The sequence below is a fragment of the Physeter macrocephalus genome, chromosome 4 (assembly GCF_002837175.3).
Source record: "Physeter macrocephalus isolate SW-GA chromosome 4, ASM283717v5, whole genome shotgun sequence".
NCBI lineage: Eukaryota > Metazoa > Chordata > Mammalia > Artiodactyla > Physeteridae > Physeter > Physeter macrocephalus.
Window position 1 is genome coordinate 101,335,244 of NC_041217.1, and position 57,653 is coordinate 101,392,896.

The 57,653-nt window shown below is 38.6% G+C and overlaps 3 protein-coding genes across 4 annotated transcripts; 2 read left to right on the forward strand and 1 right to left on the reverse strand.

Annotated features, from left to right (window-relative positions):
* Positions 1–1,582: 1,582 nt before the first annotated feature.
* LOC102992474 (tetratricopeptide repeat protein 19, mitochondrial-like) lies at positions 1,583–2,763 on the reverse strand. The gene is made up of 2 exons (XM_055083955.1): positions 2,170–2,763; positions 1,583–2,089 (listed from the first exon to the last, which is right to left on the reverse strand). Exons 1-2 carry the CDS (start codon positions 2,641–2,643, stop codon positions 1,793–1,795), a joined length of 771 nt encoding a protein of 256 aa, XP_054939930.1. The 5' UTR covers positions 2,644–2,763; the 3' UTR covers positions 1,583–1,792.
* A 5,503-nt stretch (positions 2,764–8,266) lies between these two features.
* Positions 8,267–27,244, forward strand: GCLM (glutamate-cysteine ligase modifier subunit). Of its 2 annotated transcripts, none has more exons than XM_007128010.4 (7): positions 8,267–8,810; positions 11,820–11,885; positions 13,170–13,254; positions 16,553–16,612; positions 17,903–18,105; positions 19,178–19,292; positions 20,260–23,298. In XM_007128010.4, exons 1-7 carry the CDS (start codon positions 8,685–8,687, stop codon positions 20,298–20,300), a joined length of 696 nt encoding a protein of 231 aa, XP_007128072.1. In that variant the 5' UTR covers positions 8,267–8,684; the 3' UTR covers positions 20,301–23,298. The 2 variants fall into 2 exon arrangements, with proteins under 2 accessions (XP_007128072.1, XP_007128071.1); XM_007128009.4 differs by lacking the exon at positions 20,260–23,298 and adding an exon at positions 23,317–27,244 and having other exon boundaries at positions 8,271–8,810.
* Positions 27,245–32,266: 5,022 nt separating this feature from the next.
* DNTTIP2 (deoxynucleotidyltransferase terminal interacting protein 2) lies at positions 32,267–45,958 on the forward strand. Its single transcript, XM_007128008.4, has 7 exons — positions 32,267–32,609; positions 33,508–35,147; positions 36,512–36,650; positions 39,475–39,570; positions 40,630–40,794; positions 42,871–42,980; positions 45,238–45,958. Exons 1-7 carry the CDS (start codon positions 32,538–32,540, stop codon positions 45,329–45,331), a joined length of 2,316 nt encoding a protein of 771 aa, XP_007128070.2. The 5' UTR covers positions 32,267–32,537; the 3' UTR covers positions 45,332–45,958.
* Positions 45,959–57,653: the final 11,695 nt, after the last annotated feature.

Sequence of the window (57,653 nt, forward strand, 5' to 3'; positions counted from 1 at the left end):
GAACCCGTGTCCCCTGCATCGGCAGGCGGACTCTCAACCACTGCACCACCAGGGAAGCCCAATTTGTGGATTTTTTTAACTGTCTACATCACCTCTTGCTAAAAGCTTGTTTGTCTCAAGAGGTTATATACTGTCAATAGATATGTGAGAGCTGCCTTGATTAAACATGTTCTAAGACCAAAAAAAAAAATAACAAGAATTAGCAACATTCTTGTCTGAGTGTTAACAGAGACTAGAAAATAATTCAATATAATAACACGGGGAAAATGCTTATGATACAATATTAATTTTAAAAGGATGCAAAATTATATAGAGTATGATCACAGTATATCATAAAACAACAAAAATCTTACTAGTAATCAAGGAATAATGAGATACCACTTATTACCCATCAGATTGGCAAATATTGAAAAGACTGATAATAGCCAGTGTTGGAAATTATGGGAGGAAATGAGTAGTCTTATGCAATTTAGATTTGAGTGTAAATTGGTTCAGCGGTAGCTGTTAAAGTTGAAAATAAGCACACCCTTCGGGACAGCAATAAAACACTTAGTTATCTATGCAAGAAAAATGTTCCCCCATGTATAAAGAGGCAAGTACTAAGGATGCTTATGGCCACCTTGTTTATTCTAGTAAAAACCTGAAAACAACCTACCTGGGCATCAATACTGAGAATAAATAAATTATAGTATATTCATATAATAGAATACAAGGTTTTTAAAATATAGATGAAGTAGAAATCTATGTACTGACCTACATACATATATATGTCTATATATAATTATTCAATAAATTATATACATGTATATAATTAAATTTAAAATAAATTGCATAAAATAATAGTGTATTCACATTTATGTTAAACACACAAAAAACACATATATAACTAACATTTATTGAACATGTTTCAGGCACTATTCTAGAGCTTTATGGGCTTTGACTTATTTAATTCTCAAAACACTGCCATGAGCAATGTACTATAATTGTACCCATTTTACAGATGAAGAAACCAAGATACAGAATGTTAAGTTACTTGGCCAAGGTCAAATAGCTGCTAAGTGGTAGAACTGAGATTCCAACCCAGGCAGTCTGGCTCCAGAGTACATGCCTTAAAAGAAAGAGATAGGAAAGGAAACCAAACTTAGTTCTTTTTTTTTTTTTTACATACAAAAACATACAGTTCGCTTTTATTTATAATCAAATGGGCGCTATACTTTCAAGCGCCTAATTCCCACTTTAAAACTTCATGCTGCTGGCAAGCCAAGATACTACTTTTTTACGCGTTAAATCCCACACTGGGCTTCAGGAGATAAATTATAAGAGAAAATAACTCACCGTCATCCCCCTTTGCCATGAGACCGGTAGCTCTGGTCTGCCAGGTATTGATAAGAGAAGGCAGCAAATCAGTGGAAAAAATCTTATGGGAGAGACGCCTGGCTGAAATACCAGACCCCACCCCAGAGGGAAACTGGCCCATCTTAATCTAGAGTTATTCTCGGACCAGCATGGACAGCACCTAACCAGCCGTCTGCTGCAACGGAAAGCATTAACCGACACCTGCCGCAGAAGCAAAATCAGGTGGTGGTGGAGTGGGGGGGCAGTTTTCTTCACAAAGCAAACGCGGCAGTGCACACAGTGTGTACAGCTTGTCCTCCAGCAAGGCTAAGCTGAGGGGACTTGAGTATCAAGGACAAAGGATTTAAGCCATTGATCAGGGCGCCACACTAGGACTGGAATGAGAGGTGTTACCATAAATTCGCTACAACAGAAAGGGGTCCAGAGCTCGGCAAGGCTACGACAAAGGTCTCCTTTTTCTTGACAGCCCAGCCAGCTCTTCCCTGATGTGCTGCACAGAGACCTCATCTCTTTTCAGCTTTGCTCGCTTCAGTGCTTCCTGGTAGATTTCCTCTGCTTGTGCATATTGTTCTCTGTGCATCAGGACCGCAGCCAGATTACTGAGCAGCACGTGGAGCTCGGGGTGCTCCACCTGCCTCGCCAGGTCTGACGCCCTCTGTGCATGAACACACGCCTCGTCGGAGCGGCCCTGCGCAGCCAGGGTAGTGGCCAGGTCGCTCAGCAGCACGATGGTCTACACACGGGAGGAAACACAGGCAGCGGCTGCTTGCAAACACCTCCACAGCTCGAGAGTCAACGTGGAGTCTGACGAACGAACTGTGGGTGTCTTTCTCCTAGTATTTCTTCAGAAATCTGCAAAGCTTTTTCATACATCCTTTGTGCCTGTGATGGCTGCTTGGAGAACAGAAGGTAGCGGGCATAGGTGTCTAGGCACATGCCCAAGAGGAGGTGGGTGTTGGCTTTCTCTTCCACTGACAAAGTGTCTTCTGATAATTCCTTTTCTCTTTCATTTTTTTCCTCTAGAGTTGAAACGCAGAATTCATAACCAGCAAAAGCCAATTCCTGTCTATTCTGAGCAGCATAAATAGTGGCCAGCTTTAGAGAGATTTCTATTATTGCATTGTCTTCCTGTTGCATGCCCTCTCCAAGCAGGTAACTCATTGTTGCTTTAAAAAGTTTTTCCGCCAAATCGTAAGTGTAAGTGATGGCCTTCTTGTTATCACTCTTATAGGCAAGATGAAGAGCATCATGCAAAATTAACTCTGCCTCTGCTGGCTCATCTTTCATGATGCACAGCTTGGCTCGCTTCAGCAGCTGGATGATCTCGGCCTCGGCGTCCCCGGCCGCCGCCCCGCCCGCGCCCTGCCGCTCCCGCTCCTGCTCCGCCGGGGCGGGCCTCGAGGACCAGGCGAGCGCTGCAGGAAGGGGCGCTGAGGTCACCGCGCCCGGCCCGGCCCGCGGGCCCGCGCCCCTCACCTGGCAGCAGCGGCAGCAGGCCCGGGCCCAGGCCGCGCGGCGCCTCTCGGCACGGCGCAACGTCCGCCGCGGGCGCTCGGCCTCCCGCCGGACCCGGCAGCAGGCGCGCCGGGCGGCCCCGCCGCCCCGCCACCCGCAGGAGGCCTCCCAAACTTAGTTCTGAATGACTCCAAAGACCAGAATTTCATTTAATCCTCATTTTTAGATAACATCATGTCTGGATTTTCCAGAAGATGGTTGGTCATTTTACCAGGGTGGTCTGTGGGTGCTGTGCCCTACTCACAGCGAAATACTGGAATTTCAGGAGCCTGCTGTCCAGAATTCTTGCCAAGTCGTCTGGTATCAGGAGAATAGGTCCAACCTGCTTTGTGAAGGTGAGCGAGGCCTACCTGAAAACCAGAGAGACTCTCAGGAAAGTGCTGCCTTCTGACCTTCTGAAAAATAACTCTACACAGCCTCATTAAAAATCTGCTCACTCTCCATGGTAGAAGTAACTTGACCCTAGATCTCCTCTTCCCAGTAATGGAAAAATGTAACAGTTGAAGCTATAATAGTACAACTCAAGTGCACAATGCCTGGGCATAGCAATGAACAGATTATAGGCATTGTTATAAAGATTATCAATCTCCCATACACTCCATCACAATATCCTTTCATTTTCTTCATAGCCTTAAATATTATTTGAAATCATTTTAAAGTTTTATTTTATACGTCTTATGTACTAAAATTAAGGAACATCCCTATCTTGAAGAGCCAGTCCAAATCCCTTAGAAAAGTTCTTAGATGACACATTAGATATTCAATAAGATTTCCTGAATGATTGAATAAATCAATATATGCCATTTATTTTCCAGGGATGTTGTGGTCCTGTGCATGATAAGGCCTGTGAATGACTGATTCTACTTCCCTTTTTCTATCAGGCATAACCCATTTGAAATCGCCCACCTGCCTGCTCTCTTAGAAAGGCGTTTTCCCCTCCTTTGCCTAGACTCCCCAGCAGCGTTATGGGACAGGGGGAAGTGAGGCCAGGGTTGGAGAATGGGAAAGAGGGGATTGCTTTGGGCCCTTAGGTTCCAGCTGCTACAGTAATAGTTTAGCAGTGGCAGAATAAGGATGATTTATCTGGATGATTGTGACCTCAGAGAATAACCAATGTGTGGACACTCATCCCAGCTCTGAAACAAATCGTCAGAAATAGCACTCATTCATTCATTTATTCATTCAACAAATATTTATTGAGCATGTACCATGTGCCAGGCACTTGATTTGTACTATCAGGAATACTGTCTATAAGAACGAATAGATCACGCCTTTGGATACATCCTATAATCCACAATCTGATAAGTAATAGATAATTATCATAAAGTGACTGCACACACCTGAAAACTGGATGTGATAAATGAGGGGCAGAGAGTGTTAGGATTTCATCAGTTTTTCTGTGCTCTTATTGATATGGAAAAATAACATTAAAGGCTAATTGCTACGTTTTGGCTCTCTGACTTTTCTCCATGCCTTATTTTCTACTTTGTTTGCTTTAAGTAAACCTTATCGATTTTTCTAACCCCACCATGGTAACCTGATTTCTCTCCTTTCCACTAACTAGGGCAAAATGAAGGCACATCTCTTCCGTTTCGATGCATCGTCACAGCCTCCATTCACTGTGGGCCAGGTTCTCACTAACCTATGTTTAGGTGACTACGAGAGTCTTCACACTGGTCTCTTGGCATTGAATCACTCCCACTACCATTGTACAGACCACTTGTAGACTTAAAATATTTGTGCCCCTTCTTCATAGTAACAACCACAGTAGAATTTTACATTTACTTGGAATTATATGACTAAAGTCAGCCTCCTCTACTGGACTGTAAATTACGTGGGGACAGGGATAGAGTCACACTTTGCTCACCCTAAATTTGTAGTGCCTAGTCCAGCACCTGACAAGTATTATAATAGACACATAAGAAATATCTATTGAGTAAATGAATATTATTTTAAATATAGTCTTTTTTTCTTATTTATTTCTTGGAGTCAAGACTCTGCTTTACTCAAGGTCAAAGTCTTCTTAAGCTAAACCCCAAAGCCCCAGCTTGCTGATAATGGTCTTCCATTAACCACACTCTCATTCCCTTCGCCTTTAAGGGTTACTTCTGCCCAAGGTAGGCGCCTCCCTTTCCTATCTTCAAAAAAAATGCTGTGAGTGTTTCCACTCCTCTGCACTTGCTCACGTTCTTTCCATTACAAACCACTGGTCTGTTCTTCCAAATCGTGTGACAAATAGTGACCGTTGTATTATTTCCAAACAATTTGGGTTTCAAAAATATCCTAGAGGGCTTTCCTGGTGGCGCAGTGGTTGAGAGTCCGCCTGCCGATGCAGGGGACACGGGCTCGTGCCCCGGTCCGGGAAGATCCCACATGCCGCGGAGCGGCTGGGCCCGTGAGCCATGGCCGCTGAGCCTGTGCATCCGGAGTCTGTGCTCCGCAACGGGAGAGGCCACAACAGTGAGAGGCCCGCGTACCAAAAAAAAAAAAAAAATCCTAGAGAAATCCTGTTAAAAACCTTCACCTCTAGAATGGCCATGAGCCAGTTAGTGACTCCTGAATGTGGTAACACTAATTTTAAAAATTAAAACAAAATTTGAGAATTTAAATCAATTTTACCTGATTAAGCATAAAATGTACCAGGTGGTCCCATAATAAGGTGAAATAAAATTTACTTTTCAAATTTTGTTTGTTCTTATATAAACTATGAATGAAAATGTGATCACTTCCTACAACAATTTATTTATGAGACCATTTTTTGCTGTCTGTTTTAATCTAAACACAGCTCATGAGCCTCTGTTGGGCTTCCAACAACACATTATAATTTTTAAAAGTGTTCTGTGATCAAACATGGTGAGGAAACTCTCTCATGTAATGTAGTTTATTTCAATCTAAGCAAGGAGAGTGGTTTTTAAAGGAGAGTGTGGACAGTAGTATCAGATCCTGGAAAGGTCAAGGAGAATGAGAAAAGGGCAGTCAATGTTAGTGACTCTTTGTATTTACAGGCATTTGCAGAAGAATTTTCAAGTATCTAAAACCAAAATGTATACTGAGCATTTTTTCCTCTTCCATAGACAGAGGGAAAAAAGACTCATTCAAAATAACTATATAGTAAAATTCTTCTGATTTTTCAGTCCCTGTTTTTGTCACCAAATATATTTAGACGATTAAGGTTTTTTCTCCCAAAACTATGATGTCATGGCAAGGGTATCCTTAAGTATAATATATTGTAAAATAAAGCTGTACAAGCACAAAAAGCATATAAACCATGCACATACACATTCAAGAATTAAAATTACCTCAATAACTACACTTTATGTAGCATAAAGTAAATTGTAGTATGGAAGGGTAAGGAGTTTGAAGATGGAGGATCCAGGTTTTGATTGAGGCCCCAACACTCAGTACTACCTGAGATTTTCAACAAATTACCTGTCTGAGTTGCTGTGAAGAGTAAAGGAGTTCACACAGGTAAATTTTTTTTTTTTTTTTTTTTTTTTTTGGTGGTGCCCTGCAGCTTTCGGGATCTCAGTTCCTCCACCAGGGATGGAAACTGGGCCCTCCAGCAGTGAAAGCAAGAGTCCTAACCAGTGGACCGCCAGGGAATTCCCCTAAAAATGTAAATTTTTAAACATGATGTGATGCTTTTGTGAATTACATCATGAATTTGCCAGTGTTGTGAGAACTGGATTGTAAGCTGGAAAGACTGGAGGCGTTAGCTCTAAGCGCTCTCACCTACTGAACATTTACTATGAGCCAAGTACTGTACTAAGGGCTTTCATAAGTTCTCTCGTTAGTTCCTCACACCTACCCGATGTGGTAGATATTGTATTAGGTGGAACCATGGGAACTAGACATTTCTGTAGATCAAAAATAGTCAATTATCAGCAATGTCATGTAGTTTAAACTATCATCTGCCGAGACTGGGAGAAAGTGAAACACAGAGACTAAGTGACTTGTCTAAGTTAAAATAACCAGTACCTGGCAAAGTCTGATTTGCAAGCCATACATGTTTATGTCAGTGACCAGTGTGCTATATAAATCGCCAGCAAGGAGGTAAGTTCAATAGATTAGGAGGTATAATCTCTAAGCTTTATTCAAGTATTATTTGCATGGTACTAGAGAATACGAAAAAAGTCAAGAAATGATGCCACAGGAAATGCAGCATAAGAATCAAATGTTTAATTAAAATAGCCCATGTTTGTTCCTGCTTCTGGGATTACCCTTATCTTCAATGAATTCTTACCTTCATTCAGACTACAAATATTTACTCAAGATCAGGCTCAATTTCTAGCCTCTTACACCCCTCCTCTAATTCTTACTAACTGGAATTCATCTCTTTATTAATAGCATTTTGCTTTTTAGTATATCTGATTACTCTCAACAAAAGCAAAAATTTGTTGAGGAATGCTCAATAAATGTTAAATTTGAGGTTCATACCAAGTCTACTACATATGAAATTTAATAGGAGTAAAGAATCACAACCACCTGTAAGGGAATGGGTCATATCTTCCCTGATCTCACCGGTTTAAGCGTTCTTTTTAATCTGAACTCATCTGGAAACTACGATATTCTTATATTATTACTCATTGTTTCATATGCTTAGGCCTTGTATCTGTAACTAGAGTTTAAGCTTCTCAAGGGCAGAGATTGTCTTATTCTTTGACTTCACACACTGGCCAGCAAATAGTGTGTATCAATAGACCTTTAATTAATGGACTTGAAGAAAAATGAGCACTTTGGGGGAAAGCCCTTGAGAAAGGAAATGAACCAGTAAGTGGGTAGCAAAGCCAAGTTGAAGGAGAAGGGAGCCCTTGTACATTAAGGCTCCCTTCTGAGAACTGAAACCGGCTAGTATTTCAATGCCTCAGTAATTTCTCTTTTTTTTAAATTAAATTTCTTTATTTTTGGCTGCGTTGAGTCTTCATTGCTGCGCGCGGGCTTTCTCTAGTTGCGGCGAGCAGGGGCTACTCTCCGTTGCGGAGCATGGGCTCTAGGCGCGCGGGCTTCAGTAGTTGTGGCTCGCGGGCTCTAGAGCGCAGGCCCAGTGGCTGTGGCACCCCGCTCAGTTGCTCCACGACATGTGGCATCTTCCCTGACCAGGGCTCGAAGCCGTGTACTCCTGAATTGGCAAGCGGATTCTTAACCACCGTGCCACCAAGGAAGCCCCTACTTTCTCTTTTTAAAGAGATGTCTAGGGGTATAACCAGCGTGACTGCCGGTCGGCTGGGAGGTGAGACCTCGAGCACAGTCTGAGGTATTAGGTGGAGGTGGCGCGCCGCCCTCTGACCAACAGGGGGAGCCCTGCCAAGCGCCGGGCCCCAGGCCGCCGGCCCCGCCCCGCCCCGCGCGCCCCCAGCTCTCTGCTCTCTCCGCACTGCGCCAGCCCTCCGCCTGGCGCCACGCCGGCCACAGGCCGAGGGCTAGTCACCCGCGGGCCGGCGGCCCGGCAGCCTGGTCGCTGCGCCCCCCCGCCCTACCGCGGGACGGGTAACGGTTACGAAGCACTTTCTCCGCCGCGATTTCTGCTTAGTCATTGTCTTCCAGGAAACGACTCTTCAGTTGGGAGTTAACTCTCCCGCGGCGGCCGCAGTAGCAGGAGCCGCAGCCACCAGCGCGTCCTTCCCGGGCCGCCGCTCCGCCGCCGCCCTGCAGCCTCCCGGCCTCCCTCGGGCCCGAGCGCAGGCCGGGATCCCGCCGCGCGGGGCGAGCAGCCTCGCGCTCTGCTCTCCGGCCTCGGGCGCCGCGTCCTACTGGGGGCCTCCTTCTCCGCCTGCTGCCCCGTCGCCGCCGGGCCAGGTCAGTCGGCTGCTGCCATGGGCACCGACAGCCGCGCGGCTGGGGCGCTCCTGGCGCGGGCCAGCACCCTGCACCTGCAGACGGGGAACCTGCTGAACTGGGGCCGCCTGCGGAAGAAGTGCCCGTCCACACACAGCGAGGAGGTGAGGGTGGCTAGCGTGCCGGCGGAGACGCGGGGCTCCCGGGGTAGGCCGCGCGGGCCGGACCGGGCGGCTCCGAGAGGCGGGGAGGCGCCGGGAGGTGAGGGCGGGTGGTCGGGCTCCGGGCGCGCAGTGGTCGCGGGAGAGGCGCGCACCTGGGCTCCGCCCGCCAGAGGAGGCTGGGTCGGCTGTCGGCGTGATGTCGCATCCGAACCTACTACTGTTGGGGGCACAGCGTCTTTAAAAATTCGGCAGGTGCATCTTCACACCGAGTGCCGCCTCTGTCAGTGCTCTTGATTGTAACTTTGGTAGGAATCAGAATCCATAACATATTCTGTGTCCAGGATGCAGCTCAGTTTGTCTCTCGTTTTTTTTAAACCACCCTCACTTGTGCTATTTCTCCCAAAGATAAATACTTCTGTGTTTTATACTAGACCTTTAATTTCTCCAGGGCTGATGGTTCAATACAGCATTTTGCACGTAAATAATATTGGGTGAAATTTTCTCTCTCTTATCTCACTCAGCACGTGCTAAAGTAGTCGTTTTCAGTTTCACTGCAAACCCAGTTAAAAAAAAATGCATTTTGCCTTGGCAGTCCAATTCATGGTTAACACACACACAAACACACAAGTTTCATGAAAAGATTTTAACCCTTACTGTATGCTGTGTATTCTGATTTTTTCTCTTTAATTTTTTAAAACTTGATTTCTTAATGCAGTAATGAGTCACACCCCACAGTTTAAGAAACATCGTTCAAAAGATGAATTGTGATTTGTGTATATTACTTTGGGTGCTGCGTAAGAGGGACCCAAAACTGAAGAAACTTGAAAACGTCTGAGAAAACTTTAAGATATGATAGCATATGTAGAGAAAACATGACAGCTTGATTAGAATAGAGAGGCATGTTTTGTTTCTATATAAAGAAGAGCTTGTAGCAACCAGAGCTCTAAATTGGGATACACTACTTGAAACAGTTTAACCTCACTGAATAACGAAACTGAATAAATCACTCATTATTCAGAAAATTTGCACATTGGGTAGAGAGAGATCATTAAATTTCCTAAAAGATCTTTTCTAGTCTAATGTTTGGTTTTTGTTTTTTTAAAAATTATTCTATGATCTCTACCCGGATTTTTTGTTTCACTAGAATTTTATGAAATCAAATCTTGTTTTGAAAATGGGCCATTATAGGACTATTTTGACCAGTTATTTGTTGTTAGGGTATTTGATCATGTAGCATTTTTTAAACTCTTATACAACCCCAGATCTAATGATACACTAAATTATCATGACACTCATCTTCCATGATACTATGTGATGTGTGTATAATAAGAATGAAGAGAGCAGAGAACAAAAAAGTACAAGGTTAATATTCAGTCAATATAGATAACATATAAAAGATTAAAAATCACTAGATTTGTGATATAGTCAATGAATTTATCATATTATTTTAACAGTGGGCTGTTCCATGATTTGTCCTGACAGAAGGGAGCAAACACTCTGAAAATATACTTATCTTCATGAATTGAGAAATTCATCAGGAAAGCCTTATGCAAATTAACCATCCTTCCGGGGGAAAATTTCTAAAAATTCTCCCATGATTTGAGCCATAGCACTCCTGATAGAATTGTTAACTTCTACTTGGTCCTGTTGCCTCAATTTTTATTAATTTTTCAAAGAATATTGACTTGTAATTCTGTCTAGAATGATTATCAACTTATTTTCATCTACTGACTTAAATTTGATTACAAATTTACCTTTCATAAAGATATAGACCCTGTAAATTGGATTCATGTGGGTTATTGTGGCTAGCACATGAATTGCTGTTGTAGACTGTAAATCTTAAATAGGTGACTCTGAGCTCTTAAATTGATAAACCAGTTGTCCGTTGTAATTATCTGTACTGAAATATAAGCAATAAAGTGCTTGTGTCAGTTTTTATCATAAGCAATCATAGATCAGATAGTGAGTTCAGAAGTTTAATCTCTGTTGTTGGTATTAGGAAAGTGCTTTTGCAATTCAGGGCCGTACTTCTAGTTACTCATTTATTTTTTCATTGATTGTCCACAGAATGCAAAGCACTATGCCCTTGGTATTTGTAAGGCAGTGATTTCAAACTGCTAGTGTTGGCCCATTTGTATTATCAGTTCAGTGAGTCATGGAGAAGCGTATTATTTTTCTAACTCATAATAGAAGCCCTCAGAGTATCTGGCATATAGTATCTGGTATAAATATTGCTTTATGAATTTTTTAGACACTTTTTAAGTAGACACTTTAATGAATTAACAAAATACTATAATGTTAGTGTCAAAATTGTTTGTTTATATAAGAAAACATTGAAGACAGATCGAAGGCCTACCTAACTGTTAGGAAATGACTTAAGGACTGACTATGCAAGTTGACTTCTGCAAGATACGGATATAGTGGTTTCTAGACTTTAGAGTACATTTTGATTACTTGGATGCTTGTTAAGATGAAAGTTCTGCTGCCCTTAGAAAGTGATTCAGGAGGTCTAGGATGCGGCTCAGGAATTTGAACTTTTAATAAACACCACAGGTGAGTCTAATGTAGGAATTTCTTTGGCCACACTTAGAGAATCATTTGTTTGCCTTTGAGGAATATAGCATAGTGGTTAATGTTAATTCTAGTCAGGTTGCCTGGGCTTGAAGTTCCTCCATTTATAAACCTTATTCTTGAAAACTTTTTTTGTTCCTTTATGAATGCTTTTATGTCTCAAAAGTTTACTTAAATTTTCATTGATACAAAAATACTTTTTAAATAATTAGATTAATGCTTTAGGTCAAGAACATTTGAGAATTAAGAGTAGGATAAAAACGGGTCTAAATCAATCTTTGTTAAAGGAAGCAAAAACCTTATAGAATTAAAATTTTTGTATGGTATTTCCTATTGATATGTTCCTTTTCCTACTTAACAGACTAGTGCAGTCTTATTGTAGAAGTACAGAAAAGTGTAGCATATGATTAACAGTTTCAAAATGCATTTCTTTTGCAGCTTCGAGATTGTATCCGGAAGACCTTGAATGAGTGGAGTTCCCAAATTAGCACAGATTTGGTCAGGGTGAGTGAACTGTGAATGAAGAAATCATGTAATAAGCAGGAAATTAACTTCCTCGGGTTTGATAGGGAAGTCAAACAGGCAATTATCATGAAACTTATTGTGGTTGATTTGCTGAGGTGGGAGTCTGACCCAGTAGGCCTAAGCATGAAAGAGAAAATCTGACTCTAGTCAACTCTTCAACTAGACAGGCTACTAAGAGTCCCACCACAGTTTTCTCAAAATGCGTTTTGTTCCAGTTTATATTTGGTCTAGTAGAGGAATGACTATCAAACAATTTGGGTTAGTAGATTGCTTTGATAGGCTATGACCCAAAATATAGCCACTAAAAATAATTTTTTAAGCATCAGTTTCTTACGAAACAGTAAAGAACTGTGTTTCATTGAGTATCAGTATATGGCCATTATCATAAATGTTAATATACAAAACACCTGTCTGTAAACCACTCTTCGGAATCCAGCTTAGCCAAAGGCTTGTAACAGATTACATAGACTATTTAAAAAGTATGGAAGAGGACATATGCTGAAAATAATTGTTTCCTTGAGCATGCTGCAAGTTTGTAACTCTGTGGCTGCTAGGCAGACATTAATAAATGTCTTCTATCTGTCTCTGTTTTTCTGAAGTGACCATTCACTCTGTGCATGACTTGTAAATAGTTAATATGTGCCAGGCACTGTAATATGCTCAAGAATCATGGGAAAATCCTCACCGTTTACTTTGTTTTAATCTTGTAAATGTGAGTTAGTGTGTTTCTGATTTATGTGTACTAATATTTTATCATTTCACTCGTTAACTACTTACTGTTATGCATTGATTGGAATGGCCTTTTTTTCCATTGCATTCAGAAAAAAATATGTTTTGACTTAAAATGTTTGTGACTGATATATAGGAAGTGTTTTAACATGTCAGTATCCAGAAGGAAAATATTATTTACTTTTTATTGGTTTCTTTTCTGAGTAAAAGTGCTTACTGTGTTAGTGGTTCTAACTCCTCACATACTGCCCAATCTGCTTGTTTGTTTATTCATTTGTTTTTGATCAGACATCCCTCTGAGTATCTCATCAAAATGAGACACTTTTTCCCAGAAAATGGACACACACACACACAGCACTTTACCTTTATTTCAGGGCTTTACAAACGTTATGAAGCCCATCTAGGCCTCAGGTAAAGAACTCTATAGTTTTATGGGTTCTCTGCTTCTAAAGAGTGTTATGGACAATAGAAAATATATAGCTAATCAGAAACACTAATTTTATATTTATTGTAAATATCATGTGTTTATTATAGGAGTTTCCAGATGTCTTGGAATGTACTGTATCTCATGCAGTAGAAAAGATAAATCCCGATGAAAGAGAAGAAATGAAAGTTTCTGGTAAAGTCCAGCCTTTACAGTTCATTTTGTTATACGGTGGATGATAGTGAGGTTTTGTCAGGCATGGGACTAAACCTTTCCTTACTTCTGGTAATGAGTAACTCAGTCACTAAGTGTGGGCATGGAGATTTTTTTATAACATAATTTTAAAGTCAGCTTTAAAAAGAGAGTTATAGGAGGTCACTGTTGGCTACTTCAATGGAGTCAGAATAGAACTTCACCTCTTCATGATGTTCTCATTAATTTATTTGTAGGACATCAGAGCAGTAGGAAGAGTAAGGTGTAGGAAATGGAAAGAATAAAGGGAAGACTTAAGAGCATTGTCCACCTAAAGCCAGCATAAACCCTCCTTTCCTGGTGTGATACTGCTAAGCAATGGCTGAGGTTGCCTGGGAGCAGAGAAAGAAGTCTTGGCAACAAGTTGCATGAAGAGAAATCAAATATATACTCTACCCATTCAACAAAGGTGAAATGACTCCTCCTTTCCAGAGATAGTGCTAAGCTCAAGGAATTAAGATGTTCTTGTCCTCAGCTTACAGTCAGCATAACATAGTCATTAAATGCTTGAGCTTAACTAAATTGAAATTCCTGGATGTGCAGATTACTGACTGATATAATCTAGGGCTAACATGATTTAACCTCTCTGAGCTCAGTTTCCTTATCTATAAAATGCGGATACACCTGTTTCACAGGCTTCTTTGTAAGTTAGATGAAATAACAAAAGAAGCACTTAGCATGGTGCTTGGCACAAGTAAGTGCCAGGTAGCTGTTATTTATTACCATTTGTGGTTGTGTTGTGGTTGTTATTTTATTATTACTCTTATTAGGATGAACATGTAAGATGAGATAGGGCATTGTCTTTTGACTCTAATAATAATAACTACCATTTGTTGAATCTTGCTTTATACCAAGCACTGTACTTGACACTTTATGGTTATATTTCTTCATATAATTTTCAAAACAATTCTGCAGGGTAGGTTTATTATCCCCATTGCACAAGTGACATTAAATAACTTGAAAGTTGTTATACAGCAAGTAAGTGGTTGAACCAGGAATCCATCGAGGTATGCCTGACTACAAAACCCATTTCTTTCTGTTAATTTCACATTATTATTTGTATGGGAAAGGACATCAGAGCAACATTGCTCTGTGGTTGATTGCAGTTCATCATGGTGTAGATCCATCTTGGAGCTCCTACAAGTTGTCCTCAGTTCCTGGAAGGCTTGAGGTTTTTGATAAGTATCAAGAGCTTTCCTCTCTTCACCTACCTAAAAATGCCTCATCTTTCAGAGAGAGGAGACCATTTCAAATGGCACAAATTCATGGCCAGAGGGACAGTGATGGTGAGGGTGTTCACAGAGTATAATTACAGGAGCTAAGGCTGGAGCAAAGTGGTGAAGATTGACTCTTACCGGTAAGGAAGTTGTGATGGCTTTTACATAGAGAAGTAACATGAGGAAAGCAATGTTTTAGGAAGATTATCTAGCAGTAGAAAGGAAATGACAAATATAAGAAATGTTGTACAAGGAAAATTTGTTGTATATGTTGAATGCCAGGCACTTTACATAAGGGTGTTTCATTAACCCTGTTTTCTCTCCATTCCCCTTTCTGATTTTCCTCTTTGCTTTCCTATTACTCCACCTATTTGTTGAGTAAATTTAGATTTTTGAACAGTGATTTTACATAAAGTAAATATATACATATAAAGCTGAGTTGAAATCAAGCCAAAGCCTCAATTTCATAAATATGAAAAACTACTCAACTTTCCTGGTAAGCAAAGAAATGCCAATTAATGTGGTTCTGGGCAGGTATATTTTGTACTTATCAAATTAGCAAATATATATATATGTTTGGTTTTGTTTTGTTTAATAGCATCCTATATTGTTAGGAGAGCAACTCCTAACTTTTAGTGCTCTGGTAAACTGGTACAAATCTTTTTTATAAAATAGGAGGTAAATAAAATAGAACACGAACTCACAAAAAACAGATCCTATTCTTTGACTCGTAATCACATTTCTGATGGTTTGTCCTTGGGAAATGCTTCAGGCATAAAGTTGAAAAAAAGTTAGCATAGATGTTTATTTCAGTAACAAAAAACTGGAACTAATCTGAAAGTCCAAAAAGTAGGAAATCATTGAGTAAATTATACCCTATCAAAATTACAGAATAATGTTCACCATTAAAACTGAGTTTGTAAAATTATTCATTAAAAATACAGAGTACATGGCTTCCCTGGTGGCGCAGTGGTTGAGAGTCCGTCTGCCGATGCAGGGGGCGCGGGTTCGTGCCCCGGTCCGGGAGGATCCCACATGCCACGGAGCGGCTGGGCCCGTGAGCCATGGCCGCTGAGCCTGCGCGTCCGGAGCCTGTGCTCCCCAACGGGAGAGGCTACCCCAGTGAGAGGCCCGCATACCGCAAAACAAACAAACAAACAGAGTACAAGGAATTCCCTGGCAACTCTGTGCTTTTACTGCTGAGGGTCCGGGTTCAATCCCTGGTTGGCAAACTAAGATCCGGCAAGCCATGCGGCCAAAAAAAAAGAAAAGAAAAATCCAGAGTACATAAAAATCTAAACAGTAATTGCTTTTGGTGATGAGACTATTGGTAGAGTTTTTTTTGTTTGGCTGGGTTTTTTTTTTCCCCTACTCCTATAGGTTTTCCTCATTTCTAGAGTGAATACATTACTGTTATGATTTTTTAAAAATTAAGATAATACTGCGTAGAGATGTAAAAATATTTGTTACATAAGGGTAAACCAAGTATGTGGAAGTAGAAAATATATACTCTGCTTTATATGACCAAGAACTTGAAGGTAATGTCATCTAAAAATGAAAATGATTGTATTCAACATTAGGAAGGTAGCATTGTGGAGTGTTTGTTTTTGGTTTTTTGGTTTTTTTTTTTTTTTCAATTTTCTTCTCATTATAAGCAATTCTAATTTAGGCTTTATATAGACTTTATTGGAGAAAATAATATGCTCCATTAATGTTTAATTCATAAAAATATACATTTTGAATAAGTTTCTATATTTATCTGCCCTGCCTTCTAATAAAGGGGAAATTAATATTTGCTTTTTTGTTTTGACAATCAGATTATTGTTGGCAACTAGCATATAATTTTAAAATTACAGTGGAAATATACTTTTAGGTCTTAAAATGAAAACTATAAAACAATGCAACTAGGAAAGGAAAAAATTCATTCAGGATTATCTGTCATCTTAGTATTTTAGCAGTATTACTACTATGTAGTAGAATGTTACTCAAATATAGTAATCTGTTTTGCTTTCTTTGTCACCCAGCAAAACTGTTCATTGTAGGATCAAACTCTTCATCATCAACTAGAAATGCAGTTGACATGGGTAAGCAAAATTTCAACTTTATTTTCATGTGGACTTTAAATTAGTGTAGGTGTATTAGTTATGTCTTGTGTTCAGGTCCAGGTAAAAAAGAAAATGAGCTCATTGCAATTTTATCTTTTAAAGTTCTAGCCTAATTTGTTAAGGCTTCTGTAGAATCACGTCAACTTATGTAAGGTCATATTTTGATATATAAAAGGAATGTAAAAGATGTAACATAATTAAATGTTAACTATATGTTTAGAGATAGAAATTCTCCTTAATCATATTCTTAACTCTTTTAGTACTACAGGTGAAATATCAAAAGAATAACAACAACAGAAACAAGCATTTTAATCTATTTTCAGCACTTGGTTAGGTTACTATGGCATTATAGTTATTCAGTGTTTTTTATTTTAAAATATCTTCCAGTATTTATATACATTGAACAGTTAACTAAATAGCTCTTTTTTTTAACATCTTTATTGGAGTATAATTGCTTTACAATGGTGTGTTAGTTTCTGCTTTACAACAAAGTGAATCAGTTATACATATACATACGTTCCCATATCTCTTCCCTCTTGCGTCTCCCTCCCTCCCACCCTCCCTATCCCACCCCTCTAGGTAGTCACAAACCACCTAGCTGATCTCCCTGTGCCATGCCGCTGCTTCCCACTAGCTATCCACCCTATGTTTGGTAGTGTATATATGTCCATGCCACTCTCTCACTTCGTCTCAGCTTACCCGTCCCCCTCCCCATATACTCAAGTCCATGAATAGCTCTTTAATATAACTATGGAGTGAACAATAATCATTAAAAATAAACTCTTAAAATTATTTTTATAAAAATTAAGAGATTATCTACATCTATAAACATAGATTAATGTATAGGTTAAGACCATAAATTCAGTCTTTCACTCAGAGTCTCAAGCTTATTCTTTGCTATGACTATCAATTACAGACTATTAGGTCAGAAGCTACCAAAAAGTCCTGGGGCCTAGGAAACAAGGAGGCCTGTTCCTCAGGAAGAGGAACCTGTAGTAGTTGTGAGTTTCCCCAGGAATGAGGCAGGTCAAAGAAACCCACATGTCTGCCACATAGACCAAGTAGATGAATGGGCACTTTATACTTTTTTAAAAGATGGAAATGTTCTAAATGACAGGTAAATTATGAAACCTAATGAAATAATCTGTTATGTAGAATACTAGTGAACTATATGGACAGAATTCAGTGGGGTACTTAAAGGACATTAGAAGCGACTTGTTTTTATTATGTAACAAACGTTTATCCTCTTTGTGTTTTCCTTCACATCAGCCTGTTCAGTCCTTGGAGTTGCACAGCTGGATTCTGTGATCATTGCTTCACCTCCTATTGAAGATGGTGTTAATCTTTCCTTGGAGCATTTGCAGCCTTACTGGGAAGAATTACAAAACTTAGTCCACAGCAAAAAGATTGTTGCTATAGGTACCTCTGATCTGGACAAAACCCAGTTGGAACAGCTATATCAGTGGGCACAGGTAAAAGATATCTAGATCACGAGCACTCCAGGAGGAGCCTGTCTTTTACAGTCTTTGCTGCATCCCATTAAACATCATGCACATAGTGGACACCACTGTGGGGTGACTGTTCCAAATATGGGAGTTTTGAAGCAGGCTTTGACAAAAACACTAGAAAGTGTGTGTTGAAGCATTCATAGCCAAATGAATTAAGGCTCTTTCCTTCAGTTTTAATTATGTGATAAAAATATTATGTTTTCCTTTAGGTTTTATTAGTCCATGGTTCTAATTTCCTAAGTGAGAGAATATCATATATAACAAATATTTTGCTCTGTTATTTAAGGATATATAAGACCTTCTGTTCACACAACTTGATGTGGAGTAGGAGTCATAAATTAATCACTGCCACTCTCTAGCCTAATAACCTATAAAATTATTAGGGAAGTTGCTTACAAGTAGTTTACTCTCTGTATTTTTCTTTATTCCTTTTCATTTATCCCCAGCCTTTTCATTTTCTTATGGGCAGGAAGACCCTAGAGAAAAGTTGCCCTTTGTCCCTTTGGCTTGGTGATAGCCAGAATGTGGCTAAGATCCTGTTGGAGAGACTTAGATGATGTGAAATGTATCTATAAATTAACTAGAGCATCTATTAGAAATTACCTGATTCTTCTCTTTTTCAAATGTCTGATTAATAACCATATTGTATACTTCAACATTAAACATACTTATCATTTGTATTTGATCCTCTATCTTTAAGACATATTTCCTTTGTAGGTGGAACCATACCACTTAGAATCATGTTAGTTTCCAAGGCAGATGTATTAGATGGCAGGTTCAAGCATGAGACTTTTTTAATAGTGTAGTAATATATTGGCTTTTTCCCCCTTGTAGAGCTATTTTTCCTTCCTCTGTTACCACTGAGTCAGAACAGCATACATTAATAAATATATACATGTAAAAGTATTTTATAAACTTTAAGTACTGTAGAATGTGATATTTCATATGATCTAAAATTGAATCCTTTTATTGCTTTCTACTTTTTGTAGTACTTAATTTAGTGGAGATGTCATTTTTTTTTTTTTTCTACTTCTAGGTAAAACCAAATAGTAACCAAGTTAATCTTGCCTCCTGCTGTGTGATGCCACCCGATTTGACTGCATTTGCTAAACAATTTGACATACAGCTGTTGACTCATAATGATCCAAAAGGTAAGACTGAGATTTTCATTTATAGAGATTGATCATGAGCTTTTATCTTATAAGAAGCTACTTGTTAACATTTAATTTTTAATTGTGTACAGTGATAAAGGTACAATGCTGTCACCTAGAACTATTCTTAATAGTTAGTTCAAAACATATATGCCTTTATTTTAGTTTCAGAAAGCTTTAATTTTTTGTCTTTGTACCAATGGGAAAAGAAGTGAAGGGCTCATTTCCTGAACATCCAGTCTGCTGAGGTTTATAAATATTAAGCTACACAGAAAAGATCTTGTAAGATATTCTAAATAGTGTCACATATAATATTGTCTAGTATAGCAAAGATTGCGCCAAAGGGCCACTTAATTTAAAAGGATAAATATCTGGGAAAAGAAGCAGATAAAATTCAATTTGAAACTTAAGCATCTTAGGATAGGTATTTGATTAGGTATTTTATTAATCATTAATATCAAGACATATGCTTGATGTTAATCAGAAACATTTGATTAATGAGAATGGCTTGTCTGCCTTTTGTAGAATAATTTTTATCAACATTTTACAAGATAACTTGGAAAGCTGGGAAGATAATATTTTACACTTTATTAGCAGTCTGCTCCATTTTTGTTTTTTCACAGTTTCTTAGGGAGCAGAGGTAAATATACTAAGCATATTTTACTTACTAAATATACAGGCTCTATGAAACAGTATTTTTGGTAGAGTTAAGTGAGAGATATCTTGTGAAAGTTTTAAATTTCCATGACATTTTTGTAGAAGTTCTAGTTTAATAAAAATTGGAGGCAATTACATTTTATAGGTGATTCCTGGAGAAAAACATTCAGTTTTTACTTTCATTTCTAAAAAGATGGCATTATATAGGTGGTTTGATTCAATTTATTTTTAGGATGCTTATGGATAACCTCTTAAGACTTCATACCTTATTAGCAGTCTGCCTCACCCTCTTTTTTTTCCTGTTTTGTAGGAAGTGGAGGAGGAGTTTTGATATGCTTTCTCAAATGCTAGGCATCATGCTAAATGTCTCAGAGAGATTATCTGTAATCCTTACAGCAGCTGAAACTAGACACTTTATGGATGAAGAAATAGAGCCTTAGAGTTAAGAAACTACCCAAGGTCACCCAGCTGGCATAGGGCAAAGTTTGAACTTAGATCTAGGTCCTGGCTGAATTTAGAGCCTTTTCCCCACCATACTGTACTGTCTCTCTGACTTGAAACATTAGTATTGTAGTATTTCAGACTGAAACTGTACTTTCTTATCAGTTTCCATTTAAATCATACCAGAATAGAACATAGGGACTTTTCCCCTCCAGCAGAGCTTTCACACATGAGTAATTAGATTCATTTTTTTAAAAAGGGTCATTTTAGTGAAAATCTAACAAAGAATTGCTGTGCTGATTTGTTCTAAAATATAAACCATTGAAATTTTAACTTTCTATACGTTGGCAAATAATATATCATTTTTCTGTTTACTTGTGGGGACTCTTCCAACTGTAATTGTTACCAACAGCTGATGGGTGGTCCTGTACCCCCTTCTACCTCCACCTGAAAAACACTCTATCCTTTTTCCAGTAGGAAAGGAAATAGGAAAAGACTAAGGTGTCTAGTATTTTATTTCCACGTTATCTAAATGTGGGTATGTGGATTATGTGCTAATACATCATTGTTATGGAAAAATATATTGCACATGTGTATGAAAAGAGAGATTTAATCCTTTGGGGGGAAGTATGTTTTTGTTTTACTGGTGTAATTTGACATTTGGATGTCTTTTTAATTTTAATTCTAAACCCTTTAATTAGAATTTATAGTCTGATCCTGCATATACTATAGATGGATCTTCAGACAATTTGATCTGTAATGAAGCAATTCTCTTAAAAGTTTTGTCATCTTTACTGATTCTAAAGAGTTAACATAGTTGAATTAAAAGTATGTAGCTAATGAATAGTATAGTTCTCTGACTTTGTGTCAGATTTATTTTTTAAGCGATCAAGTTGTAAAACATTTAACTCTGCTTGTCATCTAAAATAGAATCTTGTTTATAAGTCACCTAAAGGGCTTCCTCTGTTCTAAAATTACCCTTTTTCTTCTGAAAGGTTCATTTTCCATTATTCTTTGTCCTAGAAGTTGTGGTAATAGTTTAACTACAGTCAGGGTAAAATTGTGAAGTAGGTGATTCTGACTTTGGAACGTTCCCGTTTTTATTTGCCTTCCTCCTCTCACCATTCCCATTAAATCTAATCTATATTATGCCGCATTCCCTCAGGGTTAGACAATCTGGTAAACAAATCCATGTTAATGTTACTTTTCCAAGAGCTATTTGCATTTCATTTATTAAAACTACCATTTACTAGCTGTGTGACCTTGGGCAAGTTATCTAATTTCTCTGTGTCAGTTTCCCCCTGTGAAGGGAAATAATATTACCTATCTCTTGGGTTAACATGTGGATTAAAAGAGTTAATAAAGTACTCTGAAAAGTGGCTGGCACATGACAATAGCTAATATGTACTGAGAGTTTACTATTGATGTTATTCAAATATCATGGCAGTTCATTTTAGGGCAGGTTCTTTGGCATTCCCAAATCATATTGTATAGATGGTCACCTAATCCTTATCTATAGGGTTGGTTCTGACCCCAGTGGAATCTTTCCATATTGACTGATTCATTCAAAAGACATTTGAGCACCTACTATGTGCCAGGCATTGTTCTAAGTACTAGAAATACAGCACCAAGTCAAAAATCTCAACCCTCATGGAAATTATATTCTGATGGGATGAGACACAAATTAAGATAAATGTTGTATGTGATAAATGGTGGTGTATGCTATGGAGAAAAGTTGGCTGAGGGAGGAAAGAGTGCCCAGGTTAGGGGTTGTTGGTTTATATAGGGTGGCTGGGGAGGCCTCTCTGCTAGGTTACATTAATCAGAGACCTGCAGGAAGGGAGAGAGCCATGTGGGTATCTGGAAGAAGAGTGCTCAGGGAAGAGGGAGCAGCTGATTTAAAGGCCCCAGGATGGGAATATGTTTGAGGATTTCAGGATACAGCTGTGAGGCCAGTGTGGCTGGAGAAGAGGAAGTGCGGAGGGGAGTGGCAGGTCAGAGCAATGGTAGAGGGCTTAGGTATAAATGTGGCATTAGAAAATAATAATTCATCAAGGAGTTGCTGATTAAAAGATAACCACTGGGAAAGATGTTTTAAATGATTGCTGGTGCTAGTGAGGATATGGTAAGATTGGCACTCCAATATTATCTATTAAGTGTAAAGTACAGTCTTTCTGGAAAGCAACTGGCAATATACTATGTATCAAGCCTTCAGAAAATGTACTTTGACCTTGTCGTTCCATAGCCAGGCATGCATTTTAAGGATGTTCATTAAGTATTATTTTTATTAGAAAAATATTAGGAAAAACCTAATTTTTTGACCAACAATAAGAAAATGTATAAATTATATCTATAAAATGTAATGTTGGGAGAATCATTAAAAATGCTTTCACAGAATATTTAATTACCTGGGAAAATATTCATAATATAAGTGAAAAAAATAAGCAAATTAAGCTATAACTACAGTATGATTTCTAGTTTTTAAGATATGGATAGATACATACATATATACATAAATATATACAGAAAAATAGTTGGATGGAAATACATGGCAATGGAAATGGTCCATCTTTGGTTGATAGGATTATGGGTAACTTTTTCTCCTTCCTTGTACTTTCCTGTATTGTCCCTGGCTGTACATTAGAATCACCTAGAGATCTTCAAAAAATACAAATATCCAGGCTCCACTCACCAGAAATTATGAATTAAACTGGCTGGGTTACAAGTATAGATACTTTCTAAAGAACTGTCTGGGTCTTTCTGATATTCTGGTTCAGATTCATAGCACACATTAAGGATAAGTATAATTTATATTCAGTTTTGAGGTGTTTCTTTTGTTGTATTTAAATGCTTACCTACATAGTAAAGTGCTTTTGTTTTCAAGTTTAACAGTTTGGGTTTTTATTTGTTGTTTGTTTGTTTTAAGAACTGCTTTCTGAAGCAAGTTTCCAAGAAGCACTTCAGGAAAGCATCCCTGACATTCAAGCACATGAGTGGGTGCCACTGTGGCTACTGCGATATTCAGTCATTGTTAAAAGTAGAGGAATTATCAAATCAAAAGGCTACATCTTACAAGCTAAAAGAAAGGGTTTTTAACTACGATTTAGGATCATAACCTACTGACCTGTATTTTCCTTGAATATAAGATAAAATTGAGATGTGTAAAAATCTAATTACTGCCTGTAAATGTGTCATTGAGGCAGATATTCTTTAGTTATATTTGACAATATGTTATCTGTCAAGTTTGAATACGTCTCTTGCTTCCAAGTCAGTTCACTCACATGAACCACTATATTGTTTTCATTAAACTATTGTTTTCTAATTGAAATTGTCTATAAAGAAGATACTTGCAATATATTTTTCCTTTATTTTTATGAGAGTAGAAATCAAGAAAATTTGTTGTTAGATATATTTTGGCCTAGGCATCAGGGTAATATATATACATATTTTTTATTTCTAAAAAATTCGTTAATTGCTTCTTACTCTACAGTATAACTAAGCAATTTAATTACAGTTGTTAAAACAAATACTGGAAGATATTTTTCCTGTCATTGATAAGATGATTATATCTCAGAGTAACTGGAATAGCTGGGATCTACTAGTAGTGTAAATAAAAGTCCTTTCTTCAATATGTGAATGGAAGCTTAAATTTTTTTATTTGTCCTTGCTTGCAGTTTACCTGTAATTTTTAACCTATATTCTTGTGCCATATTTGCTCTTGCTGTTATTACAAAGACAAACCAAAGTAAATATGTAAAGGAGACTAGGAGCTTTGAAATTATTGTTTGGGGGTTTTATAAAAGCAACTATTGTTACCTCCAGATTCTTTTTAATTCTCGATCTGTCCTTAATATTTTGCTACTCATTCAAAAATATTCAATAAGTACTGAGCACTTACCATGTGCTGGACACTGTGGGTTCTGGAGAGAGGAGGGAGCACAGGGATTAAGAATCAGTTGAGTAAAATATGCAGTACTTGTTCCCCACTAGTAACTGACTACAAGGGACTAAAAGCCAAAAAAGGGGTGAAAAAAATCTTTAATTCAGAATCATGTTGTCTATTTAGATAACTTTGAGACATGGTCTTAACTGTTTAAAATCAAAACAATATAACCCAAACTTTAAAGCTAAAAGAGACTGTAGATCATTTAGTATAATTCCTCATTAGTTTAAGAACCAGAAAATAGCAAATAAATAAGCTGTGACCTTTTTGGTATATACTATAGGTCTTTGTAATTCTATAAATTTGTATCTGTAACCCAAAAATAGTTTGAAAAATTCTTTAAAAATCTCTTGTATCTCAATTAATACTTTTAAACCATGTATTTTAATACATGGTTTATAAAACTAAGATAATTATATATATATATAGACACACACACATATATAACATACACACACATATATGTAACTAGTGTATAAAACTAATTTTGCCCAAGTTTTTTCAACTTAGGGAAAAGATCTGTGGTTCCATATTCAAAATAAATACACTAAAAATTGATAAATAAACAAATAAGACTCTTTTCCTGTTCTAAGTAAGGTTTTGTGGTTTACTAGTTGGATAATTTGATCATTAGAATTGCAATGTGAAATCAGCTGATTTACCTGCTAAAACTTTAGACTTTGAGCTTCCTAAAGCCTTATGTATAGCCTTTATATTAATTGTATGTAATGTTATTAAATGTATATAGTTAACTTTTAATTTGGAAATGTACAACATTTTTTCATGTAATGTAAGTCTTTAAACAAATGCTCATTTTAATTTAAGCCTATACAGTGAATTGGCCAAGATATTTTAAGAGGGCACTTTAATATCACAGTTATTGTTTTTTAAAACCCTGGACTTAGAAAAATGGATTGTTTGAAAGGTCATTCTGAAAATAGAAAAAAACGTATGTTGCTAATACATCCAACTCTTGACAAAGTAGCAAGATTATAGATTGATTTTGTGAAGGGGATCATGTGTGGCTTTTTTAAATGAATTTTTTGTTTGTTTCGCTTCTATACCTTTAATTTCTATTATTGAATAACCTTTTCTTTAAAAAACTGATTTTTTTAAAGGCTTTATCGTCTCTAAGCTGATATTCACTTCTTTTTTTGGTGAACTGTCAGAATATAGTGAATGCTTTTCAAGTATTTAGGGACTTAATGTTTAAAAAGCCATAAAATAGAGTGATAATACTACCAAATAATTGCTTAAAGCTGAAAGCTAAGTTAACAATAGTGTATATAACAGATATGTTTTCTGGGGAGATGTGTATCCAGTGACCCAAGGTGTAAGTTTTTATTCCAGTAAATATGACAAGGAGCTGCAGCTTGTTATTACATGTCCAAAATACACTGGAGCCTTACTTTAACACAATGTACTGTAACTTGGAATTTTTTCTGTGATGAGTCTGTTTTGAATTCTCGTCTAAGAAACCGTAGTCAACAAAAGGACCAAGGTGTCTTACAAAATATGTTCTCATGGTGTACATTATGAAGACCACATTGTGCCAGTATGATAATAGAGAATTAATTTAGGAATAGCCAGTGCTAGAACTTGAATCACAAATAATAGCTCATAATTTTTCCATTCACGGGAAAGATCATTTTAGACAGCTGTGTGAAATGGAAAATGAAGTTATTCTATTTTAAATGAATGATTCAAACTTCCCTACTAGAGCCAAGTAGTAACTGAAATAGGATCTTGATTTTCAGTGATAAAGGTCTGTCTTAATTATGTTTCTTTTTAGAGCAGATTTTCTTTCTGACTTTTCCACCCAGATTCAGTATTTGGGAATGTAAGCAGTTGATATATATATTGTGTGTGTATATATATAGTATATTGGCTGACAATTCATCTTTCTGCCAAATGTACATTTAGAGAAATTTGAAGTTGTAATGAGAATTTAGTCCATTTGTGTTTTCATACTCAAATATACCAACTTATGATTCCAAATCTATTTTTTTTTCCAAATCTATTTTTTTCAAAGTTCCTAACATATCAGAACTTGTACCTGTCATTTTCCCATAATGTTGGTGGCAGGATATGTCAGTTTTATTTTTTAAAAATATGTACTATAATTTTTATTAATTTTTTAATAGTTTTCAGAGTTAGAAATATACTTAGGAGGGGAAAATGTTTTAATTAGATAATTCTACTCTTATGTGTCTTTAGTAGTGTACTCTAAAATGAAGGCAAAATATAAAGCATTATTAAATGATTATAAGTTTTTAATTTTACCTATTTATGAATTTAAATTGTGAGTTGTATATTTTTTAATTGAGTTGTTTCAATAGTTGTAAGCATCTTGGAACATTATATTGGTTTTGAACTATTTCAAACTGAGTATGGTTTGAAAATAAATTATGAAAAATAATTAAATACCAACCCATAAAGTTATTCATATATTCATTCAACAAAGACATATTGAATTCCTACTATGTGCCAGGCAGTGTGCAAGGTGTTGGCAGACAGAAACAGAGATGAAAACAGCCCTATCTTCAAGGAGCAGATAAGTGTATTTTGGGGGTGAGAGAGATCTGTACATGAACAAGAGCAATAAAGGGCTGCATTTGTTAATGACAGAAGCAGTGAAAAGGGAGTGGGGTCATGTGGAAGGAATGGGACTGCTGGGAAGTAGGATAAGGATGAGAAAGGCTCCCCTGCAGGAACTAGCCTCAGAGTAGGATCATAAGATGGGGTGGGGATATGCCTGGTTTGTAAATACACTGATATTGAATAATGAACAGTTTATATGTAAACTTCAGAAATCGTGTGAAAACACTTTCTTCAAGAGCTTGTTCTTATCAGATAGAAGGGAATGGCTTCTAGTGAGACAAGAGTAGGTAAGGTTTGAAAAGTCACATTTTATAAAAGAGAGACAGAAACTTGCCCCAGTCCCCTAAACATATTAGGATATAGCTTATGTAGTTTCACTACCAGAAAAGTCAAACAAAACCTTAATATGTATCCCTCAGCAATGAATAAATGTATAAAATGTCATACAAGATTTCGGTTTGTGTTTTGGTCCATTATTTTAAGAAGGTTCATGTTTTACAATAAGCATTATTTATTTGGACTCAGCTCTGTTTCCTCTGTTTCTTTGCTCACTGTTTATTCTTGCCCCCTACCCCATTTACATTTACTTTTTTCTTAAGTATATCCTTAGTAATTCTTTCACTGAAGGTCTTTGGGCAGTAAACCTCCTAGGTCTTGTTTGTCTGAAAATGTCTTTATTTTATTAACAGTCTTAAATCATCATTTGACATTATAGAATTCTAAGTTTACAAACACTTGCCCTCAGCATCTTGAAGATAACATTCTATTGATTTCCAGCATTTATACTCTTGCTAATGAAAACCTGGATTTTCTTCCCTAGAAATAATGTTTTTCCCTCTGGTCACGTTTTTTTCATTTGAAGTATTCTATTCATTTTTATGTGTATGGAATTAGAATAAAGAAAGAAAATGAAAACTGGCTTCTGAGTTTTCTGATAACACCAAAAAAGTAATCATAAAGGAAAATATCAATAGCCAGATTTAATCAAAATTAAAATCTTCTGTTCTTCAAAATACACTTAAGAAAACAGTGTATTTTGAAAATGTGAAAATGTGAGCCACAGACTGGGATGAAATACTTGTAATAAATATTTCTTATGAAAAATAAATTGGACATAATCAAATTTTTAAAATTGCACTTCAAAAACACCATCAAGATAAACCATGGTGGAAAAGAATGTGAAAAAGAATGTATATATATATTTATATATATAACTGAATCACACTTTGCTGTGCAGTAGAAATTAATACAACACTGTAAATCAACTATGCTTCAATGAAATAATTTTTTTTTAAATTTCAGAAACACCATCGAGAAAGTCAAAAGTCAACCCATAAAATAGGATAACATATTTGAAAATCATATATCTGATAAGAATCTTGTATCTAGAATGTGTAAAGAACTCTTACAGCTTAAGACAACCCAATAAAAAGTAGGCAAAATGTTAGAGCCAGGGCTTCCCTGGTGGCACAGTCGTTGAGAGTCCGCCTGCCGATGCAGGGGACGCAGGTTTGTGACCCGGTCCGGGAAGATCCCACATACCGCGGAGCGGCTGGGCCCGTGAGCCATGGCCGCTGAGCCTGCTCGTCCGGAGCCTGTGCTCCGCAACGCAAGAGGCCACAACAGTGAGAGGCCTGCGTACCGAAAAAAAAAAAGCATATTTTTCTCCAAAGAAGACACGAATAGTCAATAAGAATATACAACAGGTTCAACATCATTAGTCATCAGGGAAATGCCAATTAAAACCACAATGAAATATCACTAAAATAGCTAAAATTTTAAAAAACTGACAGTACCAAGTGGCAGCAAGGATGTGGAGGAAGCAACTCATAGTGCTGTTGGGACTGTAAAATGGTATCAATACAATCACTTGGGATTTCTTACAAAATTAAATATACATGTACCATGTGACTGAGCAATTCAACTTCTAGGTATTTACTCAAGAGAAATCGTACATCTGAAATAGCCATATATGAATGTTTATAGCACTTTCTTCATAATAGCTGAAAACTGGAAACAACCCACATGTTTATCAGCAGTTGAATGGACAGTTGAAGTATAATCAGCAATAAAAAATAACTACTGGTATACAAAGTAACATGGATGAGTCTCAGAAATACAGTGAGTGAAAGAAGCTAGACATGAAAATACATAATTTCCTTTACATGAAATTTTTAGAACAGACAAAATTAATACTGACTGTATTATCTGTTGCTGCATCTGGGTACCTCAAGGCTTCTCAGAATGTTGCAGTCAGGGTCATCTGGGACTCCAGTCTCTCCTGTGCGCTTGATTGAGGTTGGTCTACTTCCAAGCTCACTCGTGAAGTTGTTGGCCTCCCTCACTTCCTTGCCACATGGCCCTCCCCGTAGGGCAGCTCATAAAAAGCACAGAGTGAACAAGTGAGAAACCACAAGATGGAAGCCAGCTTTTTTTGTAACCTAATCTTGAAAGTGACACCCATCACTTTTGTTACATTCTTTTCATTATAAGTCACTAGGCCTAGCCCATACTCAAGGGCATGAAGACCAGAGGATAGGATCATTGGAGACCATCTTACCCATCAAACTTAATTTAAAAGTAATGTTTTGTATGTAATAATGCAAAATGTACTTTTAGAAGGCTTATGCACTAAAACGTTCATCTTTTGGTTAATGCCTAAAATTCCAGAGAGAGAGTCAACCCTACAATTTAAGAGTTTTAGTTAGTAAAATATAGACAATCATGGGAGAGTTTCCCTTTGGGCCTGTGTAATAATTACTGTGTTTTTATACTGTATTTTCCCCAAATCCACTTCGGGTAAAGAAGAGAGCAGGTAAAGAAGGTAGAGATAGGGAAACATGGCAGACCTGGTAAGCTCGCATAAAATAAAAACAATACTTTGCAGTTTTGCCCCTGATCAGCAGACCAGCTCAGTCTTCTTATATTATGAATATGTACTAACATTTTAATCTTAGTATTTAATGTTTGTTTTTTGAACTTTTTAGATTGTAAATATTTGGGAGTGGTTTTTTTGTTTCGTGTTAAAGGGGCCATGCTTGTAAGTGAACAGTACACACTGGTGTTCTAATACTCTCCCAATTTTCTACACCCACTCCTGTGATCTTAATTTCTATTTTCATGCATTTGCTCATGTTAAAGTTGTCATATATATTAAATGAGTTAATGCATGTAAAGCACTTAGTACCCAGCATACAGTAAGTGCTCTACTATTACTATGATTGATGCTGTTGTCCTCTGCTGCTTTGATCTCCACTACCCACCTGCAGTTGCTTCATCTTCCTTCCTCTACACCACTCTACCTCCTCTTCAAATTTAGCCTGTCTTCTGTTCTTTCTCTTACCTACTCTCATTGCTACTTGGCCCTACTAAAACTCCTTCTTTTTGCTCCTTACCACATTCCCCTTGACAGTCAATCTAAACTGTTTTCATTCTTCTGAGCAGATGAATCACCTTCTTCTTACAGAGATTGTTATCTACCTCAAATCCCCTCCTCTTCTCCCCGCTTTAATTTCCCTGCATTTATAGTCTCTCTGCTTCAATTATCAACTCTTCCCTCTTGCCTCAAAGGAAGGAGCATTCTTTTGTGGCTAACTCCTCCATCTCCATTTTTTAATTCCGTTCTTTAGTTGGGATTAGGCTTGCTGCAAAACACAGAAAACCCCCAAATAACTGGTTTTAAAAGAGGTGTTTTTCTCAGGTGAAACAGCTCTAAAATTAGGCTATTTAGAACTGATACAGCAGTTCCACAACTTGTCAGAAACTCAGTTTTTTTCTTTGCTACTGCTCTGCCATCCTTAAAGCATGGCCCTCATCTTCATGGCACAAGCTTGCTGCTTGAAAACCAGGGAACACAACTTTCCACAAAGTGAAATGAAGTTAAAGAAGGCAAGGAGGACCTCCTCTCTTTTAAGATGTCCCTAGAGAACTACACAACACTTAATTGATCCGTAATTAGTCCAAACCTAGCTGTATCTGGCTGCAAGAGAAACTATGAAAGGAGCTATTTAGCTGAATGGCAGTGTGCCCACTGAAAATTCTGTACTTTGTGACTTTAAGAAAAAAAAAATTGGTTTTCTGTTCTAAAGTAAGGGAGAAGAGATTTGATGAGGCACTCATTCTCATCTCCAACTACTGTTTACTTACTTCCTCAATCCCTTTCCATTACCCTCAAACATATCCTAGCTCTCCACCCTTTATCCTAAAAGAAAAATCAGTGTCTCTTGATTCTAGTCATTCTCTTCCTTTCACTGCAAAACCTTTTTAAAAATCTCTCTCCTTTACAATTTAACATTTCTTCTATTCTGCTTATTCCCAATTCCTACTCACCATTGCACTTTTAAATTATATAGCTTCCTGTATAATTATATAGCTTATATTATTATTATATTATTATTATTATATATTATTATATATAATTATATAGCTTCCTATATAAATAGCTTCCTATATAATACCTAGCCCCCGAATTCCTGGGCATTTAACATATACATCTTTTAACCTGAACCACGTCTTTAAATTTTATTTTATTTATATTTAACTTCACAAGTAATACAAAAGTATATGATTTTTTTAAAGGTATTATAAATAATGCAAACGTCTCCTTCGGCCATACCCATGGCTGCATTAAGACCTCTGCTGAACAAATGAGAGGATGGACGTAGTAGAGCAGATGATGCTATTTTCAATTTTCTTTTTGAATTTTTGAATTTTATTTATTTTTTTATACAGCAGGTTCTTATTAGTCATCCATTTTATACACATCAGTGTATACATGTCAATCCCAATCGCCCAATTCATCACACCACCACCCCCACCACCACCCCCCACTGCTTTCCCCAGGTGGTGTCCATACGTTTGTTCTCTACATCTGTGTCTCAATTTCTGCCCTGCAAACCGGATCATCTGTACCATTTTCTAGGTTCCACATATATGCGTTAATGTACGATATTTGTTTTTCTCTTTCTAACTTACTTCACTCTGTATGACAGTCTCTAGATCCATCCACATTCCAACAAATGACCCAATTTCGTTCCTTTCTATGGCTGAGTAATATTCCATTGTATATATGTACCACATCTTCCTTATCCATTCGTCTGTCCATGGGCATTTAGGTTGCTTCCATGACCTGGCTATTGTAAATAGTGCTGCAATAAACACTGGGGTGCGTGTATCTTTTTGAATTATGGGTTTTTTCTGGGTATATATACTCAGTAGTGGGATTGCTGGGTCATATGGTAGTTCTATTTTTAGTTTTTTAAGGAACCTCCATACTGTTCTCCATAGTGGCTGTATCAATTTACATTCCCACAGATGATGCTATTTTCCAATTCGTTCGTGTGTAACGGGGACGAGGGCCCTAGGCCACGCCGGGAAGGTCTCTCCCTGCACAAGGCTGCTCTGTCTTCTACCGCACAGTCGTGAACGCTAATACCCGTCTTCTTCTGGCTCCCGGGGTGAGACAGCCTTGGCCTAGGTCGGAGGGGCGGAGGCGGTACGAGTTCGCGAGTTCCGGGATTCTCGCGGGAAAACGCGAGTGTGGCGCTTCTCTGACGCACTTCCGGAGCGCGGAGGGGGCGCCGCGGCGGCTGCAAGCTTGGAAGATGGTGGTTACTAGGTCCGCGCGGCCTCAGGCCGGGATCCAAGCCACGTCAGTTGAAAGCTCCCAGCAGAAGGTAGGAGATCTCAAGTCTTCCTCATTTCTAATCGCTGCTTCGCAGAACGGTGCTCAAGGAGGTGGGAGGCGCTGGGGTCCCGCGGAGCCTGGGGAGGAGCGGCAGAAAAGCCGGAACTGGCAGCGCGCAGCTGTGTACCAGGCTCCGCGCTAAGCCTGTAGCTTCCTCTTCAGACCTCACTAGGGTCTTTTAATGTAATGCTTGGCAGGAAATAGAGAGATTAGGTAACTTATTTTGCGGTAGTTCAGCTCCGTAATGCAGATGCACAGCTCAGGCCTTTTAATCTTACTGCTAACACCGTGCTAAGGAGGATTAATTTCGGCCACCAAGCGTGAGCCTCATTAGCTGGATTGGATGGAGAAAGCACCATTTTCACGTGGGAAGACTGGCTGTGCCCCGACAGCACCTCCTTCTGGCGTGGGGAGGGCTGTGGTGACGTCAGCTAGTAATTCAGTGGCGCTAGTCGTCCGCTGCCTCTGATGTTGCGATGAAGGGAAGGGAGCATTAATTCGCTTAGGTATGAAAACGTAAGCTCAGCGACCGATTCCATCTTTCGTCTTTTTCTATATGTATGTCGGAATGTAGGTCCACCTAGCATACGTGACTTTGAGTGGAGAAAATTTTCTTTTTCAATTATTTGTTTTCCCTAAAGTCAGATCCAGGACTTAGGTGACGCTAGTGAGGCAGGGCCTGCAAATGCAGAGTCAGATCCGGTATTTAAGTATTGATTTTTTTTTTTAATTGTGGGTGGTGATGGTTGTTGTTATTGTTTTGAATTAATCTTGTTTACTGAGTTTTTTAGTGCCCTCTTAAAATTTGCTTCTGAGGGGAGTGCCTCATTCACTTTGCTCTTGTCCCAGCCCTACGTAAATCACAATGTATTTTCACTGGCTTATAGAATTCTGCTGCCACAAGAATTCAAGCACATCCAAAAGGCCGGAAGGAATCTCCATCTGATGACCCAAGTATTGCTGAATCACAGACCACTAGGGAACAAAGTCCAGCTCCTAAAACCAGGAAAAGGAAGAGCAGAACTACAGGTTCATTACCAGGAATGAACAAACCTTCTACTGATGGAGAGATCTCTGAAGCAGAGTCAAACTGTTCTTCTGTGTCTGAGGCCCAGGATCCCATTTTAAGAGTAACTAGGAGAAGGCAGATCTTAGTTGCAGGCACCCCAGTTTCCAGTGTAAGGAAAAAGCTGAAAATAACTCTAGTAAGTGAGTCTCATACTGAAGAAGAAGTCTCTGAAGCAGAGTCACATATTTCAGGTATTTCTAGAATTGTGCATCCCACAGAAATAACAACAAGAACCAGGAGAAGTAAGGCTAAATCCCAAACTGATCCAAACCAAGAATCCCATGTGGAAGCTAATTCTGATGCTGAGTCATCATGCTCAGACATTTCTTCATTTTCTGGAATTGCAACTAGGAGAACAACAAGGAGTATGCAAAGGAAATTACAGGCACAAACTGAGGAGAATGATACTAAGATTGTACCAGGAAATGAAAAGCAAATCATAAATACACCTGTGAATTTAGAGGATTCAGATACCAGACGAACTTCTTCTCGTTTACTAGCAAGATCGCTTTCTCAGATAAATAAGCCAAATATCTCTAATAATGAAATTTATGATGACCCTGATAATGACTCCTTTGGAAATTCAGGAAAAAAACTAATAGTGCAAAAACACCAAAGTTTTAATATAAGAGAGGAAAAACAGGACAACGTTTCACCTCTCAAAGAAATAACAGAGCAGAATTGTAAGAGCTTAGATGAAGAAGCCAAAGGAATAACAGATGCGGGAAAAGAAATTAATGAGAAAAATTCTCAGTTGAAGAGTCTTTCTGAACTTCAGGACACTAGCCTTCAGCAGTTAGTTTCACAAAGGCATTCAACCCCCGAAAGTAACAAAACCACCTCAGCATCCTCAAACCTGAACTGTGAGGCTGTAATGAAATCATTAGCTCAAACATTTGCAGTTGTGGAAATGGACAGATGGAATGAAGAGAGAAACAGCAGCATGAAAACAAGTGACTGGACAGAACTTGGTGATAGTGGTGATAGTGATGAAGAAGAGTGCACAGTTACAGGTGTTGGCGGAGACATGAGCAAAGAAAGGGATGTAGATTTTGAATGTGATACCAAACTGTGTGAACTTGAGCCCAGCACATCTCAGGATAAAGATGATCGTGTTTTATTAGTTCTCAGCAGTGATGAAAGCCAGCAGTCTGAAAACAGTGAGAATGAAGAGGACACTGTGTGTTTTGTTGAAAATAGTGGTCAAAAAGAGTCATTAAATGGAGACTCAGAAAATACATCACGTGACAATGCATTGTTTGTAATTGACACAACTCCTCGATTGAGTGCTGATAAAAATTTTTACTTGGATGAAGAAGACAAGGCAAGTGAGGTTGCCACTGAGGAAGAAAAGGAGGAGGAGGAAGAAAGTGAAGAAGAACCATCAGACAGTGACGGAAGTAAAGATAATGAGTTTAGTGATGAAGACAACTTACTAAATAGCACAAAATCTAAACTGTAAGTTTTATCTTTATTTTTTAAAGTAAGTTTTTGATACATGTTTGAAGTGGCTAATTTATCATAAAAATATTACAGTCATAGAAATTGAAAAAATTATTACTTTGGATTCTTTATGGAAGAGCTTTTTTATCCAGCATTTCCCTTGTTTATTTGGGTATCTTTGTTAGTCATATTTTGCCCACCAATGAGAGCTAAAAGTACTCTGTTTGGTGGTATATTAAAAATCATCTGTTAAGGTTTTCTTGCATGATTATTAAGAGCAACATATAAAAGGGAAGGGAGGTAACTTGGTTTTTTCTACATGTTGATTGTAGAGAAATTGAAAAATAGAGGAAAACCTGAGAAAAACAATAACCTATAAGCCCATCTACCACCCACTGAAAAGCACTCTTTGGGGGCTGTTTCTTTGGTTTATTTTTTTTTTGTTTTTCAAATTCGTTTTTCCTAGGCACAGGCCCTTGGTAGCAGTGTATCCACTGGAAATACAGGTATCCTTGGTAAGGAACTATCCATTAACAGATGCCCAGTCTTCACTCTAAACCAGTGAAATCTCTGAGGCTAGTCTCAGGTGTACTTATTTTTTAAAAGCCACACCCCCTCCCCAGGATAATTGTAATGTACACTCAGGGTTGGAGAATCACTGCCAAGGCACTACAATTGAATGATTTCACTTTCCAGTAGAGGTTGATTATCAAAACTTTCAACTGCTCAGTTTATATGAATAATTAGGAAAGAAACTGACTGTAAGTCCAAGTGTACTTGTTTATAAAAAGGACTCTTCAGTAATATAAAGTAGAAATTTTTATTACATAAATATAGCAGGAGCCCAAGCCAACAGCAGAAGATTCTGATTTGGTGGATCTGGGGTATGACAGTTATATTGTTTTTAAAGCTCCAGTGGAAAATACAAATGCTCGTTGTTTAAAACTCAGTGATTTAGAGGCACTTAAATGCCCTTAAATTACCCAGGAAAACATTTCAAATTTGGATAACTTAGAAGTTCGGAGTAGAAGACGCCTGTCTTTCTCATTGGCTTTGGAGATGGAAGTATGTGGACGTATATTAACTCACTACCTATACAAGAAGTTGAGCTAAATTGCCAGATGTATTTCCTCCTCTTTTCTGTAATTCTTTCTTTATAAAATCCCTTTATGAAGTCTGTTGTCATGTAATATGGCCTTAATCCTCTTCCAAGAAAAACTAGGGAATAAATTTTGATGTGTTTCCAAAAGGCTTTATTCATTATTCATCCCGTAATTTTCTTCTAAATAAAAATACAGTCTCAATTGTTTCCATTTTGAATTACTAAATGATCTAAAGATCATTTTTTAATCACTTAAAAGTGATCATTTCTCTTTCAGTCTGAAGTTGACTAGCAGCAGCATAGATCCTGGTCTGAGTATTAAGCAGTTGGGTGGTTTGTATATTAATGTCAATGCAGACAAGCTACAGTTGAACAAGAGAACCCTAACACAGATCAAGGAGAAAAAGAAAAATGAGGTAAGTTGCACAAAGCATCCCATTGGTTTTCATAGAACTAACCAGTCACTTCTAGAAATGATTAGTTCTTGGTAAGAGACTAATTTTCCTACAGTGCAACCACATTAGCCTACTGTGCTTCTTTTTTCCCTCTTTCCAGGACAATCATTTCTTCTTTTTTATTATAAAGTCCCAGCTATAAAAGATGAGACTTGAAAACTAAAGTGATATAGGATCAGTGTTACTCTTCTTGCAATTACCAGTTATGATCCCAAGGGTTGTGTTTTTTCTTTTCTTGCTATACTTTTAGTTCTTAACTGCTTTCTGTGTTGAAAATCTGAAAGCTGTGAGTGCCCGCTAACCCCACCAGGAAAAAGAGCACATGTGCGCGTAGACATAAAATTGTACATATATTTTCAGAAAGAAATTACAGGTTAGGTAACCTCATCCAAACCCTCAGTTTCAGCTGTCACCTTGAATGACTTCCAAATCTTTAGTATCAGTATTTTCTAGCCTTGCAGCCTACCCAGGTCTTTAAATCCAGGTTCCTATTGTTTGTTCATTCAGATGTGCTCAGCACTTGACTTCATTAATTGCCCTTCTCTTCCCTACCTAAACCAGTTCCTCCTTTTGCAAGGGAAAATCTGTTTCCCTTTTGCAGTCAACAACTAAGCCTAGGGGATGGTGCTTATATACTTTCTACTCTGCCCCCTCCTTTCCACCCCACTGTCACTGACTAGTGACATCTGTTGTGTTTTTCATCTAGACTATTGTAGTGGCCTCCTTACTCTTCAAGCCATCCTCCATGGTCTTGCTCTATTTCTTTTTCTAAAGATACAAATCTGACCATGATATTCTGTTTAAGTCCTGTAGTGGTTCCTCAGAGCATTCAAGGTGCCTCTGTTCCTCTAGCTCTGACTGTCCACCTGCTGTGTTCTTACCATTGAAAATTACTATAGTTCCCTGAACACACCCTGGTCTTTCCCAGGCCAATGCAGAGATTATAAATCACAACCTTTAGGAAGCATTCTTTGACCTAGTCCTTCCCCCTACCTCCTCTCTGCTTCTGCAACACCCAGTATAGATCTAAGTGATTATTGATCATGTGGTATTCATTGTTATTTTACTGTCTTTTATCTCTGGGCTGGATAATTCTTTGTTGTGGGAAAATGTCCTGTGCCTTGTAGGATGTTTTTAGCAGCATCCCTGGCCGCTACCCCATAGGTGCCAGTAGCATCCATCTCTACCAGTGCACCGTGCCCCCCACCTCAAAATGTCTTCAGATATTGCCAGTTGCTCTCAGTTGAGAACCAATCTAAACCCTACTATAGTACTTGACACACAACCAGCTCTTAATAATCTATTAAATAAATGTCATGCTCTCTTCTCAGACTGATAGGAAAGTCTAGACTGCTGCTGTGCTACCCAGCAACTTCTAGTCCTGAACCTGAATTGAGGATTTCTGAATTGATAATTGACTTCTAAATTGATAATTTCAAATGTTAATGACCAAATTAATATTTGCTGTGTTCCTGTGAACTGTTCTGAGGGCTAAGGAGCACCTGTGTTTAGTTCTTGTACTGGGGAAATGACTAATTACCCTGAGATTCCTTTTAGTCACATACACAGTATTAAGACAGTATTTAATCACCCTAGGCAAGTAACAAAAAATGCAGAAGACATTTAGGAAAAGATTAACAGATCTGACTACTTAAAATTTTTAAACTTACGCAAATAAAAACACCTTAAAGACAAGTAAAAGACCACAGGTTAATACCAAGATACAAAATACATTTCTACAAATTAATAAGAACACAACCCTGTATAAAAATGAAAAATAACCCCCCCAAAATACAGGCATTCCACAGAAGAAGACTTGTATTACAATACATAGCTAATAAATACACAAAAAGATGATCAACAGCAAATGGAAACATTCATGAAGTACCACTGACAAAACACAAAAGGATAATCTCCTGTGTTGGTTATGTAAAGAAAATGGTACTGATTAACTCTTGGTAGGAGTTTATACTACTTGGATGCAAGGCAATTTACTAGTACCTACCAAAATTTAAATGACACATTTTGGAATCTGTTTTACAGAAATAATCACAAGTGTGCAGAGATGATGTTTACAGTGTTTCATGGAAAAAAGTTTAATGGAGACTTATTAAACTATCAAGAAGAAATTGTGCGTTAACAGCTGTTAAAAAGAATGAAGTTGATCTTTGTATGAATTGACGTTGAAAGAGCATCTTTGATATATTGTTGGGTTGCAAAAAGCAGATTTGCCTGATGGCATAATTTCATTGGTGTACCATAAAAAGCATATGTTGTTTAGTCAAAATCTATACTGCTGTTTCTTATCAGTAGTCTAGCTGGTCTCCTCAGATCACAGAAAGCTGTTTTACCAACATCGAAGAACTTATTAAAGCCTAATCAGGTTTTTTCCAGGGAGTTCAGGAACTCTATGGCATTGTTCCTATTGTCTTTCGTTTCCAGTTGGTTGGTGCAGGTGGCTGGTTGCAAACCAGTGAAATGCAAGTGGACACATTAACGTATATCTGGTGTGTGCAGATGCAGATTAGAAAAAGAAATTTGAGATGAATATTGATTTTATAGATTCCCTAAAATAACCCTTCAGTTTGTCTCCTAAAGCATTTTTATTTTCATATAATTTACAAATTTAAGGACAGGAGCAACTTTGCAGTAGTATGTTTGTCCATAAAGAAGGTTAATATATCTGGAGTAGTCATCAGTGTGGGAGATGTTTCCTTTATAAGGCAATAATGTTGAAACAATAATGACATTCTGACATTTTAAAACCAGTTTAATATTTTTGCAGCTTTTGCAGAAAGCCGTCATTACTCCTGATTTTGAAAAAAACTACTGTGTCCCACCATATAGTGAATCAAAGTATAAACTTCAGAAAAAACGCAGAGTGAGTACAGTGACTCATTATTTAGAATGTTTAATGTGTTTGACTATATATGTTCAGTTTATCTAACATGGCTGTACAATTAAAATATATACGTTTCCAAAGAAAATTGTTATAGATATCTAAGAGCCCATAAAATATGGTTCCATAAACAGCGTTTCATATAGATTTTCACAAAGTGAAAGCTCTTTTTTACCTTCCTTAAAAACAGTGGCAGCCAGCATATGAGGTCACTGTCCACACCACACCTTTTGGCTTATAGGTACTGTTCACAGAAGGCTGGGAGCTCTGTTGTGGGCTTTTGTAGGGAACTGAATGTAACCATTAAAAACACTGGCCTATTTAGTCTGCCAAATGAAAGCATAGAAAGTATTTTCTTTAGTAAAACACAGGGCACTACTTCCATTTCAACTAATAAGGATAAAGAAATCATTGAGAGAGCTTAAGAGGAAATTTGAGGATGGTGCTCCAGTAATGTCACTAATATGACCAGAGCACCCTGGCACATGGTAAGCACTCCAATATTTGTTGTGTGAATGAACAAAAAATGAAATTAAGCAAATAACTTGCTAGGAGTTTTCAAAAAATAGAAAGTTTTTGAATTTTAGAAATAATAGAAATTTCTGGACTTGCTGGAGTGAGTAGCTTTCTGAGACAACTCGGTGACTCAGTAAAAGTGTTATTGTCTACATAAAAGCTCCAGAAGTCAAAATGTTTTTTATACATTACATCTTGTGTAGGGTATTCTAGACAATAAAAATTGAAGCTGTGGGTTACTCTCCCAACAAGTCAGCAGTTCTTACTAAGATACAAAGTAAATTTTAAGGAGCCCTCATTTATGAAACTGACAGTGCTGTGCTGAACTTATCAGAGAAATCGCTTTTTTGTGATCTAATCATTTTATGAAAGGTGAATCTGGAGACTAATATATACATTCCTGTAAAGTAACCTTATTTGTTTTTCATGAAATTTTCTTTATAATTTTAGGGGGAGTGAGGTATAGTTTATATACTGCTTATTAAAATTAGAATTTTCTAATTGTTTCTGAAATATGAATTTCAGCAAGAGCGACAAAAAACAGCAGGTGATGGCTGGTTTGGTATGAAAGCTCCAGAACTGACAGATGAACTGAAAAATGATCTCAAAGCACTGAAGATGAGAGCTAGCATGGACCCAAAAAGGTTTTACAAGAAAAATGATAGAGATGGCTTCCCCAAGTACTTCCAGGTATGAAGCAAACAGAATAATGGTAGTGATGTTCTGAGGATTTTAGTTTGGAAAGCACTATAGTGATTTGTTTACTCTTAAATGAATATTTACAGAGCACATCTGCTCAGGCCGTATAATAATGGCCAGAACCCAATTCAGACAGCCACCAGCTTGTAATGGCTTTCCATATAGAAAGACGGTGTTCCAGACGGTAACTAGGTTTCCAAACGGTAACTAGCTTTCATAATTTCTTCTCTAAAAATTATGAAACCTATAGATGGTTTATGTACCATATATGAGTATTATTAGCCTAAGAGCAAGACTCCTTGCAGGATGGGGCAGGGAAGAGGGACTCATGTACACCAAACTCTTCTTTTTTTCAAGGTTCTTTATTCTGAAAACAAGTTAAAAGTTGGTTTCCAAAGTGTTTTCAGATGAAAGTCCAATTGATTCACCCTCTGGTAGCTCTCAAGTTCATTTCATTCTTCTTGGCTACCTTTCTCATGGATTACTGTAATAGTCCTTTGCCTCCAGGTCTGCTCTCCCTTTTGGTTCATCCTCTACATTGTAGGCAGTCATCTTTCCTTTTAAAAATAGCAATCTTTTATGACACACCTCTGCTCAATGATAATCAAGATACTCAATGGTACCTTCAGTGATTCTTATAACCTATAGGATAGAGTGTATACCCTTTAAAGTAGCCCTTCACCATGTGCACCCAAACCAGCTCACCACCCCTTTTTTGGTCACATAGTCTCCTCTTAAGCTCCAACACACTCAGCTACTCATTCTTCTCAGATATGCACAGACTGGTCTAGTCATTCTGACTTTACAAGTGTTTGGCTCTGCCATGTTTGCTTGGTGAAATTTTACCCATACAAATCCAACCTAAAATGTCATCCTTTGTTAAACCTTCTTTACCTCCATTAGGTAGAATTCGCCATTTAGTTTTCAGAGCATCTAGAGTGTTTTGTTCAGCATAATATCAGGTTATGCTTTAATTTTTTAGTTGTGTACCTTTGGCTCTTCTTTGAGACTCTGGGGTCTTCCCTGGTGGTGCAGTGGTTAAGAATCGGCCTGCCAGTGCAGGGGACATGGGCTTAAGCCCTGGGCTGGGAAGATCCCACATGCCACGGAGCAACTCAGCCCGTGTGCCACAACTACTGAGCCTGCGCTCTAGAGCCCGCGAGCCACAACTACTGAAGCCCGCATGCCTAGAGCCCATGCTCTGCTGGGCTTAAGCCCTGGGCTGGGAAGATCCCACATGCCACGGAGCAACTCAGCCCGTGTGCCACAACTACTGAGCCTGTGCTGTAGAGCCCACGAGCCACAAATACTGAAGCCTGCTCACCTAGAGCCTGGGCTCTGCAACAAGAGAAGCCACCGCAGTGAGAAGCCTGTGTGCTGCAACGAAGAGTAGTCCCTGCTCGCCGCAACTAGAGAAAGCCCACAAGCAGCAACGAAGACCCAATGCAGCCAAAAAAATAAATTAATTAATTTTTTAAATTATTTTTAAAATTAAATTAAATTAATAATTTTAAAAAGACTCTGGCCCCCTCACCAGCAGGGACCAGATATTCTTTGTCTTTGTTTCCCTAACACCTAGCACAGTGCCTGGCACATAGTAGACATTGTAAATTTTACTTGGTTGAACATATGAACAGATGCAGAGTGGTCAGTAAGAAGGTTCTAAGTTGGCAGCAATTATGATAACCTAGGAGATCAAATAGGTATATAGTAGAATGTATGTGTCAATTTCGTTAAATTGGAAAACTAAAATAAAAGACTTTATCTGTCCCACTTTTCCTCCTCTGTTTAGACTATTCACCAAGAATTAACTGTCTAGCACTTATATAAAAGGAATTTTGGTTTTACTGTAAACTCTAATGAAGAAATGTCATTAGTAGGACCCAGTGCAGATTGAATAAGTGATTTTTTTCTTTAAGAAACGGCAAAACTAATTTTAATACTGGTAAATTGTAAGCTGTGTTTTCCATTACTTTGTATAAATATACTTTGTTAGAGCTACCCTGAGATATGAAAGATACTTGGCCTTCAGGTATTGCATGACTTATTTCAATCAATCATTCATAGATTGGAACCATTGTTGACAATCCAGCTGACTTCTACCATTCACGAGTTCCTAGGAAACAAAGGAAGAGAACTATTGTGGAGGAACTGCTGGCCGATTCTGAGTTCAGAAGGTAAAGGAATTTATGTTTCACTTAATAATATGTTTGCTTTCCCTTAGAATATGCATAAACTTTAAATTCAAGATAATTTTTAAATGCTTTAGCACAGAGTTTCTAAACAGCAGCACTATTATATTTTTTGGATGGAATAGTTATTAGGGGGGACTGTCCTGTACATTGTAGGATCTTTAACAGCCTCCCTGATGTCTATCCACTAGATGCCAGTAGTGCACTCCCCTCCCCCCCAATTCATGACACTCAAAAATGTCTTCAAGCAGTTTCAGGTGGCCCCTGTGGGGCATAAGCATTCCCAATTTAGAACCACTGCTTTAGAGGGAAGCGTGAAAGTATTTGGCTGACTAGAGGAGAATGAGCCCACAGAGGAGACTGGGAAAGAATAGCCAGGGAGGCATGAAGAAAACCAGGAGAGCACAGGGTCATAGAAGTCAAGGAAAAGGACTTCGCTGGTGGTGCAGTGCTTAAGATTCCGCCTGCCAGTGCAGGGGACACGGGTTCGATCCCTGGTCTGGGAAGATCCCACATGCCGCGGAGCAACTAAGCCCGTACACCACAACTACTGAGCCCACATGGCACAACTACTGAAGCCCGCGCACCACAACGAAGAGCAGCCCCCACTCGCCACAACTAGAGAAAGCCCGCGCGCAGCAACGAAGACCCAACGCAGCCAAAAAATTAAATAAAAGTGGGGGGAAGTCAAGGAAAGAGAATGTCACGGGCAGGTATAAGCCGGAGGGAGTGGTTAACAGTAATAAGTGCTGCTGAGAGCTCAGTTGAGGTAAGAACTAAAAACTTTGGATTTAGTACATGGAGGTCACAGTAACCTTGGCAGAAGGAGTTTTCAGGGGAGTGATGGGGAGGAAAGCAGACTGGAAGGTACTTGAGAGTGAGTTGAAGAAATGAGATAAATCTTTGAATAAGTTTGCTTTTGAGCAAGACGAGAGAGTCACAGCTAGAGGATGGAGTTGGATTTTTTTTTTTTTTTCCTGAGATGGGGGCAATTTGAGTATGTTTAAATGTCCTTGAAGTAGGTATGTGTATAGTATAGACTTAAAAGCATACCTCATGTAGAAACCTGCTGAACTTCCAGATACGTTTAATAGCAAAAGTGAAAATGTTTATCAAGGTTTTTTAAACTGGTGTAATATATAGACATGGAAAACAAATTTAACTCGAGTGTTATGTAAACTGTTTATTGAGTCTGGTTCATTGCTTGTTTTAGAAACAAGCAATGCTCTTTTCTCACTTCTCTCTCCTTGGAAATCTCATCCCCACAGAGTTGTGTTAATCTATATACTGTTGACTTTCTTTCTTTTTTTTTTTTTTTGCGGTACGCGGGCCTCTCACTGCTATGGCCTCTCCCGTTGCGGAGCACAGGCTCCGGACGCGCAGGCTCAGTGGCCATGGCTCACGGGCCCAGCCGCTCCGCGGCATGTGGGATCTTCCTGGACTGGGACACGAACCCATGTCCCCTGCATCAGCAGGCGGATTCTCAACCACTGCGCCACCAGGGAAGCCCTATATACTGTTGACTTTCAAATGTGTATGTCTAGTCTAGATCTCTTCTGAGTCCAGAGCCCATAACCAGCTACTGCCTCAGGAATATCTAATGGGTATCTCACAGGCCCCTATAAGAGCTAACTTGGGGTCTACTGACCTCATCCTCTCTGTACATTCTGGTCCTCTCCCAGTGTTCTGTATCTCATGACCAAACGGCATCACCCTGCATCCATTAGGGCAAGTCCTGATACCTCTTCTCCCTTCAGTCCCATGTTCAAACTGTCAGAGTCCCTCCCATTTTCCTATCTCTCAAGCCTGTCTATTTCCTTCCCCACAGAGGTGTGTGGTACAAGGTGATTGAGTCTTTGCTTACTTAAAATTGACCTATATTTTGTAATCTTCATGATGGCAGTCTCAGAAATTACAGCATGGGTCTCTAGTGGCTGAAAGTTTTCAAAAGCCTTCCTCTACCCTTGCCATTTTTTTCTTACTAGACTGCAAACTCTGAGGGTAGGGACTGCTATGGCTGGCTGGTTCACTGCTCTGTCCCCAGCACCTAGTATGGCTTCTTACACATGGTGGAACTTAGTGCAGATGTGATGAATAGATAGTGAAAATGCAAAAAAAAAACAACGAATTTTAGAAGTGCCTCCCCGCCGCTGCCCCCGCTCTCCCCACCAAAAGGTTACATTAACTTCTAATGTTTGGTTTGTCATACTTTAGAACTTAAAGGTTTGGTTTTTCTTTTTAGATATAACCGAAGGAAGTACTCAGAGATTATGGCTGAAAAGGCAGCAAATGCAGCAGGAAAGAAGTTTCGAAAGAAGAAGAAGTTTCGCAATTAAGATTCACCAGGCAAATCACAAAATTTTACATCTCCCTTTATTTATTACTAAAGATATTTAGAAAACTAACACGACCATCACATAAATTAACATGGCCTGGCCCTATTTATATATAGGGATTTCTCTTTGGAAAAAGTTGATTTTAGAGAGGTTTAATCACATGCCCCTTGGGATAAAAATAGGGGTGTCTACAAAGGATCCACTCATGCTTAGACCCTTTGAGGAGGTAAAAAAGGAAAATAACCTCAGTCATTTAACATTTTTGTAAAGTTTTCAACATTTGGTTATTTAAAGAAAATTTAAAACATTTAGAAAATATCAAGTTTGCTAACATTCAAAAATTTTAAAGTAATATCAAAGATACGTGAGCAATATTGTAATTATTATGTAGAGGTGTGTGTGTAGGGGGGAGATGGTGCCCTTTTGTCAGTTGCACATTCAAGTCCAGAATATTGGTGAAGCTGGGATACAGAGATCTTGTTGCCAGTATAACAGTCACAGTTGAAACCAAAGAAATGTTAAAAGTGTTCCATGACCAAAGAACTAAATGAAGCTATAAAAAGGACTTAAAAGATAGACTACTTGGAAAATTTGGGTTAAAGGTAGAAGCAGGAGAGCTATTTTTCCTTCTATAGCAACTGAAACAGGAGGAAAGATAGATAGATTTTATCCAGATTCAATGTTGTGTTCCAGTGAAGTAGTATTAATATTTTAATTTGGCCAGGAGGTAAAGTGGCCCAGCCTATCTCGTCTCCAGTGGCAGAAATACACATCCTGGCTAAAGCAACTCACGACACCCAAGGAGTGTTGGTCATTTCTATTAATGCTTCTTGGTGGGTTATTGCTTCCTTTATGTAGTTATTCACGGGACGTCTATTTTGTAGCATACTGCTTTCTTGGGATTTCAGTAAATAAGAAATCTCCTATTTTGTGTTTACTGCTTGGGATCATAAGCAGCCTAGTAATAAAACAATGACATTCATAGGTGGAGTTAGTGAAACATCTCTATCTGTTCTCTTTTATAGAAAAGCTTTTATTCCAAGAATATTAAGTTTTGCCTTCTGGGTAAAATAAGGACCTGCTATGAGAGAATTAAATATCAAAACAATAAATAATTTACCCTTTACACATTCTTCCAGAAAGAGACTGGAACTCCTGTTGTTAGAACATTTCTTCAGCTCATGCTACTATGCTGTAAAAACAGTCAAAGCTGTCAATCCTTTTGTATGGTGTTTCTTGGCGCAATTGAGGACTTAACGCAGTTTTTTCTCAGGCTCAAGGTGTGTGTCAACTTTTTATCTATTCATAACTTTCATGCTGGTTTCTGACTAGTGAATGCTAGAATAGGCTGAATTATTTGATACTTCAAAACTGCAGTTATGACATATTTGGTACATTATAGTGCATTTTACAGGGAAAGCAAAATTGAAGAACTCTAATCCTTCTCACACAGCAGCATTAGAGCTCTCTGGATTGGAAAACAGTGATGAGGAACGAGAACTGAATCTAAGCGCCAAGTTCAGCTCTCACTAACCCACCTTAGGGGTGCTCACAGTACGTGTTTTGAGTACCGTTGACTTGAACAACACGGGGGTTAGGGGCGCTGAACCCCATGAAGCTGCAAGTCAGAAACCTTAAGAGTAGGCCCTCTGTATCCACAGTTCTGCATCTGAGAACCAACCGTTCAACTGCTTGAAGATCATGTAGTATCAATACTTTAGTATGGATTTATTGAAAAAAAATCTGTGTTTAGTGGACCTGCCCAGTTCAAGCCTGTGTTGTTCAAGGGTCAACTGTGTTATAGTTACATTTTAACATGTTCTTTTTTTGTCTCCATTGATTCTTTTTTTTAATCTTATATGTATTTTTGTAAGCCACATAAGTAACTTGGAACAAAGTAGAGAGTTACCAACAAATGTAAAATACCTTATTCAGTGAAATAAACTGAAATGCTTCAGCTAAAAATCATTTAAAGTGATCTCTATTAACATTTACTTCAAGGAATTAAAACTGGTAAGATGCATAGTAGCTTCATCTCAAATGTGATCTTCACAAATTTATTTTAAATCTTGAAAACTGAGTATCAAAATATAACTAGGTAAAGGTCAGAAGGAATTCTCTTAGTGCTCCCAGCCTTCTACAAAAATCTATATTTGAATAATGTATGTATTTGTCTTGTTTTTTTTTTTTAAGCAAAGCAACGGTTGAGAAAAAGCTTTAGTGACTTTGGCTTCTGTCACTAAACTCAGTTCACTTACTGGAACTATTTTAAGGCTTAATGACTATCAAGTACCTTGACTTCTCAACTGAAAAGCATTGTAAAGCGTACAGAGTGCTGATGTAGTGTGCTAATGAAAGGAGGGCCTTCAGAATACCTTAAGGTCTTGAAAGATTTCTGAAATGCTTTTAAGACAGCTTATTAAAAACAAAAAAGCCTACAAAGCTAGTTTTTTTTATTTGTTTTCTAAAGTGAGGAAATTAGGGAAAGGAAAATGAAGATGGAAGAAGTTAGAAAACTAACAGTTGATGAAGGCAGGCTCTGAGCTTCCTGGCATCTAACACAAAAATCAGCTCTGTGTTCAGTGTTCTGCCGTAATATAAAAACAAAACAGCTGCTTTAGAGAAACACCATTATACCTATTTTTAAGACCTGAAGAAATGTCGCATGGGTCTCATAACAAGGATGTCAGACTACAGGCCATGCTTTGCTGTCCAGAGGATAAATGGCAGGGTTTTAAAAGGAAGAAAGGCTGTATAGAAATGTTTAATGAAACTTTGAGCAACTGGGATAAATTCAAGGGGTCCCACTCTTAGAAATAGCAAATTATAAGAAAACATCACATGAAAAAAACTTTCAGTACCACTTCTGAAATATGTGCAGAAGCTCATTCAGTTCAATCCCTCAAGCAATGACAACTACTGTTCAGAATAACTACCTAAAACGTCTTACTGAAAGCGTTCAGTTAGGATTGAAACAAAATCATTTACGAACTCCCCAAGCATCTGACTAGAATGTAAAATTCAGGTCTCACTGTTAAACAACTTAAGTGAAGAATGAATGCTTTCAATTTCTAATAGCTGCCCAGAAGCAGGGTCAGTAGCATGACCTGCAGTTAAATGTCTTAAGCAGATCAGTGTTTTATCAAAGAACTGGAATGTCTCAAACTATGAAATGTGAATTTAGATAACTGGAGGAGGTTCTGAAGGGGAAATGGTTATCAATAAATACTGAACACCAACTGTGAAAAAGGCAAAACTATTTTAGGTTCAGGTGATGGGTGGTGGATGATGTATGTTCATTCCAATTATCACTGCATAGAATTGCCCCAAGACTCAGTGATTCAGAACAACCACTGTTTTATTGTTATCTCATGATTCAGTGGGTCAGGGCTTGGCTAGGTGATTTTTGCTCTACATGGTATCGAATGAGGTCGCTCAGTGGTATTCAGCGGGCTGCTGAGCAGATCTGGAAGGCCTAAGACACTCCCTGACATGCCTGACACCTTGTAATATTTTCTTTTAAAAGCATGATGACAATTGAAATTTATCTTCAGTTTAATGGTAGTATAGCATAGAAATTGCTATAAAGCCAAAACATGACCCCCACGCTTTGGCACTGCATAGTGTTTAGGAAGTCCTGCTCTTCCCCACCTGCCTCCTTCCTAGTCACCCCTCCTGAGGGAAGAGGAGTTGCTAACCAGATTGAAGTGAGCCCAGGATACTCACTGGGCTGTAGTTTTACGAATGAACAAAGTTGCTGTATTAACAGGTCAGAAACGATCTGCAGTCAGTCACTTTTGCCCTATTAGAGGGCAGGCCTCTCATCCTCTCTTCCAAACGAGGTGGGAAATTAGACTTGGGGCCTTCTTGAGCCAGGCTTTATCTGTGAATGGTAGGGGATGATAGGAACATGTCATTCAATCTCGGCTTACCTGAGAAATCCTGCAGTCAGGGTTGCTCCTCTAAAGCTATTACATGAGTGGTATACTTTCTTTTCCATTGGCTCATCTTCCTTATGATTACAACCTCCTTGGCAGAATTGCAAAGCAGGAACTGGTAGGTTTCAGGCACCAAAATCCTGACCTCAAACCCCATGCAATGTACTGAAGTTCTGAGGTTTTGTTCATTAAGGGAAGAAAAATGAAATATGGATATGAAAACTATGGTTAGATTTAGTCCAATTACCATATGAATTTTAGCTCTCATATGCAGTGAGGAATACTATCAATGACTTTGAGAGGTGTTCCTCAACCTTTTTAAATGGTAGGAAAGAAATATGTGCACACAGTCATCTATATGAAAAAAAATTTTTGTGAAGTTTTGTTCAGCCCCTCCCTCCTACATCTACTCCTCCACCCCCATAACCCAGGGAAGTTCACAGGAGTAGTGTACTAAAGAGAACAAAAACAAGATACACATTGTAGTTAATAAAATTTTTTATATCTTGGTATTATCAGGAAGACCTATTTTTTCCCATTTTTATATATGTGTACACACACACCAAAATGGCTAGCTATGAGACAATGATAACAGGTCATGGCTTAATTCTATAATGTGAAGCTCATCAAAACCTTGGCCGACTTATCTGTAACATCTGCCCTTCTAGCCAAATCTGCCACTTTACCCACCTTCAACTGTCAGCTGCCCTCACCTGCCAGGAGGGGAGTGGATGTCAAATAAAGTGAGATGAAAAGATACAAAACAACTGGCTCAGTGCCTCTACCTGTGCTTTGGTGACTGCTGGAAGAATCACAACTTCAATGCTTTTCACATATTTTACCTGACTGTAGTCCTTTAGGGTTGACTCTTGGTTTTTCCTTTAGTGAAAATCACTATCCTGATTTAGCCAAAGGCATTTGAATCAAGATGAGCCTGCATTTCCTTCAAGCTCAATCTCATCAATTCCAGTTACCCTCAATTCCACTCCACCTCAGTCAGTCACCATGGACTTACTTGAAACTGGTCAAGATATTGAACTCTGACTACCCCAATCTGTTATCCTGTTAGCCTTCCCTCCAGTTCCCTCTAACCCAACCTTGAATGCACTTTGGAATTATTCGAGGTGTCTCCAAAAGTACTGATGCCTGGGCCCCACCTCCAAAGACTAAACTCATGATCTCAAGTATTTCAGCCCCTCCCATTCTCCCAATCCTCCACCACCATTAGGATACATTTTCCTCCCTAATCAATCTGGATCCGTTGGTCAGACATTTCTTTGTGCCACTAGTCTTGTTCTTCTTTCTTTTTCTGGTACTCTCACCCGCCACTCCCAGCCAAGGAAACGCCCACTTTTCCTTCTGTGACCTCACCTGTCTAGAGAAACGATTCCTCCATGCATCCAGCTGCTATATTCAATAGCTTTTCCCTCTGTCTTCACCTCTTCTGGCCAGGAAATGTTATTTGACACTCCTGACCTTTCCTTCTTGAAGCTCCAGCTTCCCTTGGCCCCCTGCGGGAAGATGAACTTTTGCTTCTCCTATCCCACTATTCTTTTTCCCTTCACTGGTTTTCTTACTCGGCCCACTGCTCCTTGGTCCCCCATAATGCCTACCCTCTTATCTTCTTCCTCTATACTGTCTAACTTGAATGTCTTGTCCTCCCTCACCTTCCGCATTGCTCTCACCTCTCCGCGGAAGGCTCCAAAGTCTCCATCCTTACACTTCTACACCCCTGCTCCAGATGCATAGTTCCTGTTACATGTGATACGCCCACCCATGTATCGTGAAGTCATCTCAAACTCAACATATCCAGAACCAGATACATCATCTTTCTGAGATGAATAAGTGCTTAGCACCGTGCCTGGCACATGACAGGTACTCAAAGGGAAGCTACTATTCCCTGTTCTCCATCTTCCCCATTGGGGAAGCCTTCCTAAAACAGTTTTAATGATGCGTTTCTGCTTTTTTACCTTCTATGGCCTACCTCTGCCTAACAAAACATGAGGAAACCCCTACATTCAAGATCTGACATTCAAGACTATAAAATGACACCACCAGGGGTTTATATTCATCACTCCCAGCCCATGCTCCAAACTTCATTTGTGCTGGTCATCTGCCTATTTCTCTCACTGCTCTGCTCTGGACTACAGGAAATGACATTTCCCAGATGCCAAATTGACTTTGCAGTGAGACACTGACCTAAGACAAGGGCAGGAGAAGCAAGAAGTCAGGGTATTTCTCTCCCTCTCTGCCTTGGGTTGGGTTGCAGCTTTCCCACCTCCCACCAGGCAACCTCCCACCATTGGATACCCCAGGATTCTGGGTTCTGGGAACACCATCTCCTCTCATTGTCCCCCTGGCACTAGGGGTGATAGAGGTTTCCTACTATTGCAATATCTGGGTTGCCTACACTTTCATCACCTGTATGACAATTCCCCATATTAAATTCTCTAAAGTGATGTGTCTTTCTGCCTAGACCCGACAGATAGGTTTCAGCCAAACCAAACTAGTTGATATTGAGTAGTCAACATATACCAAGTGCTGTGCATGCCAGCTACTGTGCTGGATACAGTGAGTTTTCACCTTTTATCTTTGTTCATATGGGTAACTCCACCTAAAATATTTTCCTTGCCTCCAACTCACCTAACAAAATACTATTGACCTTTCAAGCCCATTCAGAAACCAGTAGTTTGAGCATCTACTCTGCAAGGCAATGTGCCAGGTGCTGGCAGTGCCCAGGGAAGGAATGAGACCATCCCAGGCATCACTGAACTGACACTCTACATTTCTTCATAAAATATTTTTTTCAGATTTTTCCCCACCGATAGGTACATTCTTGAAATTTCCATTTGGCTGTGCTTATTTTTACTTTGTTTTTAATAAACGCTATATAGCACTTACTTAAGTGCCAGGCACTGTTCTAAGGACTTCCAAATACAGCTTACTTTATGTAACCATTATGTATGTATGTACATATGAAGCATATTATATACCTATGTAACAATTTAGGTTACCTTTAGGTAAACCTAGGAGGTAGGTGCTACTATTAACCTGATCATTTTATGAATGAAGAAACCAAGGCACAGAAAGGTTAAGTAACCTGCCTCATGTCACAGAGCTAGTATGTATAACTCTGTCACACTTTCATTTTAGACTTGCACTATAGCTATCTGCATACCTATTTCAGCATCAACAGCAGAAACTGCAGGATTTTTTTCCCTTTCTTTTACAGTTATAGAACACATAGTTTTTAGCTGGGACTGTGTCCACCTTGGGGGAAAAAAAAAAGCTAAGATTCCCACCTTTCCATGGGATGTGAGTGAATGTGGTATGTGCAACTTCTGGGAGGTGTCCTTCAAAGAAGGGTGAGCTTGGAATGGGGCTCTGTCCCTTTATCTTCTCCCCACTAACTAGTAAGTTGACCTGATGGCAGGGGCAGGAGCAATCATTTTGGACCATGAGGTGGAACCTGCATTTTGAAGATGGAAGAATAAGGAGCCTGGGTCTCATGATCAAGCAGCTGCCATTCCCTGGACTTTCACATGAGAAAGAAACCTCTCTCTTGGACTTCCCTGGTGGCGCAGTGGTTAGGAATCCTCCTGCCAGTGCAGGGTACATGGATTCGAGCCCTGGTCCAGGAAGATCCCACATGCCGCAGAGCAACTAAGCCCACGTGCCACAACTACTGAAGCCCGCGCGCCTAAAGCCCGTGCTCTGCAATGAGAAGCCACCACAATGAGAAGCCCGCACACTGCAACGAAGAGTAGCCCCCGCTCGCTGCAACTAGAGAAAGCCCGCACACAGCAACAAAGAACCAATGCAGCCGAAAATAAATAAATTTATTTAAAAAAAAAAGAAAGAAACCTCTATCTTGCCAAATCCACTGTTATTTTGAGTTTCCTGTCACTCGTAGCAAAACCAACCCTATTTAATGGAATCACCAATCCGTGGCCCCCTGTCCCTCCCTAGGACGAACGCTGTAAGAAAATGCACTCTTACTCAACTTTGTATTTCTTTCCAATCTGGTTCCTTGCACAAAGCCAGTACTCAAAAAAAAAAAAATATATATATATATATATAGAGAGAGAGAGAGAGAGAGAGAGAGAGAAAGAGAGAGAGAGAATAGAAGGTGGATGAAGTTGTAAAATATTTTTAAAATGTTGATGGATGTACAAAGGCCAAGAGGAAGCTGGAATGAAACCACCCCTAGTCGCTGGTCTTTAGAGTCTGTACTGGGTACAGGTGGCACAAGATGGGAATGTCTCCACCTTTGAGGCAGCTCCCACTTTGTGACTACCTTCCTGGAATCCTAGGTGTGCGAGGTAGAGCAATGAAAGAGGGCACAAAGGAAATAGGTCCTCAAACATGAACACCTATGATTTTCCCTTCTGCACCTTCATGCTTTTTCCTCTGCCCTCTTCCTACTTGCCTCAGAAGAGCAGGCACTTTTCCATCATGCCGAGGCTAATCCTTTCACCTTACCCCCATAACATCTTCGCACCCTAACTTTCTCATCCATAAAATAGGGATAATTCATACTTCTTAGGATTGGAGGGATAATTAAATGGCAAGGGTTAAATAAAGTTGCTGGCATAAAGCACGTGTTTACAAAAATGTGAGATGTCTTCCTTTTCCTCTTGACTCCGTTCTCCTCAAGAGGAAACTTGCTCCATCAGTTCTTGGAGATAATGCTTTCTTCTCCTGGTTTTCTTCCTACCTCTCTGGCTACCCTTTTTGTTCTCTTTGAAGAACTCATTCTTTGCCTATCCTTCAACTGTCTGTGCTCTGGGTTTCTGTCTTCAACCTTCATCTCTCCTTACTCGATCTATACTCTCCTTGCACGATCTCACCTGTGTCCAGAGCTTTAAGTGCCATCTGTAGGTGAATAAATTTTAAATCTCAAGCCTAGATCAGTCTCCTCAGCTGCAGATCTTTTCTTTTCCTTCCCTCTCTCCCTACATACTTATTCCCCTTTAGTTCTTTCATTCAATAAATATTTATTGAGAGCTTGCCATGTCCTCGGCATTGACTATCAACCGCCAACTGTACATCTTCTCCAGGATGTTCCACAGAGACCTCAGGCTCAACACATAGAAATATGAACTTAGTTTTCCCCCAAACCCACTTCTCTCTCCTTCTGTCTCCTTTGAGACTGTTTCAGCATCCACTCATCTGCCCTAATTAGAAATGGGAGTCTTTTCTGACTGTTCCCTTTCTCTCCTCTATATATCCCTTAATTCATCAAGTCCCATCAGTTTGGCCTCCTTTAATCTCTCTCCAATTTGTATACTTATCCCAATCCTCAAACACCTCCCTAGTTCCAGCCCTCATAATTTTCTTACCTAGATGACCTTAACTTCCCTGAACTGGTTGTAGAGCCTCCCATCTTGTGCTATTCCAGCCTGGAATCCACAATGTGGACAGAGGGCTGATACAGAACACACATCCAAACCCACAGCTAACATCATACTCAATGACAAAAAGCTGAAAGCATTCCCTCTAAGATCAGTAACAAGACAAGGATGTCCACTCTCGCCACTTTTATTCAACATAGTTTTGGAAGTCCTAGACAAGCGATCAGAGAAAAAAAAGGAAATAAAAGGAATCCAAATTGGAAAGGAAGAAGTAAAATTGTCACTGTTTGCAGATGGTATGATACTATACATAGAAAATCCTAAAAAAAAAAAAAAAAGAAAGAAAAAAGAAAATCTTAAAGGTGCCACCAGAAAATGACTAGAGCTCATCAATGAATTCAGTAAAGTTGAAGGATACACAATTAATATACAGAAACCTGCTGCATTTCTATACACTAACAATGAAGTATCAGAATGAGGAATTAAGAAAACAATCCCATTTACCATCACATCAAAAAGAATAAGAGGGACTTCCCTGGTGGTTCAGTGGTAAAGAATCTGCCTTCCAATGCAGGGGACGTGGGTTCAATCCATGGTCAGGGAACTAAGATCCCACATGCTGTGGGGCAACTACGCCCACGTGCCACAACTACTGAGCTCGTGTGCCTCAACTAGAGAGCCCGTGTGCCACAAACTACAGAGCCCATGCACTCTGGAGCCCACATGCCACAACTAGAGAAGAGAAAACCCGCATACCACAACTAGAGAGAAGCCCATGCACTGCAATGAAGAGCCCGCATGCTGCAACAAAAGATCCTGCATGCCTCGACAAAGATCCTGCGTGCCGCAACTAAGACCTGACACAACCATAAAAATTAAAAAAAATTAAAAAATAAAAGAATAAGATACCTAGGAATAAACCTATCCAAGGAGTCAAAAGACCTGCACTCCGAAAACTATAAGACACTGATGAAAGAAATTGAAGACCACACAAACAGCTGGAAAGATATACCATGTTCTTGGATTGGCAGAATCAATACTGTTAAAATGACCATACTACCCAAGGCAATCTACAGACTCAACACAATCCCAAATTACCAATGGTATTTTTCACAGATCTGGAACAAAAAATGTTTTAATTTGTAGGAAACACAAAAGACCCCAAAAATAATAATAGCCAAAATAATCCCGAGAAAGAACAGAGCTGGAGGAATCATGCTCCCTGACTTCAGACTATACTACAAAGCTACAGTCACCAAAACAGTATGATACTGGCACAGAAACAAACACCTAGATCAACAGAACAGGATAGAAAGCCCAGAAATAAACCCACACACTTATGGTCAAAATTAATCTATGACAAAGCAGTCAAGAATAATCAATGAAGAAAAGACAGTCTCTTCAATAAATGGTGCTGGGAAAAAGGGGACAGCTACATGTATAAGAATGAAATTAGAGTATTCTCTAACACCATATAAAAAATAAACTCAAAATGGATTAAAGACCTAAATATAAGACTGGATACTATAAAACTCCTAGAGGAAAACATAGGCAGGACACTCTTTGACATAAGTCGTAGCAATATTTTTTTTGATCTGTTTCCTAAAGTAATGGAAATAAAAACAAAAATAAACAAATGGGGCAAGATTAAACTTAAAAGCTTTTGCACAGCAAAGGAAACCACAGACAAAACAAAAAGACAACTTACGGACTGGGAGAAGATATTTGCAAACGATGCTACCAACAAGGGATTAATTTCCAGAATATACAAACAGCTCATACAGCTTAATATCTAAAAAACAACCCAATAAAAAAAAATGGGCAGAAGACCTAAATAGACATTTCTCCAAAGAGGACATACAGAGGGCCAATAGTCACATGAAAAGATGCTCAACATCACTAATTATTAGTGAAATGCAAATCAAAACTACAATGAGGTATCACCTCACACCAGTCATTATGGCCATCATTAAAAAGTATACAAATAATAAATGCTGGAGAGGGTGTGGAGAAAAAGGAACCCTCCTACACTGTTAGCAGGAATGTAAATTGGTGCAGCCACTATGGAGAACAGTATGGAGGTTCTTTAAAAAACTAAAAATAGAGTTACCATTTGATCCAGCAATCCCATTCCTGGGCATATATTTGAAGAAAACTCTAACTCAAAAAGATACATGCACCCCAATGTTCATAGCAGCATTATTTACAATAGCCAAGACATGGACACAATCTAAATGTCCACCAACAGAAGAATGAGTAAAGAAGATGTGGGGTGTGTGTGTGTGTATAGAATTTTAATTTATTTTGGTTGCGCCGGGTCTTAGCTGTGGCACGCGGGATCTTCATTGTGGCATGCGGGATCTTTTAGTTGTGCCATGCGGGCTTTTTAGTTGTGGCATGTGGGCTTCTTAGTTGTGGCATGCGGACTTCTTAGTTGCAGCATGCACGCAGGATCTAGTTCCCTGACCAGGGATCGAACCCAGGCCCCATGCATTGGGAGCGTGGAGTCTTATCCTCTGGACCACCAGGGAATATTATATATTATATTAATATTATATATTCCATATATATATAATGGAATATAAATCAGCCATAAAAAAATAATGCCATTTGCAGCAACATGTATGGACCTAGAGATTATCATACTAAGTGAAGTAAGTCAGAGAAAGACAAATATCATATGATATCACTTATATGTGGAATCTTAAAAAATGATGCAAATGAACTTATGTACAAAACAGAAATAGACTCACAACTAAAGAAAACAAACTTATGGTTACCAAAGGGGAAAGGGGGGGAGGGAAATTTGGGATTAATCGACAGCGACTACTACGTATGAAATAGATAAACAACAAGGACCTGCTGTATAGCACAGGGAACTATACTCAGTATCTTGTAATAACCTATATTGGAAAAGAATCTGAAAAAGAATGTATGTGCATATGTATAACTGAATCACTTTGCCAGACACCTGACACATGGTAACTCAACTATACTTCAATAAGAAAAATTAAAAATTAAAAAGAAAAA

Excerpts from the sequence above, each read along its gene's own strand:
- LOC102992474 (XM_055083955.1), bottom strand. The coding sequence starts at position 2,643 with ATGAAAGATGAGCCAGCAGAGGCAGAGTTAATTTTGCATGATGCTCTT. Across the intron at positions 2,090-2,169 it reads GAGAAAGACACCCACAGTTC|ACCATCGTGCTGCTGAGCGA; the intron begins GTTCGTCAGACT and ends TCCCGTGTGTAG.
- GCLM (XM_007128009.4), top strand. The coding sequence starts at position 8,685 with ATGGGCACCGACAGCCGCGCGGCTGGGGCGCTCCTGGCGCGGGCCAGC. Across the intron at positions 11,886-13,169 it reads TTAGCACAGATTTGGTCAGG|GAGTTTCCAGATGTCTTGGA; the intron begins GTGAGTGAACTG and ends TGTTTATTATAG. Across the intron at positions 19,293-23,316 it reads GACTCATAATGATCCAAAAG|AACTGCTTTCTGAAGCAAGT; the intron begins GTAAGACTGAGA and ends GTTTGTTTTAAG.
- DNTTIP2 (XM_007128008.4), top strand. The coding sequence starts at position 32,538 with ATGGTGGTTACTAGGTCCGCGCGGCCTCAGGCCGGGATCCAAGCCACG. Across the intron at positions 40,795-42,870 it reads GCTTCCCCAAGTACTTCCAG|ATTGGAACCATTGTTGACAA; the intron begins GTATGAAGCAAA and ends AATCATTCATAG. Across the intron at positions 42,981-45,237 it reads GCCGATTCTGAGTTCAGAAG|ATATAACCGAAGGAAGTACT; the intron begins GTAAAGGAATTT and ends TTTTCTTTTTAG.